Raw genomic sequence first — 72,089 nt, forward strand, 5'->3', positions numbered from 1 at the left:
GTTGCGCGTGACTCGGCAGGGAGAAAGATTGCAACGTGAAACTGAGATCATCCCGTTACGTCGACCGACTAGCGCAACATCGGGTAGCTTAGCCTAGCACACAGGAACGTAAAACAGGGGACCCCCTGCTGCAATAACTCTGACATTTATGTCCACGAGCGATCGCTCCAGCATTTTGCGGCAGCAATGAAAACCAGGCCGGCCCCCTCCCATGCATTTGTGGCAACACAGGAGAGCAGAGGAAACTCGATTCCATCGTGGATCTGCGAGAGGAGAGCCAAGAAAATATCTGCAAGTACGGTTGGTGGGTCGGCCTGCACGCGAGAGACACGAAACAGATCGGCGTAAATCTCCGGCGGCCCCGCCGCTGCTGGTCCGAGCGGAAACAGGGGACGACGGACGGCGGGACGGGTGGTTGAGCGGAGCCAGTGGGAGCAGAGGATGAACGAGGTTTTTAATGGAGGAGAGGGCTCCGTCGCTTCATGGCATCTCGAGCGGGTTGAGGGAAACATAGTGTGCATGTCCGTTTTTGTTCACGCGGATAGGAGAACAAGGAAAACCTAGCCGAACGACACGAACTCATTTCAAATCTAATTTTAGGTTAGAAATGTGTGGGCGCGGATACGTCGTGGATCGCATGTGTGTCTTCCCTCTTCGGCTCCGGGCCTGCTGGCAGCGACCAAATGGCCGCTTGACCTCCCACGCGCTAGCCCTTTTGTGCTGCTATCATTGGTCTCGTTTCGCATTCTACGCCACCATTAAGGGCACACATTTGGGGTGTTGCACCGACCCACGTCCCTATAAAGGCAAAACGGCGTGCCTACACTCATCCACACCACTCACACCATTGCCACTCTCGTCCCCCTGTCCCCAGACCACCGGCAGCGCCCGCCTCGAGAGGACTATGAGCTAGTTATGGAAGAAGACGAATAACGATAGCGAGGACAAGTCCACGCGGCTCAAGCCAAAGCACGCTCGCGTCAACATTACAGTGGACGTGGCGTGGGCGTTGTACCGGAACATGACGTGTGCGGGGTGGGACGATGTCCACCTTCCCGTCGGCTAGCACCACAACGCGTAGAGGGTGCTAGTGCCGCGCCAAGGGCGGTCACGGCGCTACAAAATAAGGCGACGTCGGGTGCTCCTGCATCTAGATCTGCTGGAGGACCCTGCCTACGGCCTCAATTGTCCTCCGTGGGACACGTACGACAATTGGGAGTAGGATCCGCGGCGTCGCACTGGGTTCCTCAGCAATGACGAGCTCAACTACGGTGTCGCCCCGGGCGTGATCGTGAAGAAGGAGGAGGAGGAGCCACCACCATTCAGGAGGGAGCTCTTCATGGGAGAAGACATCGCGGACGAGGAGTTCCGGGACGACACCGATGACTACCTCGGCCCCCTCCCTAGGAGGTTGAGCAGGCCAAGGCCCCTAACATGGAGGACCAACTGCGCGTCATACCACCCGATGTGGACGAGGAGGAAGCTCTCCGCCTAGCCATCATTGTGCCAAGGAAGCATGAGACGAACGAGTGGCAGGGCCTCGCCGTGCAGTTGCTCAAGTCGACACTCGCGGAGCAGGGGACCCCACAACGCCAGTCTGGAGCTGCACCGCCACCACCTTCATCGTCACCGCCACCACCAGCACCGGTACCACAGCCCCCTCCAAGGTTGTTGTGGGGCCAGTGATCCACGCCCGCCCCTCCGGCGCCACCAATGGTCACGTGGCCATGGCCAGCACCAGAATTTTTGTTTTGCCTCAAAAAAACTATGGTGCTAGCCATGGCCAACAGTAGAGTTCGTCGACCTAACCAATGAGGAAGACGAGGAGAACTAGATAGGCCTAGGGCTTCTGCCTAGTTATCTTTTTATTTTTGTTTTGTGCTATGTAAATTCGGTTTGCAATATATAAATGGTATTAAAATATACTTCGGGCAAACAGACAATGAGGCGAGATAGGGAAGACACCAAATCTCAACCAACGCGGTGGTTCCAACTCAGTGCGTAGCAATTTTCCGTAACTATTTCCCGTAACTCTAGCATTTTCGGGCGAGATAGTCAGTTTTTGTAGAAGCGAACCGATCCAAGCTCATCAAAACGGACATTTTTTTGATATACGAAATAGAAAATGTCTTCGCATGATTGGGCCAAGGATAACGTTCGCCTCCAATACAAGGCTGCCGGGGCCTGTCGTCCTGGACTGGCCAGACACCCCATGTGTGTGCCCACTGCTCTGATCTGCGCTGCTCGGCCTGGGAGAACACAATCATTTGCCACTACGGGAGCGGACACGTACTGCGTCAGCACATTTTCCATTCAGACCGTGGCAAACAGAAGGAAGATGAAATGACCAGACAACAGTGGATGCAGCGCCGCTGGGCGATTTGCACAGAAATAACCCAAAAGTGAAAGAAAAGCACAGACTGACCCTCCGGCGAAACTATTTCACCCATCTAACCATTTTGTGTGGCGTCCCGCACATCGGCGCCACACATGCCTGTGTGGCGCCCCTCCTGCCGGCGCCACACACCCAGCCGACGTGGCGCCCTCGACGCTGCGCTGGCGCGCCGATCCGACGTGGCAGCTTGTGTGGCGCCCCTCCCATCGGCGCCACACATGCACTTGTAATTGCCCACAACATACTGTAAGACAAAGCGTCTGGGACTTAGCCGTTTTGAGGAGGCTGTTTGTGTGGCGCCGATGCCACGGGCGCCACAGAGTGAGGTGTGGCGCCAATGCCACCGACGCCACACAAACAGCCTCCTCAAAACGGCTAAGTCCCAGACTTCCGGAGCCCCTGGATGTGTTGGACATATAAGTTGCATCGTGTGGCGCCGATGCCATGGGCGCCACACTGTGAGGTGTGGCGCCGGCCTGAGGGGCGCCACACGTTGACTTGTGTTAAATACATGAAAATTCTTGCCTTAATTAAACAGTTTTCAACAGAACAATAGTAATTTCATACACATAGAACATACACATAGCACACATCATAGATCACATCTTAGCACATAGATTCAAACAACACGTAGCAATAGAGACATGGTTCGAAATGACATAGGGTTCACAACACGATATTTAAGAAGATAGAGTTCACAACACTAGCAAATGCATCTATCCTCCGCGACGTCCCCTCCTCGAGGGCTGCTTCCGGACGGCCAACCTTTTCGTCCGCTGCCGTGGCTGTTGCTCCTGCTCCTGCTGCTCCTGCTGCTCCTGATGCCCCTGCTCCTCCTCCTCCTCCTCCTCTGAAGATAACGGCTCGTCGTTCCTCATCTTTCTCAAAGTTGATCTCCGCGGCGGCGTCTCATCCTCCTCAATGACAACCTTCTTTCCTCGGTTGACATAATCGTCCTTTTGGATCTCGGACCGCTGCGACAAACATATTATACAAATTTTGAGCGATCACATGCCAATGTAGATGATGTACTAGCTAACGAGAGAATACATTACCACGAAGTTCAGCTCGGAAGCAATAGAAGTCGATCTTCCTCTGCGAGCAAAGGTGTCGTGCTGGCTTTGCGCAAGCTCATTGAACTCGATGGGGTCGTACAAGATGTCGTCATCATACGCGGGTTTCACTAGCTCGATACGCGTGCTTTCATGAAACCATTGGAGATAGTTGTTGAAAGCGGCCAAGTCGTGGGGGACAATCTCCACATCGCCAGCATTCCGTACCGCTTCCAAACAGTGTTGGAACGCTGTGACGTGGCCTCTATGATGGACAGGCCAATCTGTGATCTTCCTCTGCTGCTTCCTATCAAGCCTGGAAGAATCAACAAGTTACATACTATCTCTTCAATCAACAAGCTTTCATCCCATGATTCAAAAAGTTTACCTATGAAGCGCGTGGTCCGTGTCTTGCCACTGAGGTGGGCACTCCTGATACAGCCCAAACTGCCTCATCACTCTATGCGGCTGGTGGTACTCAACAAGCCACATGCATATGAGTGGGCAGCGCATACGCCAGAAACGCGCCTCCTCAAGGCACTTGGGGTTGAGGTCAGCCATCCCCGCGCCAATACGGTAGTACGTACCATATGGCTCCCAATCCACCTGCAACATACAAATATTTCGGAATTGGACTAAAATATGAAGACCCCATTGCAAAAGAGTGATGGATTAAAATCGGTTACCTGCTCAGCGGTAAGAGTATCCAACTCCTCAGTGTAGTGCCTGTACATGATCTTTGGGTCGCTCGTCATCTCCGAGACATTGTCCCAAAGATATGCCCAAGTCGGCTCCCGATCAAGGTTGTGCCGGTAATGAGGCCATGGTCTCGCTGTGAGTATCCTGGGCCGGCCAACTGATAGGCGGTCCCAGCTCCATACGGAAAGTAGGAGCAAGCATCCACCAATACCGCCGCTCCCAGTCCTGCTCCCAGTCCTGCGACAAACTTCGTCCAACTGCGTACATAAGACATTTGGTTAGGACTTTGTCTAGCACACTACTATAGGAAAATAGTAAATAGAACAAATCATCACCTGCAGGTAGAGGTAGGCAAGTGCCGCTGTTCCCCAACTCCACCGGCGCTCCAACACCGTAAGCGCCTTGAGCCAACACCAATGGGCCAACTTCCCACCACTGTCAGCAAAGAGAGTCCTCGATAACATGTACCACAAGTACACTCGGGTGTACGTCCTGATAGTGTCACGCTCGGCCCCTTCCGGCAGGAGTTCTCCGAAGTTAGTCCGTATCCAAGCGAAAGGTGCGCCGACGGGAGCTCTCTCCTTTGGATTTGCTGGCGCCGGAGGAGCCATGCCAATAAGGTTCGCCATCTGCTCGCGCCACCCATCACAAGCTGTGTTCATACACAGTGGCTCGCCCTGAATAGGCAGTCCAAGTATCATTGAGACATCCTGAAGAGTAGGGGTCATCTCGCCGGCCCTCAAGTGGGCTGGATGAACTCCGTGTACCTCTCGTCATATGGCATATCTACCGTGCCATGGTACCGAATCTTCAAAGGGTGAAGATCCGTTCCCCTCTCCGTCATATGAACAGCCCGGTGATTCCTGTCATACTCTTGATCCAGGAGCCACACCATCCTACATGTTTACACAAATACAACATATTATGAGCAACACATACATGAGAATATATCCAAATAAGCCATCACAAATACATACATATACATTCATATCTAGGGATAGAACACCATATGAGTTATTCCTTCACATACACATTCCTGAAATTTGATGCCTAGGGTTCCTCCACAAATCTAGGATACATACATATCTAGGGTTCCTACACATACATAGCCATTTCAAACATCTTTGGATACAATGCATACAATCTAGCAAAATTTAACATCTATGGTTCAAACACATGCATACAATCTATGGTTCCAACAAAACTATGGTTCAAACACATGCATACAAATCTATGGTTCAAACACAACCAACATTTCCAATCTAGGCAAAACGGCCAAATCGAATTAAACCGGAGCAAATCTTGCATGAATCGAAGGGGAACGAAGGGGAATACCTTGAGGATTGTATGGGGATGGATTTGGCCGGCCAGATCTGTCCAATCCGTGGAGGATTTGGTGCGGGGCGGCGGAGAGACGGCCGGCGGCGGCGGTTGGAGGAGAGAAAGAGAGGAGAGAAAGAGAGGGTCGGGCTGGGGGCGGGCTCGGGCGCCACACTTAAGTGGATGTGTGGCGCCCGTGGCATCGGCGCCACACATATTACTGTGGCGCCCGTGGCGTCGGCGCCACACATACAGGCTCGCCAAAACGGCTAAGTCCCAGACGTCCGGAGCCCCTGGATGTTTTCGACCGAAAATTCGATATAAGCTGGCATGTGTGGCGCCGATGGGAGGGGCGCCACACATGCTGCCACGTCGGATCGGCGCGCCAGCGCAGCGTCGAGGGCGCCACGTCGGCTGGGTGTGTGGCGCCGGCAGGAGGGGCGCCACACAGGCATGTGTGGCCCCGTTGTGCGGGGCGCCACACAAAAGGGTTAGATGGGTGAAATAGTTTCGCCGGAGGGTCAGTCTGTGCTTTTCTTTTACTTTTGGGTTATTTTTGTGCAAATCGCCGCGCCGCTGAGATGCGGAAAAGAACAGGCACAAGCTCTTTCCTGATCTCTCCGCATCGAGATCCCAATTCTACTATAGCAGCGCAAAAAAAAGGACAGAAGAGAAAACAATGGATGCTGTTTCCCGACAATGCCCAAAATAAACGGAGCGATGTAGTGTGGTTGGGCAAAATTATGGCGCTTAAAATCGCCAGCAATATCATCATCATCATCTCAAGTACGATAATTAAGCCGCCAATTATGGCGCGAATCAAAGCATATACACATCATCTGGGGCATCTCAAAGTTTCCCCGTCAATCAAAATCAAAATTTCTCCCCCGCTTATCCATTCCTACACACCAACCAAAGTAAAGCGGGTGGAGAAAGCAGCTAGTACATCAGTCACGCAGCTAGTACATCAGTCACGCGAGAACACTCATGCGGCAAGCAAGCAAACAAACACCACCACCTATCCATCAGCGCATCAGATCTACCGCTTGCGATCCAGTAACAGAAGACAGAGGACCAGGCAACCGAGACGACAGGTACCCCACACGAAGTTACGCGTTCTCTTCCTCGTGATCCACAGGCTCAGCGCCCTTCTGATCACCACCAGCTGTTGCGTCGTCAGAAGGAAGGTGACCCACCAGAGGGTATCTCTCCTTAAATTTCTCTTCCCAGTCCTGTAAAACCTCCAGTTCGTCTGGGCTTAGGCCTTCCAGGTCTCCAGTCAGGTCATTAAGGTCAAATGACATCAATGCCAAGGCCCGAGATGCATCCCTCCCGGCAAACAAGGAATACGGTCCTTGAGGTCCATAGAACAGCCTGAGTAAAACAAAAGAAAAGTCATGAATTATTAAGATGGACCAGTCACGGATCTACAGTAAGATGCATCAGAGTCCTAGCAAGTATGATGGTCATGAAAGGGAACTATAAATCTGACAGAAGACAAAAAAAAAATTGGATCTCATTTCAGACTCATGTGAAGCATGCTCGAACTAATAAAACATCTGATGCAAGCAGACAAAGCACTGACACTATTCACAGTACAGCGCACAAGTACCCACCTCAAATCTGAAACTTAGATCCTCAAGACCCCTCTCGCAGAAGATTGTATGAAGAATTCAGACCTAGATACCTAATTCCTTGGCAGTATTTTTTGGGCCAAGTGAATACCAGCTAGAGAACACTACAGTATGAATGAACTCTAGAGCTAAGAGCCAAGACAGTCCCAGAAATTATTAAGAAGAATATACTTGCTGTCTGTTGAAACAGCATACCAAAGTACTTATAAGACGAACAATAGTTTAACAAGCAAGGCCTTCAAGGGTAACCGTCAGTAGGTTTGTACAAGTGTACTACTAATTGCAGACGGCAGGATAAACAATAGCACACTAAACTAGGTAGCACACTAAACTAGACTACCAAATGACTTCACCAACTAGAATATACTGTAATATTTTACAAACAAACGTGGTGCTAAACAAGGAGAGATGGCACATAATATATTCTACAAAAGAAATAAGACGGATACTAGCAACCAAACAAGGAAACATGTTGGCGCTAGAAGCCATGAAGAAAGCAAAAAAAATAACAGCACAGTACATCGCATTAGGTTCACTAAGACAGAAATGTAAGTTCGAATAAAAAAGTGATGCAGGATTGAGATACATCGCATAATAAATAAGAAACTATAATACCATTTCAAGTTAAACCAGTCACGAATGATTAAGATAGACCAGTCACGGATCTAGGATCCCACTGCATCAGAGTCCTAACAAGTATGATGATTGTGAAAGGAAACTATAAATCTGACAGAAGACAAAAAAAAGAAAATTGGATCTCATTTCAGACTCATGTGGACACACGAAGCAATGCTCAGCCTAACAAAACATCTGATGCAAGCAGCCAAAGCACTGACACTAGTCACAGTAAAGCGCACAAGTACCCAGCTCAAATCTGAAACTCAGATCCACAAGACCCTTTTATCAAGGATTCAGACCTACATACCTGATTCGTTGGCAGTATTTGGGTCAAATGAATACCAGGTAGAGAACTACACTATTAACTATAGAGCTAAAAAGTCAAGATAGTGTCAGCAATGAATAAGAAGAATATGCTTGCTGTCTGTTGAAACAACATACCAAATTACTAACAAGACGAATAATAGTGTAACTAAGCAAGGCCGTCAAGGCTGTGTACTAGTGTACTACTAATTGCAGACACTAAGCTACAGTACCAAATGGCTTCACCAACTACTACATCCGATCGTGTTTAATCGACACGGAGTGTAGCGACGCGAACATGCACCTAGGCAGTGTCCGGCGTCAATTAAAAACGATCGGAGGGAGTAGGCTACTAGAATATACTATTTACAGACAATCGTGGAGCTAAACAAGGAGATGTGGCACATGATAAGTATGGTCACTAAAAATAACAAGAATAAACTCTATAGAAGAAATAAGATGGATACTAACAACTGAACATGGAAACTTTGGTGCTACAAGGCAATGAAGAAACCAGAAAACAATGGGACAACATTACATTACATTATGTGCAATAAAAGTGATGCATAGTTGAAATGCAGCACGCAATAAGTAATAGAATATATGCCGTTTCAAGTTAACAGTTTTCAACAATTCTTGTACAGTAGTCGTTTTTCCTAATAGTAGTACACACTGTAATTGAGCATCTGGCAAAAGACTAGATGGAAATTTCACTACATCATCGAATCGCGAGAGCAGTTGATAGCTTTCAATTAAAAACAGACTTTAACTTCAGAGCTCCCATGAGTGGTTGAAGAGACAATTGTAAGCACAATATGTTCTTTAATCTGACAACCCACTCGTTCCCGCTTGCTTTTGTTATTGCATTTCAGGCTAATATAAGGGCAAACAAGGATCTGTATTGCCTCTTGTTGTACTTTAAGTTATGTTATAAGAGTGCCTTGTGGTGAATGATATAAACAGTTTGAGATATCACGTTTACAGTATAATAAATCAAAGCGGTGCTAGATGTTCTAAATGGACCTGAGACTCCCAGATTTTGCGCATCTAATAACTAATATTTGCATCCCTCCCGGCAAACAAGGAATACAGTCCTTGAGGCCCATAAAACAGTCTGAGTAAAATAAAAGACAAGTCATGAATAATTAAGATAGACCGGTCACGGATCTAAGATCCTACTGCATCGAGTCCTAGCAAGTATGATGATCATGAAAGGAAACTATAAATCTGACAAAAGACAACAACAAAATGGATCTAATTTTAGACTCATGTGGACGCTGGAAGCGTACTCAGCCTACTAAAACATCTGATCTGATGCAACAGCCAAACACTGACACTAGCCACGGTACAGTGCACAAGTACCCAGTTCAAATCTGAAACCCAGATCCACACAAGAAAGTAGGAAATACAACTATTTCCTACTGGTATTGGTTATTCGGTTGTCTGCGGAAGATTGTATCAAGGATTCATACCTACATACCTAATTCAGATTTGTTCGTCTTATTAGTACTTTGGTATGTTGTTTCAACAGATAGCAAGCATATTCTTCTTATTCATATCTGAGACTGTCTTGGTTCTTAGCTCTAGAGTTCATACTTCATACCCTAGTTCTCTAGCTGGTATTCACTTTGCCCAAATACTGCCAAGGAATTAGGTTGTATGAATCCTTGATACAATCTTCCGCAGACAACCGAATAACCAATACCAGTAGGAAATAGTTTCACCAACTAAATTATTACTATTTTACAAACAGTCATGGAGCTAAACAAGGAGAGATGACGCATGGTAACTTATGATCACTAAGACAAAAAATAATATATGCTACTGAATAAAGAACGCATGTACAAGCAACTGAATATGGAACAATGGCAGCTAGAAAAAAAAAAGAAACCAAAAACCACCATTTAAGATAGCATAAACTGACAAGGGAGTTGAAATTCAGTCAATCATAAAGATAGCATAAAGTGACGGGAGTTGAAATACAGCCAATTCATAATATGATATCCTTTCAACTCAAAAGTTGCCAACCATTGATGAGTTGTTTTTTCCTATAGCAGCATAGACTAATTGATTATCTGGCAGGAGTCCAAATTAAACTTCACTTCATCAAAACGTTACAGGGATTAATAGCTCTTAACTAAATGGAGTTTAGCTTCAGAGCTCCTATCAGCGGTTCAAAGAGACAAGAGTAAGCACAACATGTCAACATGTTTTTAACTTGGCAATCAAATCAACTCTTATTTCCTTTTCTATTGCATCAAGGATATTTTTTGTGCTGAAGATCGAATATTTCCCTATTCCTTCTTTTTATTGCATTCAAGTGTAATATAAGGGCAAAAAAGGACATATCCTACCACTTATTGTATTTTTGTTACATTCTAGAAGTTCCACATGATGAATTGATACAAACAGTTCGAGATATTAAATTTACAGTATTAATGAATGAGCACCTAGAATACTGCACTTAAGTGAGCTAATCGATGTTATATATACAATGGACCCAAGACTACCGGATCTTGTGCATCAAACAACAAAAAAATGCACAATGTATAGTTGTATCCTATATTGAGAAGTGATTGACAGCTGACAGTATGATAGATTCGATCAAACACATCTGGTCTAAGTATCCAAGAATAATCAAATGTTCAGCAACACGCTGACAACAAAATCTTATAAGAAGTTAAGAACTAGGCAAACATTGTCAGGTTGCTCAAACTTGCACCAGAATACTGTAGATTCCTCACTATTTCTGTAAAGTTTATCATCATACAGTCAACCAATTTAAGAGAAAAAGAGCTTCATGTCCTAGTATATCCCCCTCAACCTGTTAACACTCGGGCCTCATGTCTCAATCAAATGGACTATCCACACCACAAATTTGATAACATCTTGCTCAAAAATAAAGTTTGATAACATACCCAGTGGCGGCGCTACGGGTGGGCCATACTGGGCCGTGGCCCACCCTTTCCTGGCTACTTTCCCTTAGAATTTAGTTTAAATTTGGCCCATCAGCAGCAAATAGCTCTTATATATCTTGCTTAGAGCTGTAGGCGGTTCAATTTGGATCAGCTCTTACCACTCCCTATTAACTTGCAATAACACAGCTGCTACTTATTCCCCCTAGTAATCAAACTATTCAAGCTTAAATCAGCTCAATGCGCATATCGGTCCACACTAAACCCTGACCAAACCAGAGCATAATCTAAATAAAAGGACCATTACATCACCATAAAAAGTGCTGCAGAGTTCATAATTGTAACGTACTGGAAAATATCCAATATTAGTTTTTCCTGTTGTTTTTTTGTGTGTATGTGCAACTTTTTCCCCTAAAATTATTTTGCTGAAACCCTATTTTGGTTTTTGCTAAATTATCCGGATGGTATCAGATTGGGATATTCTTGATCGATTTGGTCAGATATGTAGAAATCTTTTTCATTTTATAGAGACTGGAGGGTTTTATAAAACCGTCCGGTAATTTAGCAAAAACCAAAATAGGGTTTTGGAAAAATAGTTTTAGGGACAAAAATGCACAAACACAAAAACAACAGGGAAAACTAATATTGGATATTTTCAGGGACGTTACAACAATCAATATGATACTTTTACAGTTCACCAAAAACTGTTGTAGTCATTTTCCTAACAGTGACATACTTTAATTGAGCATCAGTCCACGGTCCAAATGAAAAAGCACTTTGCAAATCATTAAAGCAGTGGATATCTCTCGAATACAATGGATTTTAGCTTCAGAACTCCCGTGAGTGGTTGATAGAGAGAATTGTATGCTCAATATGTTCTTTAGGTTGACAGATTCATATTGTTTTCTGTTGCATTTAAGAGTAGAGTAAGGGCAAGGGAGACCAAGATGTCTTGCCGCTCCTTGCAGTTTAAGTTACGTTCTGTGTGATAAATCATGAATGATATAAACAGTTTGACATATATAGTTTGCAGTATTAATGAATGAACACATTCAGTACTGCACTCAAGTAAGTCTAACACGATGTTATAGCTAAAATGGACCTAAGACTCCCAGATCTTGTGCATCAAACGACAAAAAATTGCACAATCTACCACCATAGCTGAAGTCGAAAAATGAGTAAAGCTGAAAGTACAGAGCACTGAGTATTGCCTATCATGTCCATTGATTATAGTCCATTTGGTCATGTCAATTGACTATCATGCCGACCCACGTACTTTTACTTGTATTGTGCCGACTTTTATTTCTATTTTTGTTATGCGGCTGTGTGCATCCTAGCTATGCAGAGGCTGGGTGTGAGCTCTTCAGGACTGTATCGCCTTGATGCGAACTTTTGAGTTTAATAAAGTGGCCTTTATCAGGAAAAGAAAGTGCTCAGATACACAAGGTACTTATAAACTTGAACCACCGGTTGAAGTATCCAGGAATAATCAAATGTCCAGCACAACTCTAAGAATAAAATCTAGTGAGAACCGGCAAAATCATGTCTGCCTGCTCAAACTTGCACAAGAACATTCTAGTTTCTTGATTTCTTGCGTAAAGTTCACCATATTATACTCAAATTTGAGGGCAATCTATCTCAGTATAACCCCCTCAACCTACTAAGACTGAGGCCTCACCGCCTCATGTCCCAATCAAATGGAACCAAATAGATTATCCCCAGTTTTATACATACTTAAAAGTTACTAACAGTCTCGCACAATCTAAGATATTTTGCTTCGAGCGCCACACAATCCAACTTGGATGAGTGCTTATACTTACCACTCCACATTAACTTGTTTCGTTTGCACTAACACTGCTTCTAACTTATTTTCCCTTAGCTAGCCCAATTATTCGAACTTGACGTGATTTGCGCTATTTACATCTTTAAGCTTAGGTCAATGCGCATGTAGGTCCACACTAAACCTTAACCAAATCAGAGCATAATAATAATCTATAGTATAATAATGCAATCAAGTCCTCACCTCCCGCGCGAGACGTCGTAGACCTGGCCGCGGATGGCGATGAGGATGGACTTGGCGGGGTCCTTGCCGTCGTATGCCCTGAGCTGGTCGAGCGTGATCTCGCCCACCTGCACAGGGTCCGGGAACGGCGGCACGAACGGCTCCGCCTCGGCCTCCGTGCCCCGCTCCTGCTGCTGAGCAAGCTTGGGAGGCGCGGCGGTGTCAGGGGAGACGAAGAGGGTGGAGACGATGAGGTAGGTGGCGAGCATGAGCGCCAGGACGGTGACGGCGGCGGCGGGCGAGAGGCCCGTGTAGGCCTGCACGGCGTCCGCGATCCCCATGGGCGCTAGCTTGAGCTTTGGGTTCCGGGGACAGCGAGAGGCGGGAGCGGATGGGCCTGCCGGAGTGGCTGGGTTTTGGGTGCTGCTGCCGGCGGTGATGGTGGATGTTGACTCGGCGACCTAGCGCTAGCGGGGAAGAAAGGGAGAGGAAAGCCAGCGGAGTTGCAACGTAGCGCACGCGGCACGGTCGCGGAAAAGTGGCTACAGATTATTTATTTATTTATTTCTGAGAGATAAAAAAGTATAGGTGCTGCTAGTCGTATCAATAAAATGGAAAAAATAAATCAATACAATCTAGTGACAACTGGAAAAATCAATAAAACCACATGTCCAGCAAAACCCTAGCAATAAAATCTAGTGACAACTGGAAAAATCATGTCAGGTTGTATTCTTTATTAATTACTAGTGTAAAGTTAGCTATTTGTGCTCCAATACGAGGGCACAATCTATCTTAGTATAATAACCCCCTCAACCTAATTCTTGGGTTAATTTTTGTTTCCGAGGAGACTTGTACGATGAATGACATAAAAGTGGGTTGATGTAAAAAAAAAGGTGGACAAAATGTAGTCCTTTGGAATGTGGAGTTTCATTTTCACCGAGGCATGTTGTTTTTACTGCGGCGTATCAAACAATATTGATGCTAATTCATAAACTTTTCCAAATCCTATAGGGGATTCACCATTCAAGAGTGTATGACATGTCACTGCTACTCATGTGTTATTATCTTGAGTTCAAGAAACCCTACGAATCAAAGAGGCCCTCGCGTTGTTGTGCATTTCTTCTTGTGATGTTGCATTCCTTCTCCTCTTGCAAAACTACGTAACAAAACTATTTTGCGTTTCAATGTATAAATAGAAGTTAGTTTCACCAGTAATTCAGTAAAGCTTGTGAATCAAGAGGATATCAGCATTGCACACAATTGACAGCTCTTGTCGCACTTGTGTCAAATAAAAGTTTTGTTCGGTTTTACAGAGTTCTTTGAACTTACAAGGATCAAGCACATTGCTGTTGTATGGTATGACAGTGTGAGACAGAAAACTATGATGTCTCTCGGATACCTCACTATGTGAAATTCTCATGAATTAGCATTCCACTGAACTTTCTGGCTAACTGTCACAAACTTACAAACCAATGTCAGTCCTAATTTCTTCCGCACTAGATCAAACTTGAACTTATTTAAACAGGAGGCTTAGCTAGATCTTGACACTACGCCTGTGAACTTTTGCCTTCTCAGCATCAATGATAGACTCCACCTGTTTAACAGCATCCTCAAGCTTGCCTTCAGCATTGACAACCACGTAGTCAAAATGTTTCATCCGCCTCACCTCTTCTCTGGCTGTTGCAATTCTAACAAGAAGCATATCTGGTGTTTCTGTTTTACGGTGAATTAGCCTTTTGACAAGCGCCTCTTCGCTCTCTGCAACTAGAAAGATGAAAATTGCAGATTCGCCAAGTATGTGTTTCAAAGTTGCTGCTCCTTGAATGTCCACTCTCAAGACAATGTCATGTCCTTTGGCCATGTAATCACGGATCTGCATGTCAAACGAAACAAATATTAACAGTTTATCACTTCATCTAGATGGGTCATCACCTACTCAAGTATTTTACTGTTAAAAGGTCAAAACATATTCCCTCCATCCCAAAATAACTGACTCAGCTTTGTCTAGACACAATTTTTCAGATTATATGCACGTTAATGGTCCCATATTACCAAATGGAGTTCTTTGTGTGCCTTAGAATAAAACGTTCGTGTTATGAAGTTGAATATGTGGTGCCTTGTGATGGGAAAAGCAATATTCCCCACTGTGTGATTGTTATTTAGTTATCAGAAAATAGATCAGCATAGCCTAACTGTTGCTTAAACTTTACCACCAAGAACAAAAAAGACATGTAACCAAGCAGTATAGGTCCAGCTATCTCACATATTGTTAGCGGAATTAGTTATCATACTTTTACGAACTAGAAAAAAAAAGAGCATAAAACCAGTTTGTGCCTACAGTTGAGCATTGATCTTCAAAAATATACACGGAAATTATAATGGCTGAAGCTATTATACAGCAGTAAATATACAGCATAATGGTTGAGTATGTTACAGAGCTATAAATATCTGCAAACAATAAGAGTATTAAGCAGTCCGTCAAATATCGTAAGGCAAGTATTTCAGAGACTTGTTTGATCTCATTGCAGCTAGTGAACCCTTGTCTTAGACTCAATGTCAGTTTGTTGCAAACAACTAATATTATACTGAATCATCATTTCTCAACCCAGCAACATATGGTGAACAAGGGCTTTGTTTAACGAACGTGGGAATTTTTCTAGTACATTAAATTGGTTCACTGAAACATTGAGCAAATCTGGTTCAGTTACAGACATCCTTAGACATCAGTGTACCTTAAGCAGATCATTCTGGTACAAGCAAAATAAAGACAGCAAAGAAGTAGCGCACCTGCTGCTTGGGGATCCCCTTGTACTCCCCATAAACAAGCGCGTATTCAAGCAACTCCTGCCTCTCAATCATGGTGAGGAATTCGTCTTTGGTGACGAAGTGATAGTCCTTCCCGTCAACTTCCCCCGGCCGAATCGCCCTGCTCGTCGCGGTAACCACAAAGTGGATCTCCTCCCTCTCCTCTTGCAGCCTCTGGTGAACAATCCAACCCGAGATTACAACGCCGAGCACGCAACAAAACGAACGAACGCAAACCGACCCCGCATTGCAAATTTGCAAGTAAGGTATGTATATTAGTAGTATCACCTTGATGACGGCATCCTTGCCGACGCCGCTGGGGCCGCTGATGACGAGGATCATCGGGTCCGGGGGAGGCGCCAGGGGCTCGGAGGTGAACGTCGTGCCCAGCGCCGCCTCCAGCCCCCGGAAGAGCTGGTCCTACAATGCCGCGCAGAGCAGTAAGCGCTGGGTGGAGGGGAGAGAGCCAGATAGCCCAGCGTCGGATAATTAGTAGGGGGATACCTTGTCGGAGAAGGACCGCGGCGGCGGAGGGGGCGGCGGCGGGGGATGGGAGGAGTGGTGCCAGCCGGAGGAGGAAGAGGACATGAGGCGGCGTGGCAGGGTGCGGGAGGTCGGAGGGGCGGCGGGCGCAGCCCGCGGTGGAAGGGGGCACCTCGCGAGGAAGGGGGAGCGGGCGAGGGCGGAGGAGAACCGCCGCGAGAGAAGCATCTAGAAGGTTCCGGGGCGGGAGGTCGCGGCGCGTGGAGGAACGGCGGATGTGGGGAATGGGGGATTTGCTGGATTGGGATGGAAAATGAGGAGAGGGGTTTCAGGGTTTTTGAGGCAGCGTGGCGTGAGAATCCAGCAAGGCGGAGGCCGATATCTTGTACTCCCTCGTCCCATTTTAATTAACTTGACTGTCTTTTTTGCGAAAACCCCCCACCTTTTCTTATTTTTTGAGCATACATTGTTGGTTGCCAAGTCCCACGACCCTGTCGTCCCACGACCCCATCGTCCCCTTCCCCTACCCCCGTCCCCTCCCTCCCAGTCCTCTCCCTCCGTCGTCGCCGGCAGCTCCGGCTCCCCTCCCGCCGCCGCCCCTGCAGCCACGGCTTCCTCCACCGTCTCATCTGTTGGGCGCGCCATCAAGGCGGCCTGCCCCACCGCCGCAGCGGGTTCGCCGGCGCTGGTGAGGCCCGTGTCGTCCCTGCCTTCTTGCCCGAGGAGCCCAGGCAGGCGGAGCTGGAGGTTGTCGCGGAGCCTGACCCCGACACTCGCCCAGACACGTCCCCGTCGCCGCCGCCGGCAGCAGCTCCCCGTCGCCGCCGCCGCTGCCGCAGCTCCCCGTCGCCGTGCGTGGCGGGCCCCAGCAGGATCGGGCGGAGGCGGGTGGCATCCTCATCGATCCAGCTCGATCGATCCAGTGCTTGACGGAGGTTACTGTTTTTGTTAAGGACTGGACTGTAAAATGTGATTAGTGAACTGTTTTTCTCCTCCCGCGTTGATTAAAACGGGACGGAGGGAGTAGGTCACAGTACTTAAATTTTAAAAAGTTGTATGCAAGGGAAAATGATTCTGCGAAAATCAAAACGGATGCCAAGATATCGCGTACGTAGCTCTTTATTTTCGAACACTTAGAATTTATATTTTAAATTCTACAAACTGAAAATAAAATCTTAGAGGTAGCCAGTAATGTTTACTCTAAATCTGCAAAATTTTAATACAAATTACTTTGTATTGCAGGCTACACAAAAATACTAGTAAATCTGAAAATTTTCATTGTGAATAGTGCAGATTTCAACATTGTGGGTATGGCACAACGTCCTTAGAAGAAACTATGTAGGCTCAAAGGTTTTACCCATGGTTCTAGTGGTTTTTAGCGGATCTAACGGCAATGAAGAAACACTTCTTCCACTTTTGATCATTTACCATTATGGACAACTTGCATATTAGTTTCTGTGAGGAAAGTGGATAAAAATCACCACTGTTTGAGATCAATATCTAGTACGGTATCGCGGGTCACAAGTGGAATACTATCGCTAAGGTAATGGAAGTATCTCCATCTACCTAATGTAACATTGAGGAGAGCTTTAGTCAGGCCTCTACTACCAACATGTAATGCACTTCTAGGGTCGAAGAGAGACTGGTGTTTAGTGACATGTAGCAACGACATCAAAAGGTGGGAGCGACAACATTGGATGACTTCTTCTTTGTTGGTGTTATTCAAGTACCGAGTCTCGATTTGCAGGGTGAAAACTCAAGGTCTACTCTTCGTTCATTGTATTTGGCAATGACTTTGTAAAAGGCATTGTTTTGGGATCTCGCACTTTCTCGAGAGTGAAAATCTAAGATCTATTGATTGGGCGATGACACTTCTTGTACACTATCCATTCTTGGAGGTGTGGCTTTTGGAGAATCTTTGTGTAGTCCGGGTGATATATTTGCTGGTGGTTTGTGTGTTAATGTTGTGAGGGGTTAATCACCGTCGCGGGCTTTTTTTCTATTTTGTTTTGTGTGTCCTTAATGTTTTTAAGACATTTTATTGGTGGAGAGGTTGAGTGTAATTGGTATATTCTTGATACTAATATATCCCTTTGTAAAAAAAAAGTAACACTCTTCTAGAGTGTTGGTGATGATTTAATTGTTACAAGGCAGCGGACCTATTCCCCTAGAATCTACATGAGAACGAAAAAAAATAGGTGAATTCCATGTACATAGCACTTGGACATTCAAATGTCTTTGTTATCAATACTAAAAAAAAATTAGAAAATGAAGGCGCCTCTAAAATCTAAAACATTTGTATGGTAACTTCATAAAGGTGTCATCCTTAACAAGAATAATCTTGGAAAACGGAACTGCAATGAAGCTTCCATGTTGTTTTTGTTTTCGCAGTGAGGCAATCAAACACATGTTGTTACAATACACGATAGTGTCAGTCATTCAAGTAGCTTCCCACTTGTATCCATCGCGTATTTTTATAAATATATTTGGCAACTGGTTGCGTTACATCGATCACAAGTACAAAATCCTCGTTAGGGCGGGAGCGGTTGTCGTCCACAAATAAGTGTAATCTAGCCTTTGTCCTAAGTCAAACATAATATATTTTAACCAACTTTATAGAAAAGTGTAGCAACATAAATTACACTAAATTGGTATCACTAGGTTCGTTTTGAAATGTAGCTACATAATATTTGGATTAGATGCCATGTATATTGCTACGTTTATCTATAAAGTTGGTCAAATTTAAAAAGTTAACTTAGCCCAAAACTTAAAGCTTGTTTAGTTTCTAGCCACACTTTGCCAAACCTAGGTTTAGCAATGGTGGGTGAGAAATTAGAAGCCACAAAGTGTGGTAAAAGTTGGCAAATATTTCACTCTATAATAGGTGGACCATAAAGAGGATAAACTGTAGCAATTTAAAGTGTAACAAGAACCAAACATATACCGAATTGCTAAACTTTGGACTCACATATTGTGACCGGAAATTAAACACCCCTTACATGTACACTTACTTGTGAACGGAGGGATGTGTAAACACTTGTGGTTTGTATGTAAGAGCCCGACATAAAAGTGTAGATAGAAGAAGCGGGAGCTGGACGGCGAGGCCGAATACCCCAGGAAGAGATTCTTGGTCCGGGTTCTTTTCGCTGATGCTATTTCTTACCAAGGAAGAAACGCACTGTGTATATGCTTAACTTTGAATGAAGCACACGCATTCTACAATCTACATCCATCATGGATCGTTGGGTCAGGCTTAGGGAGGAGGGAGAGCAAAGCATAAAAGTAAGGGTCGGTTGCAAGTTATGGTTAGCATGTCCCATGTCTTTTTCCTTCAGCTTCTGGGATAGAATAAGGATGGAGCATTCACTTGTACATACTCCCTATTCGATTGTATAACCATGCAGCCATGAAAGAACACCATATCACTACAGCCTTTCTTATTTCCTATCAGATGTCCAAAATCACAATGCACAAACAAATTCTCAGTTATCTCATCTAGTGCTGCCTAGAATGTGAACTAACTACAAGAAATGAATGGACGCTTCCCAGGAAGAGGAACCAACCAATGAAATGCTGAAAAGAGATCACTACACACATCACCACAAAAACCTAACAACTGTCAACTATACCCTCTCTCCTAGGTTCCAACAAACTGACGTAAGTACGAGATGTACGCTACCATTACCAAGGACTCTCCGTCGTCACGACGAGGACAGGGACGAAAGGTCCATTACCAAGGACTCTCTGTCGTCACGACGAGGACAGGGACGAAAGGTCCTCGAACACCGTCCGTATCTCCGGCCTCTCCGCTGCGGAGCGGATACAACGGATGGCGATGTGCAGCATGTCCTCTAGCATGTTAGGGGTGCCTCCTCCTCCCGAGGTTTCGGCTTCGACAATGCGCCTGTCGAAGCACTCTGAAGCACGTTCCTCCCTTGCCAGCATCCTCACCCAGTCCGTCAAGTCGACCGCACCATCGTTCATGCAAATAATCTCCCCTGCTATCCTCCCTGTCAGAAGCTCAAGTAGGATGACGCCAAAGGCGTACACGTCACTCTTCAGAGATGGGCATGGCTTGCTGGTGCTTGCAAACTCAGGAGGGGAGTAGCCAAGAGCCCCTGCATTCAGGACCTGTTCGGCCATGCCGATGGGAGTCATCAGCCTGTGAAGGCTGTAGTCAATTACCAGGGCAGATGGACTTGAATTCTGAATCAAGACGTTTGAGGACTTGAGGTTGCCATGTGGGATCACCCGCTCATTGTGCAGGTAATCTAGACAGCCAGCAATGTTGATTGCGATATCAAGCCGCTGGCTCACCGCCAGAGGTTCAAGATTCCGCTCTTCAATCTCTGAAAGATAACGAAAGCATGCATCAGAATATATACAGATCGACTGCCGCAAGAATTTGACTGAGAGCTAAGAAATATTACCGGACAAGTAGGTAGACAGAGATGTGGCATCTACATAGTCTGATATGATGATCCTCTCATGCTCTTTGGGACCCCAGTAGTAGCCTCGCAGTGAGACTAGACTGGGATGTTTGACGCTACCAAGCTTTTTTATTTCACGGGAGAACTCTTTCTTGCTTTTAGCGAAGCCCTCCCTCAGCCACTTCACTGTAAGGACATACCCATTGTCAAGAGTAGCCTTGTACGATGTCCCATGACAGCTCCTGCCAATGATCTCTGCTGGAGCGCGAGAGAGCTCTTCAGCCGTAAACAACACAGAATTATCAAAAAGATGTAAATCCCCAACCAGTTTGTCAGGAGAGTGCACTCTCAGGATGGAGTGGTGATGGTGCGCGCTGGCATCAGGAAGTGATGATATCAATGCAGGCATCGAAGACTGTGTGCTATCTTTAAGGGTGGCAATACTGCCAGTTGGCTGATCCACCTCTTGTGTTTCATGCTGTCTTTCCAGGCCACTGCCAGGCAAGGGAACACCTCCATACTCTGTAGATGGCGATGATCCTAACGACACATCGCGTGTTTCCGAACTTGGAGTTTCTGCACGTCTGTGAGCATCTTGTCCTTGGGTTACAGGATGCTTACTTTCACCCTTGCCCTTTTCACTACTCTTCCAGCTAGAGATCTTCCAATGGATAAGTAAAAGCACAATGATCCCAGTAACAAAGACCACAACACATACAATCAATGCAATTAGAATTCCACGCTTCATACCGTGTTTCTTCCCACCTGCCTCGCCATTTCGTGATCCAGAGTGGGGAAGAACGAGTAGTTCATTCCCTGGATGGAAAGATGAATCAGGAAATTTCAGCAAATTGCTCGGAACGGAGCCAGACAAGCTGTTGTAGGATACATTGAACCCTACGAGATCATCCGGGAGGCCATCAGGTATGCTACCGTCAAAATGATTGCTTGACAAGTCAATGTACATCAAATGTTTCAGCTTGGTGATTGATGTTGGAATTTTCCCAGTGAAGTTGTTCAGACAGAGGTCCAACAACGCCAATCCACTCAAACCACCAATGCCTGAAGGCAGAGAGCCACTAAAAGAATTGTTTGAAAGATCAACAGATGACAGGTTTGAAGTTTGTACAGGAAGAACCGACAGGTCTATAGAAGTTGAGTTGCTGGTTACAGAATTGGAAAGAGGAAGAGTCCCTGTGAAACTATTTCCTGAAAGATTTAGATAGGTCAGTTTAACTGCCGTAAACAGATTCTTAGGTAAAGGTCCATGCAGCTGATTGAGGCTAAGGTCAATGGAAATCAGCTCGGGATACGTTCCAAGAACAGTTGGCAGTTCTCCTGCTAGCAAGTTGTTGGAAACCCTCAATGAAGTCAGCCTCAGGAACTGGGTACTCTCATCTGGCCAAGTTCCTGTCAACCTATTTGAGCTCAAATCAATCATCTCAACATAATCTCCCCATGTCCGGACAACTGACAGGTTGCCTGAAAGCATGTTTCCACTCAAATCAACGACAGAACAGCTCCCAAATGTGATTGGTAAAGTTCCCTGAAGGCTATTAGATGACAGATTCAGGTACTTCAGATTCACTGAGGTTACACGTCTAACTGGACCTGTGTAACACAACAGAGTTTAGATGAAATTAGAGGCAATCATCGCCATGGCTATGAAGTGCAACATATTAGAATGTAGAAACAAGAGGTACAAAAACATTGTGTAAAATCAGTGTCAAAGTGGTTGTTATGGCAACAGAAGAAATGTGTTTGATACATGCATTGTTTGCGTGTGTGACTATCACACTAGAATATACTTGTTCAAGCATCAGGGAAATGCCCGTAGGGGAAACAATAAGTTAAATAGTAAGGAATTAAGAGTACGAAAGCATATTTACCTGTAAGCTGGTTGCAGCTAAGGTCAAGTTCAGTGAGCACCAGGGAGGTCTCCCGAAATAGCGATTCTGGAATGGACCCAGAGAAATTATTCTTCTGCAGGCGCAACACCTTGAGGGAAATCATGAAGTTAAACGACGGTACATTGCCAGTAAGGGCATTGTAACTTGCGTCGAACACCTCCAGGCTGTCAAACAATGGCGTTGGATCGCTCGCAAATACTGCCCCTGACAGCAAATTATGGCTAACATTCAGGTACTGCAGTGTGCTAGCCACAGATGAGTTATCAGAGATTGATGCCAGGGACCCCGAGAACTGGTTGCAGCTGAAATCAACATGGACTGGGCTCTGCAACTGTGCAAATATGTCATCCAGTTTGCCGACAAAGCCATTCCCACGGAGATCCAAGTACTTCAACTTTCTCAAGTTTCTGAAACCTGACGGCAATGCACCACCAAAACTATTGTTGGACAGATCCAGATGCTGCAACGAAGTCATAGACCCCAATTCACGGGGCAGGACCCCTTCGAGTTTGTTATTCGACAGCGTCAGGTTCTGAAGCATCGACATTCTTGCGAGCACCGACAAGCTGGCATTCCCCACAAGCCCAATGCCATCGAACTCAATCGAAAGGATCTTGCCGCTGCTGCACTGCACGCCGTGCCAGTCGACGGGGCACCCATCGGAATCCGACGAACTTGTCGGGTTCCAAGGAGCGACCTGGCGGCGGGACGGGTCTTGCCGGATACCTCTGCCGAACTCTAGCAACGCCTCCATGTCTGAACCAGCCACGCCGACGGTGGCTGCAAACGCAGCCGCCCAAATGGAGAGGCACAAGATGATGAGCCGCATTGCAAGATCCAACCTCGAAGTGCAGACTTGGTAGGTAGGGTTTATAAGACAAGAGATAAGAGAGAGAAATTAAAGATGGAAATTTTGGGGATTTCGACGACAGAACGCGGAGTGGGAGGTGGGGGGATGGGGTCAAGAATGGAGAAACGGAAATTGCCAGCAAATGAACGCGCTGACGCCAAGAACTGGGGAAAATTCCAAGGCTGATGCACGGGGAGGGCCAAAATCACTGGAAACGTGAGCTGGCCAGTTTGGTGTTCAGACTCCAGCAGGCAGCCGACAAACGCATGGAAGTGCCAAAACGAGACCAAGAACTCGGCAATGTGGCCAAGAACAGGAGCGGATGCAGAGATAGGCCTCGGAAAACCAAATCCATCCAAATTAGGCGGCGTAATTGCTCAGGGAATCGAGAAATGGCCGCAGCAGATGCCTAAAATCTTGGGGTTTCCCGACTTCGCCGCAGGCGTCCAGGCGGGATGAAACCCTGTTATCCAAACCGAAGGAAACAAATTAATCAAGACGCCGACTTAGAGAGGGAGCGGAGTCGATATTAGCTCATGGAGTGAGGGTAAGCGGCGCACCTTAACTCCCGCCGACGTTTCGTGAAGGAATTGTTGTGATATGGCGTCTGATCCCCTACAGAATGTAGCCTCTTCCTGCTGGGGCAAGAAGAGGAGACCGAGCAAAGGGAGAGCTCATGGCCTTGCCCAGTTGCCCCTGCTTCGGATTGTGCGAGTGAATGGAGCTGGGAAGATGCCAGTGAGAGTGTGTAGGTACTGTCGAGTGGAGTACAGAGAACAAGAGAGAGAGGGGGCAGGTGAAAAGAAAAAAGAAAAAAGTCTCCAGTGACATTGCATTCCTTTACGCAGGAAGGACTGGAGGAGGGGCACATTTCACACTGACATTGTCAACTCAAAAGGGTGTCCGTGCAAAAAAAAAGGACTGGAATTACTTTAGAGAAAAGCTTCTGAAAAAGCAGAACTAAAACAAGGCATGGCTTTCCCTCACAGATCACAAAGTTACCAGCACAGACGGATATTTTCAGTCACAACGAGCTCACTCACTCTTATCCGAGAAATCTTGATGATGCTACTCCCAATTTCTAGCACACTAGTGCTAGTATGTCTTCGAATTTGCTGTTGCGTCCTCGTACGACCTCGACCGCGAGCGCCTGGACTGGGAGCACACCGCCATCGTGGCGTGGGTCATCGCCGCGCCGTCGGGAACGGACCGCACCGATGTCGACGACGTCTTCCGTCGCAAGTTCCGCCTGCGTTCGTCCGAGCTGATGGTGAGCTCCCACTTCCCGGAGCAGTACCTTGTCAAGTTCTCCTCCGGCGAGCTGCGCGACGAGGTTATGCGCACGGAGCGCTGCAATTTCAAGATGGACGGCCTCGACGTCCACTTCCGGCCATGGCGAACGGTTTCTCACGCTTACAATGCGGACCTCCACTTCCGTGTCCACGTGGTTGTCGACGGCCTCCCTCCCTTCGCCTGGCGGCCGGAAGTGGTTGATCAGCTTATTGGCCGCAAGTGCGCGGTCCAACGCCTCGACGACGGCTTTACCACCATGGAAGACACCTCCTCCTTCGGCCTTTGGGCTTGGACGCCATCTCCCCACTGCATCCCCAAGGTTCTATGGTGTACGTTGGTGAACAAGGGTGCGGGTGGCCTTTCCTCCAAAGTTCGCGTTGAGGAAGATCGGCCTGATCAATGGAAGCGCGGGATTTCGTTCCGTGTTCTGCTACACGTCGACGTCGTGGAGGACTTTACGGGTGCCCCGGTGCTGGACGGAGGCGAGCCGCTCACCAGCTTCCGTCCTGTCTCGCACACGCTGCCGCCGTGCCACCTTGGCACCATCGACGGCCGTCCCGTGGGGGAGAGCTCGGGATCCATCCCTCCGGCCCCTAATCCTGCTTTGGGTGAACTCGGCCCGGCTTTCCATCAACGCCACGACGACGACGATCGCCTTGGACGGGCCCGATCTTACGCTAGAGGAGATCTTGACGGCCCATCTCGAGCTCGGCCACGGGAGTCTGAACGGAGCAAGTCCCATCGCTCCCTCTCCAAAGCCGCGGATCGCCGCCGTTCACGCTCTTCGGAGACAAGGGATCGCCGACGCAGCCGTTCACGCCATGGCTCCCGCTGTGACGACAGGGAGTTACGCAAACGTCACCGCCGCGAGGACGACGATGATGAGGATAGAAGGGAACCTCGCCGGGATTTTTCGCGTCGCTACTCCTCAGCTTCCTTCCGTGTCAAGTCTGCAAGCCCTCACCATATAGGAGGGAAAGGCCGCTCCTACGGCCGTAGCTCGGATCGCTCCTCTGCTCACTACGACGGTCGTCGCCGCCACTTCACCGAGCTACGCGATGCTGCTCCTAGCGGCTTGGTCGGAGACACCTTCACGCGGAAGTTTATCCCCTCCATCATTTCATGTGACGTGCCCTGCAAGGATTGGAAATCCGCCATCACGGGGCTGCCATCAGCCTTTGCCTCGGGGTTCTCGAGGCTTGCTTCGCCTCCACCGCAAGCGCACAGCGGGCCTCCCATCCCTGGTGCTTGGCTGGAGGATGTCCTCGACGGCTCTGCGACGCCCCCTGCCTCGCCTCTTCCTCTCGTTGTTCCGACCGAGCCGCTCGCACCCTCTGTGGTGCCAGATTCTTGGGAAGATGCCGCTGAAGACGTCGCTGAGGAGGCAGAGAGACAGGCTGTGCTCGAGCCCGAAGTCGAGCCCGGGGCCGAAGAACGCACTTCTTCCACCATTAACAACCTGTTTGTGCGTCCTCAGGCTCCTCTCCTGCCGAGCCCCGCGCCGGAGCTGTTTTTGCCTACGCAGCACGAGGTGCAGGCCACTTCTGAAACTCGGCGCAGCGCCCGCTTGCTCAACAAGCCAAAGATGCATACGATGGATAAGGCCGTTCAGGTTCTTAACACCAAGTTGGGTGTAGCTGCTGCGGGCGTCCCACTGTTGGAGGCGAGGAAGGCTTATGTCGACAAGTTCAAAGCCCCGCTCCCGATGACAAGGTATCAACTTGTCAATGCCTATGGATTGTAGGCTAGGGTTTAGTTGGAAGTAGAGGGCAAGTAGATCTCGAAGGTTTCAGCCGAAAAGTACTCGACGATTGTGAAAACTAGGGTTTGTAGACAATGATTCGATCATCTCTTCGTCCCTCGACTCCCCCTTTATATAGGAGGTGGAGCCGAGGGATTCGTGCTATACAAGTTACAGAGTCCGGGACGGTTTCTAACTCATCCCGCCAGATTACAAATAACACTTCCTATTACAACTCTTAACTTTCCTTAATATATCTTGGGCTCTCGAATCTTCTTATTCTTCGGGTAGTGGGCCTTCAGTAAACCCCGGGTACTATCTTCGGCAGGCCCATTTGGGATGCCTATGTCAGTAGCCCCCGAGATTTTGCTTGAATCGTAGAGTCAGGGAAAATCTCCACTGTTTATTTTTATTTGAAAGCTTTAACCTTTTTATACTTCTTCACATAAAATTCTATATTGTACAGGGATAATGGTAGTTGGGGCTAGTTCATCTGACGGATCAGGTACTAGTTAACTGCTCTAGTGGCAATCCGCAAAAACCTACTTCAAAATCACGTCCCTGGACATGATCTCGGGATACTGGTGTAAACTTCGACAGGTGCCGCTTAAGGTCTTACCATTCGTCGAGTCCCGATCAAATTTATCGGGTACCTAACGCGTCCGTTAGGATTTTTCTTCGTATACGTTGATACGGATAAAAGTAGCAGAGCGCAGTCTTTGGCGATGCCACGCCCACAGAAACGGATCTGGGTCTTACCTTCGCAAATTTGCGGCATTCAGAAATTGATCGCAACTTTGGCGTTCTGAGAATATATTGTCGAGTGCTTTTCCGGCTGTTGGAATGGCACATTTTATCGAGTCAAATATGACTTATATTGCTCTCCCGATGGGAGTATATGTAGAGTTAATTATAACTCGAAATATATTCTCTTGCTTTTCTATCTTTTATTTTTGAACTTTATCGGGTACGCGAACAGCGTTCCCGATGGGAGTAGCCCCCGAGGCTACAGCCAAGAACTTGTGCTTGGTTGTAGGCTCAACATTTTAGTCCACCTTGTCACTATATTGTCATTATGTTCCAATATGATCTTCTTTCTATCTCTCGGGTGCGCGAACAGCGCTCCCGATGGGAGTAGCCCCCGAGGCTACAGCCAAGGACTTGTGCTTGGTTGTAGGCTCCCGCAATTTCTATACTGCCATACTCGAAATTTTTACTTTTTGTCGAAGTAGCCCCCGAGCATTTGGGCAAAAACTTGTATTTGATCAAAGGCTCCCGAAGTATTCAAATAACTCCTCCTGTCGCCAATCTTCTTTTATTTTCTTGTCGGCATGCTTCCCTTAATCAAATTTACTTCATCTCTGTTTAATAGTCGTGATTTTTCTGCCCTGTGGGTCCATTGCTTCTACCACGTTGACACGTCGTGCAAGTGGGGGACACACGTCCTCCGCTTTTCCTGGCGCACGTACGGTAACGCTTATATCAGTAAAAATACCTTTTTACCCTTTTATCTAGAAAATTTGTTGTCACCACACGATTTCTTCATCCAACGGTACATTATTTCACCCGATTCTTATATAAACCTTTCTTCAACCTCCGTTCACTCCCTCGCTTGCGCCGCACATCTGTTCCTCTTCGCAAAAGCTTCCCCTGCGCCCAACTCTCTCTGATCTTCCGCACTCACGAACATTGCTTTGCCCATTGCCGTTGATGCCACCGCGCACGCGACTCACTCGCCACAAAGACTCCGTAATCCAAGATGGCCGCCGAAGATCTTGAGTGGGAGAGATCTAAAATCTCCAACCAGGACGTCAACACGCTGAAGAGGCTTGGCCTCATGAAGAAGGAAGACGCCATCCGCTTTCCCAGCGAAGAAAGCTACCCCAACCCTCCAATGGAGTACCGGGTTAGTTTCGTTGATCACCTCATCCGCGGCCTTTCGGCCCCAATTCACGATTTCCTCCGCGGCCTTCTTTTTGTTTACGGGATTCAACTGCACCAGTTGACCCCCAATTCCATCCTTCACATTTCCATTTTTATCACACTTTGCGAATGCTTCCTCGGAATCCCTCCTAATTGGGCTCTGTGGAAACGCATTTTCTGCCTCCGCCGCAATGGCTCCCACAACGCCACCTATAACATTGGCGGCGTTGTTATCTGTGTCCGAACTGATGTCGATTACTTCGACGTCAAACTTCCTGATTCTGTCCAAGGATGGCGCAAAAGGTGGCTCTACATTCACGAAGAAAGCGCCAACTCTGTTGAACACAACATAGTTCCTTTCGACGGAAATGCCAAAATTCAGCGCCGCCGCTCCTGGGATGCCGAAGCTTCCGAAGAAGAGAAAAAGGCGACAGAGGCACTCATGTCTCGTATTCATCAGCTTCAAAACACTCGAGGCAAAGAGCTGTCTGGTGTTCAAATCACTGCCTACTTTCTTAGGATTAGAGTGCAGCCTCTTCAGGCTCGCAAAAATCCCCTTTGGACGTATTCTGGTGAAAACGACGCCAATAGAATCTCCAGTGATCTTTCTGCAAAGGACTTGGAGAAGTTGATTCGAAGAGTTTCCCGCTTGGTCAAGAAGGATCCTATTCCCTCCTCTTGTAGCGTGGAACCATACAGCGCCGCCAATCCTCTTCCCGAGGTATTTTGTCTTCTCGAGTTTCTATCTTGTTCCGAATTTTTCCTGCATCTCATTGTATTGGTATCGTTCTAATTTTTCGTTTGTCGCTATTTTCTTGCAGAACCATCCTACTATGACTTCCCTTCCTCCTCTTCCTGAGGATGGAGAAGTCGAAGAACAGGCTATCGTTGCCGAAGATACCCAAGGTTCTTCTATTCCTGAAAGTGAAGTCGCAGGTTCTCACAAATCTGCGGCTTCCCATGAAAAAGAAGTTGAATCTGAAGCCAGTGAGTCGACGCAATCCCTTCCTCCTGCTGTTTCCCCAAGGAACAAAAGGAAAAGGAATGATGCCGAGGATTCTGGCACTTCTAAGGCTGAAAAAGTTGTTCCTTCTCATCCGAAGGCAGCTTATGATCCTTATATTGAATCCCTCGTCAGCTCGTAAGTCGTCTTTATTTCTCCCTATTTTTGTACTCGAAATATTTATCTTGTCTTGCTTTTTATGCTGCCGATTTTTTGATCAACAGTGATGACGAGGAAGAAGTACCAACTGTTGACGTAGCTCCTCGGACAAGCACGTCATATACTGTACTTGCCTCAGACACGCTAGTTGAAGGAGAAGAATCCTCGCCTCCTCAACAAAACGTCGTCACCACAACTCCACCAGCAAGCCCCCTTGCTCCTTCACCAAAAACGACAAGGATTGAAACAAGTCTTGAACCTGCCCCTCAATTGGGCAGCTCGTCGACTCTGCTATTAGATGATGTAAGTTTGTCGATATCTATATTTCCGCTATTTTGCTTCTTCACGCCTTCACTCTCTTTTTCATGCCGATGTTCCTCTTGCTATGTTCTTCCTTAACAGCCCATGATCAAAGAGCTTCTCCGCATCGGATCCCAATTTATTGGGTACCGTGAGTATGCTAGCAGAGCCGAAGGTAACAACTTTTATACTTGCCGTTTTTCCTTGACTTTTTGCTCCTGTTGCTTGTCGCGATTTTTGATCTTTCTTCTCTCTCTTTTTTTATATCTCGACAGAGAAACTTGCAGAGGCCAACAAACGTGCCGACGCACTTGCTCAAAAACTTGAGCAAAGTGAGGCGGCTCGTAAGAAAGCCGAACTTGTTGCTAGCGAAGCCAAGGCCGAGGCTGATGAAGCCAAAGCAAAAGCTGCTAGTGTCGAGGAACTGCAGAAAAAACTTGAGGATACTGCATCTGCCTTAAACGAGCACAAAGCTGCACAAGCTTCTCGTGAACAGGGGATCCTCAAGCGCCTGAAAACCCAAAGTCGCCGCACTTTCAGTAATGTTATTGATCCCTTCTATTTTTATGAGAGCCGTTGTTTCTTGTTGTTTGACCAACGCTTTGTTTCCTTGACAGACCAAACAAACCAAGATTTTGATCTGGCAAATCCTGTCGAGGACCCTCTCCTTGACGCACTTTCCTACCTTGAGCTGCATGGGTCCGAAATTCGTGAAGGCATGGCAAATGCTAATGCAGGATTGTCGGCGTTGTTCCCCTACTTCTTCCCGAAGAAAGAGGAGCCCTCGACTTTTCTTAACCTTGCCAAGATGTTCAATTCACCAGAAGACCTTGGACTGAAGATGCGCTAAGAAAATATGAAGATTGCCGTCGAAAACACTGTCGCTTTGGTTGCTGACAGTCAACAAGCTGTTGATTGGACGAAAGTTGGCGACATCGAGCAGATAGAGCAAACAAGATGGAGGTCGCTGATTAAGGCAGCCAAGCCCAACACGAAGAAGATATTGGCCTATCTCGGGATCAAACCAGCGTCGACTCCTAGCTCATCAAGGCCGGAGGTCTAGTTGCATGCCTCTTTATTTTTCTTTCTATGTTTCTTTTGCTCTTGTCGCCAAAGTAGTCATTTGGCGACACGTACTTCCTTAGCTCCACTGTAATGCCTTTGTAATTATTCCGAGAGATTAATGAAAACTCTATCTTTGCTTGTTGTTTGATGTTGTCTTGTTTAAATTTCAGTTGATATTTGATAACTATACTCCATCTTCCGCTCCTTCCAATATTTCGCCTTCTTCTTCTCGCTCGAGGAGAGCTTTTGCTGATACTGCACCTGTCGAAGATACCTTGTCGCAAGAACTGGATGAACTTCGACAGCAACTTCAGTATGCGAAGAAGCAAACACTTGTGATGATGGAAAAGTCTCATAAGTCATCTCGTCGAAAAATTGCACTTCAGCAAGCTCGCGAGGCCATGGCTGCTAAGGAAATTGCTGCTTCCGAGGCTGAAAAGGCGACTACTCGAGAAAATTTCATGCTCGAGTTAATGAATGAAGCCAGTGCAGATATGTCGGGTATGCTTGTTTCATCCTCCGATATCTTTCATCTTCATGCTATGTCTCTTAAAGGTTTCTACTTCGTTGTTTTGATAAGTTCCTTTACTGATGCTGCTGCCGAGGAAGAGAGGGTAAATACTAGGACGAACCTCCTTGTTAACCTTTCCCTTGACCATGGTTCTCTGTTTTGGGCTACTCCGGAGAGGACCCGCCAAATTGTCAGATTTCAGGATCGCGCCTCCCAAACTCGCGACTTCCTTGACTTTTGTACCAAGACCTTGTCTATGGTTTATAACTCCATGTTTCCTCGGAACATTCAACCAAAAACTCTTCCTGAGTTCATGGAGAAATTCAAAGATGCTCACAGGATCCATGACTTCGTCAGAGCTCAATTGGTAGCTGGCGCCAGATTTGCTCTTATCATGCTTCAGATCTGCCACTCAAATCTTGACCTTACCCAAGTTGTCGCGAAAGTTCATCATAAGGTAAAACGTCGAAGGGTTGGTGTTGACCGAATTAACACGAAGGTTTCGCCTGTAGCCGAAGAAATGATTGAAGACCTTCTTCGGATGGACGCCGACTTTTTTGCCGATGGTCATTATGCTGATTTTCTTGGCGCTGCTCCTGAAGAAAACAGAGTTACCCTTGATGACATATTGAATCAAGGCTAGTTATTTTCCTCTTGTAGATAATTCTTATTTGTGACCCATGAATATGATTATATTGTGAAGCAATCATTATATTTCTATGTTTGTCTAGCCCCCGAGTGTTTCGGTGACTCTTTACTGTATTTGTATATTGCGAGGTTTTGAACCAAGGCATTTATGTATTTATGGCGAATATGAGCCCCCGAGCTTCTTTATTGAGTACTATTTTGTATTTTTATTGACTCACGAGGTATTTTAATACCAAGGCAAGGCTTTTCTTTTTCGATGAACTATATTGAAATTCGTCGGAGCAGAGACTTTGAGCATGTCGATAAAGAAAAGGTTATATTGACACTATCTTTATTATATTGCAGCACCGCGAGCCCGCCTCATTAAAAACCTTTCCCGGCCCCACTCGGTGCCCCGAAAAAGGAAAAGAGTGCGTCTGAAAACTCGCGGGCGTTTCAGTACATTGAAGTTTTACAAGGACTATATTTCAACTCTAGGCGTAGAACCGCCTGAGTTGCGCCACGTTCCAGGGGTTTGGCTCCTCCACCCCTGTCTTCTTGTCCTTTATCATGTATGCTCCTCCTCCGATTACTTCCGTGACAATGTAAGGGCCAAGCCATGGTGACTCGAGTTTTTCATGACTTTTTTGCGTGAGCCGAAGAACTAGGTCTCCCACCTGAAAAGATCTTGGCCGCAAACGTCGACTGTGGTAATTCTTCAAGTCCTGTTGGTATTTGGTTACCCGAGACAGTACTTCATCTCGAGCTTCATCAAGTGCGTCGACATCATCTTCTAGCGCTTTTCTCGACACTTCTTCGTCATATTCGACAACGTGTGGAGAGTTGTGCTCTATCTCGATTGGTAATACTGCTTCTGCTCCATGAACCAAGAAAAACGGAGTTTCCTGTGTTGCTGTGTTTGGTGTTGTTCGGATGCTCCACAACACACTTGGTAGTTCTTCTGGCCAGGTATGTCGAGCTTTTTCCAGGGGTCCTAACAAGCGTTTCTTGATGCCATTGCAGATGATGCCATTGGCTTTCTCGACTTGCCCATTGGTTTGAGGATGTGCAACTGACGCAAAGTGCAACTTGATACCCACTTCTTCGCAATAATCTTTGAATTCGTGGGATGTGAAGTTACTGCCGTTGTCTGTGACGATGCTGTGGGGCACTCCAAATCTGAAGACGAGGCTTTTTATGAATTTTACTGCGGATGCTCCGTCTGGTGAATTTATCGGCTTCGCTTCTATCCACTTTGTAAATTTGTCGGTGACTACTAGCATGTACTCCTTTCCTCCTGGCCAGGATTTGTGTAACTTGCCCACCATATCAAGTCCCCATTGAGCAAAGGGCCATGACAATGGTATTGGTGCTAGCTCTGCTGCTGGAGAGTGAGGTTTTGCGGCAAACCTTTGACACGCGTCGCAAGTTCTTACTATGTCCTTGGCGTCCTCGATTGCTGTCAACCAGTAGAATCCTGCCCGAAAAACCTTGGCTGCAATAGCTCGACTACTTGCGTGGTGGCCACATATTCCTTCGTGTACATCCTTCGTAATTATTCTTCCTTCTTCGGGTGTGACACATCTTTGCAGACGCCTGAAATACTCCGTTTGTACAATTCCCCTTTGACTACCGTGGAAAGCTTTGGAGCGTCGAATTACTCGCCTTGCCTCAACCGGATCATCGGGTATTTCTTTCCCGAGGATGTACGATATGTACGTCCGCATCCATGGTATTCGTATCACCATGACCAGGTCCCGATCTTCTTCTTCTTCCTCTTGCTTTTCCTTGGTAGCCCCCGAGGGTTTCTTCTCCTTCTTTTTTGATTTTGTCGATTTGGTGGATCTCTCTGTTATCTCTTCCCAGAATACACCTGGCGGGACGGCAAGGCATTGCGACCCGATGTTTGCAAGAACGTTGGCTTCGTCGTTGCTCAATCTACTAATATGATTTACTTCGCATCCATCGAACAACTTCTCGAGCTCGTTGTACACCTCCTTGTATGCCATCATGCTATCATTGATCGCGTCACATTGGTTCATAACTTGCTGAGCCACCAATTGTGAGTCGCCAAAGATTTTTAGTCGAAGTTGCACCGCAGGCTTTCGCCATCTTCATCCCGTGTATGAGAGCCTCATATTCTCGCTTCATTGTTAGACGCGTTAGGGAACGTCATCCGAAGGATGTACTTCAACTTGTCGCCTTCAGGTGATATGAGTACTACTCCTGCGCCAGCCCCTTCTAGTCTTTTGGACCCATCAAAGTTCATGGTCCAGGTTCTCGACAAGTCTGGAGGTCCTGTGTTTTGCAACTCCATCCACTCTGCAATGAAATCTGACAGAACTTGCGACTTGATTGCCTTTCTTTTTTCATACGTGATGTCCCGAGGGAAAGTTCTATTCCCCAAAGGGAGACACGACCCGTAGCTTTCTGGATTGTTTAGTATATTTGACAAGGGAGCTTCATTGACCACTATGATCGGGTGTGCCGAAAAATAGTGGCGCAATTTTCGTGTCGTTGTGAACACTCCATATGCTAGCTTTTGGTACCGAGGGTACCTTTGTTTTGAGGGCGATAAAACTTCGCTCACGAAGTATCTTATACCGCCTCTGCACTCCATGAATTTTCCCTTCTTCTTCTCTTTCGACAACTAACACCGTGCTAACCACTTGGGGTGTGGCTGCAATATACAGCAGGAGAGGTTCCTTTTCCTTTGGCGCCACCAAAATTGGTGGTGTCGAAATTGTGCGCTTCAAATCCTCGAAAGCTCTGTCGGCCTCTTCGTTCCATTGGAATTTATCTCCTTGCTTTATCAAAGCGTAAAATGGTAACGCTTTTTCTCCCAGTCTGGCGACGAATCTGCTCAAAGCTGCGACTCGCCCGGTTAGCTGTCAGATATCTCTTTCAACTTAGTTGGCTTCCTCATTGTTACTATAGCTTGTATTTTGTCGGGATTTGCTTCAATCCCTCTTGCTGAAACTAGGAACCCCAGAAGTTCTCCTGCTGGGACGCCAAAAGAACACTTCGTCGGGTTCAACTTCAGGCAGAATTTGTCGAGGTTGTCAAAAGTTTCTTTGAGATCCTCGATCAGCGTTGCCCCCTTTTTTGACGTTATGACGACATCATCGATGTATACTTGCACGTTTTTCCCGATCTGTGTCGCTAAACACTTCTACATCATCCTCTGATATGTTGCTCCCGCATTTTTTAGACCGAAGGGCATTGTCTTGTAGCAGAACACGCCGTAAGGTGTAATAAACGCTGTTTTGGCTTCATCATCTTCTTTTAATCTGATCTGGTTATAACCAGAGTATGCATCCAAAAAGGAAAGACGTTCACGACTGTAGTGGAGTCGATGATTTGATCGATCCTTGGGAGGGGAAAGTGATCCTTAGGACAATGTTTATTGAGACACGTAAAGTCGACGCACATGCGAAGGACTGTCGTGTGTTTCTTCGGCACCATCACTGGGTTAGCTACCCATGTGGCTTCTGTAGATATCTCTCTGATAAAACCAGCCTCCTCAAGTCGATTTATTTCTGATAGCATGGCTTTGCGGTTTGGTTCCGAAAAACGCCGCAAAGGTTGTTTGATTGGTCTCGCTACTGGATCCAAGTTTAGGTGGTGCTCGGCAAGTTCCCTGGGTACTCCTGGCATGTCAGCTGGACACCATGCGAAGATTTTCCAGTTCTCACGGAGGAACTTGACGAGCGCGCTTTCCTATGCGATATCCATGTCGTTTGCGATAGATGTCGTCTTTTTTGGGTCTGTCGGGTGAATCTGCACCTCTTTTGAATTTTTCTCGGTATTGAAAGTTGATTCTTTATTTGGCCTTCCAGCGTCTGGCAGTACGTCGTAATCAGTCATGCTTTTTGACGCCAAGTACTCAGCTTGCATCCCGAAAGTTTCGACAAATGGTGAAAATCCTTGTCGCACTTATCGGCTAAGGCAAAGCTTCCTTTGACTGTGATTGGTCCCTTTGGTCCAGGCAACCTCCACAGCAGGTATGTATAGTGTGGTACCGCCATAAATCTAGCATATGCTGGTTGTCCCAACAGAGCGTGGTATTGCGACGGAAAATCCACGACTTCAAATTCGAGCCTCTCGATTCTATAATTTTCTCGGGTCCCAAACTGAACGTCAAGATTGATCTTCCCCAATGGATAACTTGGTTTCTCCGGTGTGATGCCGTGGAACCTTGTGTCTGTTGGTTTCAAGTTTGCTAAGGATATGTTCATCTTCCTCAATGTATCTGCATACATAAGGTTTAGGCTGCTGCCGCCGTCTATGAACACTCGGGAGACATCAAATCCCGCGATAATCGGGCCGCGTAATAAGTGCCGACTGCCTGGTCGAGGAACTTGCTGCGGATGGTCTGCTATGGTGAAGCCAATATCTTGTCCCGACCAATTAAGATACTCAATCGTTGGTGGAGGCATTTTTTCTGCCATAAACACTGTCGTGAGATTACTTTACGAGCTCTATTGGACGGCCTTCCCTTCGAATCATCGACACCGCTCCGTTGGAGTTAGGATCAACATAAGGTGGTGGTGCAGGTGCTGCCGCTATTCGAGCCGATGCCGATTGTCGTCTCGTAATCGCGGGAGGAGGCGGCAAGTGAATCTCGCTTCGGGTTCCCGAGGATTTCTCTGTGTTGCTCGCGCGTTAGCGTTTTACGCATACCGCAACATTGCTGAAAATTTCGACAGTCTTTCCGCAGTGCCCTGACTGTCTTTTACCGTTGCTATCGAGGAAAAAGTGCATCTGACACGGTCCATTCATCATCTCTTCAGGGGACACAAAAGGCCTTGGGAATCTAGGCCCGCTATTTTGCCTGTTGCGTGAATCATCCCTGTTATCACCTCGCTGCTCATTGCTTCTCTGATAATCATCTCTGTTGCTTCCTCCTGTGTTTGCTCGAAAGCGTGCCGAAATTTGCCCTGGAGCGTCATAGTTCGGATACTGCCGAGGAAATCGTCGCCTCGGTTGATAGTTTCGACCACGGTCCTCCTCTGGTGACCTGTGCCGTTTGTTGTGGACAGCGTCTTCTCCATCTCATTTCATCTCATTTGCTATCTCCATTAACGCGGATCTTGTCTTTGGATTGGTCCTTCCCAAGTCCTCGACAAAATCTCCACGCCTAATTCCTGCGACAAACGCATCTATTGCTCTCTCGTCGATATATTTTCTGTAGGAGTTTTTGATGATATTCCACCTTTGGATGTACTTTCTCATTGGCTCATCTGGCTTTTGTCGACATGCTCTCAGCTCCTCTAACGACGCAGGTTTTTTGCACGTGGATCTGAAGTTCTTGACGAACACGTCCTCGAAACTTTCCCAGCTGTCGATAGATCCTGGAGTGAGTTTCTTTATCCAAGATCGTGCGGCTCCACTCAAATGCACCTGGATGCTTTGCATAGCTGTTGCCCTGGTTCCTCCCGTGAGCTTCACCGTCTCCAGATTGTCGACTAGCCAATCCTCTAGATCTTGAAGGCCGTCGAACTTCTTGAAATTATCGGGTAACTTGAATCCTGAGGGGACTCGAGTTTTTCGGACTCTCCTCGTGAAGCATGGTAAGCCGCACATATCTTCGTCGTTAAGCTCTGGAGATTGCCGATGATCCCTTCTGCTTTGCCACGCTCTGTCGACCCTTGCTTGTGCTACTGTGTCTCTTGCTCCACTTGGTCCTTCGAGTCTGCGCATTGTTCTTCTGCGGGTCGTGGACTATTTTGCCTTGCCGCTCCTTCGGGAGGCGTTGATACAAACGCTGTCCCCATAGCTCCAACTCCTGCTACCGCCATATTGTACAGTGTTTCCCTTGGATCACCTGGAGGTGGTTTAGATGCAAGGATAAAAGCATGTGTCGCCATATACCCAGCTTCTGGTGTCTTAGGGATGATGTTTCCTCTTGTATCTATCGACATGAAGGACATGTCGAGGTTTTGGACCAAGTGTTCTCTTTCTGCTTCGGGTATGTGTTTCAGCCTTGATCTTGCTCTATTCCGCACCTCCCTGTGGCTATCACCCGAAGTTCTAGATTGTCGACTTAGATCTGCCCTTCTCCTGCTGGATGCAGAAGCTGCCTCCTTTCTCCTGTTCAACTCAGCTGTCTGTTTTTCCAATTCCCTGGCAGCTCGTGCGAGCCTATATTGATATGCTTGTAATTCCTCTGGTGTGGCCGTGGTAGCCATTGGTTCTGTACCGTTCATAGCTCTCGCGGCTCTGTCCCACGCTGCTTGTGAAAGTTGAACTCTATCTCACGGCTCTGGCCCGACGTATTTGTTGCCCAGGCCTTGTCGCAGATTGGAGGGATCGACGTATGGATTTCCCAGATCGTCGAAAGCCTCAGATGTTTCCTCTTGATCTTCAATGGCATAAATCTGATGATACTTTGTACTCAGATCTATGTTGGTTTTGGTGACATCATCATTGAGATTGATGAAGACCTTGCCCACTGTGATAGATTTGTCGATGAAGTCGTAACTGTCGACATCGCTTGAGCCATCGCTTATATATGAGTCCGCAGATGACTCAAACGACATGTCGCCGAAGATCTTGGCGAGTTTCTCTCTTGCTCTGGTGCTGACGTAGCGTGTCGCCGAAGTTTCTTCTTCTCCTGACTCGGTTGACGATGCATAGGTTGAAAAATCGGAATTGACCGCCGACGATCCCGACGAAATCGGAATTTCGACACGATACGATCCCTCCTTCTCGACGCGAAAGTGAAACCTTCCGAACGTCATCTCCATGGGTTCCGCCAGATACGCATATGCATCCAAACGGGAGGGTGGGTGAGGAACAAAATCGACAAGACCAGCAGCGATCTGTTTACCTCGATCCATTGTGTTGCTTGCGGTTGACGATGTCGAAGATCTTGAACGTGCCATCGAGATCAGATCCTTACGCCTCTAATTCCCACAGACGGCGCCAATTGACAAGGTATCAACTTGTCAATGCCTATGGATTGTAGGCTAGGGTTTAGTTGGAAGTAGAGGGCAAGTAGATCTCGAAGGTTTCAGCCGAAAAGTACTCGACGATTGTGAAAACTAGGGTTTGTAGACAATGATTCGATCATCTCTTCGTCCCTCGACTCCCCCTTTATATAGGAGGTGGAGCCGAGGGATTCGTGCTATACAAGTTACAGAGTCCGGGACGGTTTCTAACTCATCCCGCCAGATTACAAATAACACTTCCTATTACAACTCTTAACTTTCCTTAATATATCTTGGGCTCTCGAATCTTCTTATTCTTCGGGTAGTGGGCCTTCAGTAAACCCCGGGTACTATCTTCGGCAGGCCCATTTGGGATGCCTATGTCACCCGAACACGGCGATTGAAGCTCTTACCAAGCTCTTCAAGCTCAACATCCGTAGCTTGGCCGAGGCGGATGAATCGCTCTTTGCCATGGGAGGCCCAGGAGGAGGCGAGCCAGAAGTCCTGGACGTGCCTGTTTAGCTCCGTTTGTTTTTCTACCGTGTTTTCTTCTTTCGTTCTGTGGACAAGTACCTGTGTTCGTCCCTTCATCTGTTTGTTTTGAACGGCATTATGATCGGTCCTGATCTCTCCATCGCTGATTGGAACACCCGTGGTCTTAATGACCAAGCTCGCAAAGATACTATTCACGCCTTCCTCTCCGATACCCGCTGTCACATCGCTTGCATCCAAGAGACCAAGCTCGACCACATGGATCTACAAACGGCTTCTTATATCGGCGGCTTTAGACTTCGCTCCTTCGCCCATCGTCCGGCCACCGGCACCCGAGGTGGCATCCTCTTACTCTGGAGCGATGATCATGTGGAGATCTCCAACGTTCACCTCGGCACCCACTTGATCTCGGCCAACGTCTCCATTCGATCATGTGGTACCTCCTTCAAGCTCACCACGGTCTATGGCCCTACCGACCACGCCGAGAAAGAAGCCTTTCTCGCGGAAGTTATCGCGGCCAAGCCCTCGGACGACTCCAAGTGGCTCATGATTGGAGATTTCAACCTCATCTATCAGGCGGAAGATAAGAACAACAACAACCTCGATTTCCGTCTCATGGGTCTTTTCAGAAGAGCCCTCACCAACTGTCACCTTAAGGAGCTGAAGTTGCAGAACCGGAAGTTTACCTGGAGCAATGAAAGACAATCCCCTACTCTTGTGCGCCTTGATAGGGCTTTCTGCAATACTGCTTGGGACCTCATGTTCGAGAACCATGTGCTTTATGCCCTGTCCTCGTCCCTCTCGGACCACTGCCCCCTCGTCCTGTCTAATCAAAGTGGCCCGCGGAAACCGCCTCTTTTTCGTTTTGAAACCTTCTGGACCAAGATGCCTAGTTTCAGAGAGGTGGTTCAACAAGCTTGGTCGGCGCCCTCCTCGCACTCCCAGCCAGTCCACGTGATCAATCACAAGCTCAAGGCTACGGCGTTGGGACTCAAATCCTGGAGCAGAAGCCTCTTCTCTGATAGCAAACTGCAACTTCTCATGGCCCTGGATGTCATTCTTCAGCTGGATGTGGCTCAAGAGTCCCGCGCCCTCTCCCAAGATGAATGTTGGCTCCGTGCTAACCTCAAACGCCGGGTGAAGGGACTTGCCGCTCTGGAAAGGTCCTGATACGTCTCCGACGTATCGATAATTTCTTGTGTTCCATGCCACATTATTGATGATATCTACATGTTTTATGCACACTTTATGTCATATTCGTGCATTTTCTGGAACTAACCTATTAACAAGATGCCGAAGTGCCGATTCTTGTTTTTCTGCTGTTTTTGGTTTCAGAAATCCTAGTAAAGAATTATTCTCGGAATTGGACGAAATCAACGCCCAGGGTCCTATTTTGCCACGAAGCTTCCAGAAGACCGAAGAGGAGACGAAGTGGGGCCACGAGGTGGCCAAACCCTAGGGCGGCGCGGCCTGGCCCTTGGCCGCGCCGACCTGTGGTGTGGGGCCCTCGTGCCGCCTCTTGACCTGCCCTTCCGCCTACTTAAAGCCTCCGTCGCGAAACCCCCAGTACCGAGAGCCACGATACGGAAAACCTTCCAGAGACGCCGCCGCCACCAATCCCATCTCGGGGGATTCAGGAGATCGCCTCCGGCACCCTGCCGGAGAGGGAAATCATCTCCCGAAGGACTCTACGCCGCCATGGTCGCCTCCGGAGTGATGAGTGAGTAGTTCACCCCTGGACTATGGGTCCATAGCAGTAGCTAGATGGTTGTCTTCTCCCCATTGTGCTTAATTGTCGGGTCTTGTGAGCTGCCTAACATGATCAAGATCATCTATCTGTAATTCTATATGTTGCGTTTGTTGGGATCCGATGAATAGAGAATACTATGTTATGTTGATTATCAATTCATGTCTATGTGTTGTTTATGATCTTGCATGCTCTCCGTTATTAGTAGATGTTCTGGCCAAGTTGATGCTAGTAACTCCAAGAGGGAGTATTTATGCTCGATAGTGGGTTCATGTCTCCGTGAATCTGGAGGAGTGACAAGAACCTCTAAGGTTATGGATGTGCTGTTGCCACTAGGGATAAAACATTGGTGCTATGTTCGAGGATGTAGTCACTGATTACATTACGCGCAATACTTAATGCAATTGTCTGTTGTTAGCAACTTAATACTGGAGGGGGTTCGGATGATAACCTGAAGGTGGACTTTTAGGCATAGATGCATGCTTTGGATAGCGGTCTATGTACTTTGTCGTAATGCCCAATTAAATCTCACAATACTCATCATAATATGTATGTGCATGGTCATGCCCTCTTTATTTGTCAATTGCCCAACTGTAATTTGTTCACCCAACATGCTGTTTATCTTATGGGAGAGACACCTCTAGTGAACTGTGGACCCCGGTCCAATTCTCTATACTGAAATACAATCAACTGCAATACTTGTTCTACTGTTTTCTGCAAACAATCATCTTCCACATAATACGGTTAATCCTTTGTTACAGCAAGCCGGTGAGATTGACAACCTCACTGTTTCGTTGGGGCAAAGTACTTTGGTTGTGTTGTGCAGGTTCCACGTTGGTGCCGGAATCTCTGGTGTTGCGCCGCACTACATCCCGCCGCCATCAACCTTCAACGTGCTTCTTGACTCCTACTGGTTCGATTAAACCTTGGTTTCTTACTGAGGGAAACTTGCCGCTGTGCGCATCACACCTTCCTCTTGGGGTTCCCAACGGACGTGTCAACTGCACGCATCAGGTCCCGCAAACGCCAAGCCTCCAGACTTCGCTTTCTCCGTGAGGGAGACGCCAACACCAAGTGTAGGGATTCGTTGCATAGAAAACAAAAAATTTCCTACCGCGAACACGCAATCCAAGCCAAGATGCAATCTAGAAGACGGTAGCAACGAGGGGATTATCGAGTCTCACCCTTGAAGAGATTCCAAAGCCTACAAGATGAGGCTCTTGTTGCTGCGGTAGACGTTCACTTGCCGCTTGCAAAAGCGCGTAGAAGATCTTGATCACGGCGCCACGAACGGGCAGCACCTCCGTACTCGGTCACACGTTCGGTTGTTGATGAAGACGACGTCGACCTTCCCGTTCCAGCGGGCAGCAGAAGTAGTAGCTCCTCTTGAATCCGACAGCACGACGGCGTGGTGTCGGTGGTGGTGGAGAAATCCGGCGGAGCTTCGCTAAGCGTGCGGGAGTGGTGGAGGAGAGAGGGCCGCTAGGGTTTGGTAGAGGGGGGCGTCGGCCACTAGGGGGTGCGGCCACCTTGTGGTCTTGGGGTGGCCGGCCCCCTCCCCTTGGCCCTCATTATATAGGTGGAACACCCAAGAGTTGGTCTACAAGTCTTCGAATAAGACCCCAAACCAAAACCTTCCATATCACATGAAACCTACCCAAGCTAGGACTCCCACTAGAGGTGGGATTCCCACCCTTCCTTGGGAGGGGGTGGCCGGCCCCCTTAGGGGAGTCCACTTGGGACTCCTCCCCCTCTAGGGTTGGCCGGCCATGGTGGTGGACTCCCTTTGGGACTCCGCCTTCCAAAGTGGTTTCTTCCGGACTTTTCTAGAACCTTCTAGAACCTTCCATAGAACCTTCCGGATCATTTTAAATCTTATAAAATGACTTCCTATATATGAATCTTATTCTCCGGACCATTCCGGAACTCCTCGTGATGTCCGGGATCTCATCCGGGACTCCGAACAAATATTCGAACTCCATTCCATATTCAAGTTCTACCATTTCAACATCCAACTTTAAGTGTGTCACCCTACGGTTCGTGAACTATGCGGACATGGTTGAGTACTCACTCCGACCAATAACCAATAGCGGGATCTGGAGATCCATAATGGCTCCCACATATTCAACGATGACTTTGGTGATCGAATGAACCATTCACATACGATACCAATTCCCTTTGTCACGCGATATTTTACTTGTCCGAGGTTTGATCATCGGTATCACTCTATACCTTGTTCAACCTCGTCTCCTGACAAGTACTCTTTACTCGTACCGTGGTATGTGGTCTCTTATGAACTTATTCATATGCTTGCAAGACATTAGACGACATTCCACCGAGAGGGCCCAGAGTATATCTATCCGTCATCGGGATGGACAAATCCCACTGTTGATCCATATGCCTCAACTCATACTTTCCGGATACTTAATCCCACCTTTATAACCACCCATTTACGCAGTGGCGTTTGCTGTAATCAAAGTACCTTTCCGGTATAAGTGATTTACATGATCTGATGGTCATAAGGACTAGGTAACTATGTATCGAAAGCTTATAGCAAATAACTTAATGACATGATCTTATGCTACGCTTAATTGGGTGTGTCCATTACATCATTCATACAATGATATAACCTTGTTATTAATAACATCCAATGTTCATGATTATGAAACTAATCATCCATTAATCAACAAGCTAGTTAAGAGGCATACTAGGGACTCTTTGTTGTTCACATAACACACATGTATCAATGTTTCGGTTAATACAATTATAGCATGGTATGTAAACATTATCATAAACACAAAGATATATTATAATAACCATTTTATTGTTGCCTCTTGGGCATATCTCCAACAGTCTCCCACTTGCACTAGAGTCAATAATCTAGTTTACATTTGTAAAGATATAACACCTTGGCCTTCCGGTGCTTTATCATGTTTTGCTTACGGGAGAGGTTTTAGTCAACGGATCTGACATGCTCAGAAACGTATGTATTTTGTAATTCATTTGCGTCTTAACGCATCACTCATTTTCCAAATGAGTCGGCATTAAATATGTTTGGTCTTCTGGTGGAACCTTAATTCCGCGGTCTGAAATATGTCACTAATATTGTCATACACAATATAGCTTCAAAGTTCTGACACTATCGGAACTACACCAAGTTCTCAAAGAACCTCTTGACTTAACATCCTCAGTCATTGTCAAAACAATGACATACTCTGCCTTCGTTTGTAGAATCCATCACAATATTTAGAACTTTTCTAAATCTAGCATAGACAACTTCTAGCTCATTGTGCTACCTTTTAAACAACACTTTGTCTAATTTGAGATTGAAATTTTATTTTTATATGTGACCAAACAAATATCGGTGAAACACCTTACAGCGATTTGTTTGTCATTACCCCATATAAAACTATATATGTATCCTTGGTTCTTCTAAAGCACACATGGATATTCTTACTGTTTGTCCAATGATCATCACATGAATCATTCTGGTATATGCTCCTAACTTTTTAGAGCATAGGACATCTGATTTTGTACATATTATTCGTGATCTAAAATCACTCATGTGTTTTTACTCATTGAGTGTCAATTACACTCAAGTCTTGTTAAACCTTCGCATGAAAAGAACACCTTCTTAATGTTTCTATATTGAACTACTTCAATATCTATTTTATGTACTTTGACTTAAACCTTTTTATGTGTTTTAATCTATCTTCATAGATCTTGACACTAAATATGTTTCAGTCCATATCCTTTCATTAAAGTTAATTTTCAATGAAACATTTTTAATCAAGTATATAATTACATCATTTATAACCAACTATATGTCATCTACATAAAGTATTATAAATATGTCTCAGCGCTCCCACTTAATTTCTTGCAAATGCAAGCCTCTTCATCGTCTCTGATGAAATCAAAAACTCTTCGATTATTTCATCTGGTGAAGATTTCAACTCCGCGATACTCACTTCATCCAATTGAAGTTTGTATACCTATCTAGTATTCTATGGACCAGCAAAACTCTTGGTTGTATCTTGTATACACCTTTAATACATACTTCTGTTAAGTAATGTATTTTGCCATCCTACTAGCATATCTCATAAAAAAAATATGTAGTGATTACTAGAATAATCCACATAGACTATAAACATTGCTACGGAAGATTTAATCTTATCGTAGTCAACTCTTTGAACTTTGTCGTAAACAATTTTTCGACAAGTCGAGCTTATTCAAGGATATTCCATCCAAGTCCATCAATTTTATAGATCCATTTACTTTCAAAAAGTATTCATCTATCTTGGATTTCATGGCGTATAGCCATTTTAACGGAGTCAGGGCCCATCATAACTTCTTTGTTCGTAGTTGGTTTATCATTGTTCAAAATCAATCCTTTGTCCACAAATCATTTATTTGATCACAAAGTAAACCACACCTACAAGGTTCAATAAGTACTTCGATCTCCATGGCTAAAACACTTTGTAGTCATGGAAGCCATGATCGTTGTGGCCGCTTCCAGAACCATTTCCGATGCTGCGCTACTCTGATCATTATGCTCAGGTTCATAAACCATATCAAGTTCTATTGTCCTCCCACTCAAATACTTCGCTAGAAAACAATTTCTTGAAATAAGAAACATTGACAAACACTTTTGTCTTTCATTTCATAGTGGAAAGAATTCCCAATCAATTCTTTGGGATAACCAACAAAGACATTTATCCGTTTTTGGTTGTAAACTTTTAGACCAAAATTTTAAAGAAAGAACTATTAGGGTTTATACCCATGCCATAACTTGTATGGTGTCATTTCAACGGATCATGGTGATGCTCTATTTAGTGTAAAAGCGGTAGTCTCTAAAGCATAATCCACAAAAATTATAATGGCATTAATATTTTATCTCATCATTGACCCAACAAGGTTTGGATACATCTCTTGGATACTTCATCATCACTATGATACTTCAAGAAATGTGAGTTGTAAAACAATTTCATAACTCTCTTAGATGTTCGCTAAAACTCGTAATTCAAATATTTCCACTATGATCCAATCATAGATATTTGACTTTTCTATTACGATGATTTCCACTTCATGCTGAAATTTATTTGAATCCATTCAAATGTTTCAAACTTCTTCCTTATCGAATATATCCACATATATATACTCAATTCATTGTTTGAAGTTTTCATGAAGTAGAAGAATCTCCCGCACACAACTATGCCCAGTGAACCATATACATCATCATGTATGTTTCCACTAAGTTAGTTGCCCGTTCAAAACTTGGCCTATGAACGGTATTTCAGTCATTCCTTTTAGAAGAGATTTGCAAGCGCCAAATGATTCATAAATCAAATGACTCCAATAATCTATTTGCATGGAGTTTCTTCATGCGTTCCTTTCCAACATGACCTAAATGGCGGTTCCACAAATAAGTGGAATTCAAATCATTTGCCTTACGGCATTTTAGCGTCAGTGTTATGTATGTGTGTTTCACCATTAAAATTTAGAATAACTTATCCATCGTACATGGAGTAATGTCATAATTTGAACAACTCATTGTTTTTATTTGACAAGAGCAAAATAACAATTATTAAGTTCTTTATTATAAATTCTAAGGGCTAGATAGAATGCCAACGATGAACATAATAATACTTTATTTTTGTTCCAGACGTGCATTCCTATCATATTCCTTGTCAGTCACTTAGGCCATTGTATTCTTGTATTGCGTTGTTTTGTATGACACTTCATACCAACCAATATGGTACAAATACCCAAGAATTTTATTGTGTGACCAAACGAGGAATACATCCATAACATGTATATCTTTTATATACACCTTAGCTAGACTTTCTAGTCTTTTCTTTCTTTCTACCAATAATCTTTTGTAGTTTCTCTTTTAGCTTTCCTCATTATTCAGAAAGACACTTCAACATCAATAACTTCTAGGTTTGTTGGTCAAATACCAATAACTTTGAGGTTCTTACTTTGAAGTTGATCATCATATGACAAGTGTTCCGGATTTCACTATTAGTAACCTTGTAATATGATGAACAATTTCACTCATAATTTTATCCATTGTATCATGATGACTTTCTGAGACCATGTCTGTACATGCTAGACTCGTAAAGTTTTAACCTTAGTATTCACATGTGCAAATCTGGCTTGCACCCATTGTATGCACACGTAGAATCTATAACACCCGATCATCACGTGATGCTTCGATACGACGAGTCTTAGCAACGGTGCATACTAAGGACGATTACTTCATGGATATGCGAATATTGTTAGTGCCCCAATAGTTGGAGGATTGGGACGCCTTGCGTCTTCAACCTTCGTACATTCCCATAAAACTTATGAGTTTATGTAGTCTCACCAAATTATATTCTATCATCTTGCAATAAGGTCTTAATATCACATATATCTCATACCTTGATTATTTCTGAAAACTAAATTTTCAGCTCCTTACTTTTCAAACAAATTTGAACTTCAAGTTTCACGGAGACAAGATAACTTTAGGTACTAATTGAAACCATAGTTCTATGAATCAACAATGTGAGGTTTACTAAAAGTTTGCAATAGGACTTAATCATTTCTTGATTCTTTAACAATACGGTACCAGTCCGTAAAGTTTCTTGTCAGATTTTAACAGTATTTCTATCTCAATTACAAGACTAGCGCATGGTAGAAAAACGGATGCCAATACTACAAAATTAATTCAAAATACTACTCAGACTATGTTTATAATAATTAGTTCATGTTTTAATCTAATTACTAATGAACTCCCACTTAATACAACATCCCTCATAGTTGTTAAGTGGTACACGATCCAAATCCACTACACCAAAACCGATCATCACGTGAGATGATGTAGCTTCAATGGTGAACATCAACATGTTGATCATATCATCCATATGACTCGTGTTCAACCTTTCGGTTTCCGTTGTCCCGAGGCCATGTCTGTACATGCTAGGCTCGTCAAGCAAACCCAAGTATTCCGCGTGTGCAACATGGCTTACACCCGTTATATGTGAACGTTGAGTCTATCACATCCGATCATCACGAGATGCTTCGAAACGACGAACTGTGCAACGGTGCATACGAGGGGAGAACACTTTATTATCTTGATATTAACGTGAGGGATCATCTTATAATGCTACCGTCGCGATCTAAGCAAAATAAGATGCATAAAGGATTAACATCACATGCAATTTATATGTGATATGATATGGCCCTTTAGTCTTTGCGCCTTTGATCTTCATCTCCAAAGCACGGACATGATCTCCATCATCAACGGGCATGATCTCCATCATCAACGGGCATGATCTCCATCATCGTCGGCGTAGCGTCAAGGTTCATGGCGCCGTCTTCATGATTGTTCACCTCATGTAGCAACTATTACAACTACTTTGAAATACTACTCAACATGAAATTTAAAGACAACCATAAGGCTCCTGCCGGTTGCCACAATACAATAATGATCATCTCATACATATTCATCATCATATTATGGCCATATCACATCACCAAACCCTGCAAAAACAAGTTAGACGTCTCTAATTTGGTTTGCATATTTTACGTGGTTTAGGGTTTTCGAGAGAGATCTAATCTACCTACAAACATGAACCACAACGGTGATACTAATGTTCTCAATAGAAGAGTAATATGAATCTTCACTATAGTAGGAGAGACAGACACCCGCAAAGCCTCTTATGCAATACAAGTTGCATGTCGAACGAGGAACAAGTCTCATGAACGCGGTCATGTAAAGTTAGTCCGGGCCGCTTCATCCCACTATGCCACAAAGATGCAAAGTACTCAAACTAAGGACAAGAAGAGCATCAACGCCCACAAAACCATTGTGTTCTGCTCGTGCAACCATCTATGCATAGACCTGGCTCTGATACCACTGTAGGGATTCGTTGCATAGAAAACAAAAAATTTCCTACCGCGAAACACGGAATCCAAGCCAAGATGCAATCTAGAAGACGGTAGCAACGAGGGGATTATCGAGTCTCACCCTTGAAGAGATTCCAAAGCCTACAAGATGAGGCTCTTGTTGCTGCGGTAAACGTTCACTTGCCGCTTGCAAAAGCGCGTAGAAGATCTTGATCACGGCGCCACGAACGGGCAGCACCTCCGTACTCGGTCACACGTTCGGTTGTTGGTGAAGACGACGTCCACCTTCCCGTTCCAGCGGGCAGCAGAAGTAGTAGCTCCTCTTGAATCCGACAGCACGACGGCGTGGTGTCGGTGGTGGTGGAGAAATCCGGTGGAGCTTCGCTAAGCGTGCGGGATGTGGTGGAGGAGAGAGGGCCGCTAGGGTTTGGGAGAGGAGGGCGCCGGCCACTAGGGGGTGCGGCCACCTTGTGGTCTTGGGGTGGCCGGCCCCCTCCCCTTGGCCCTCATTATATAGGTGGAACACCCAAGAGTTGGTCTACAAGTCTTCGAATAAGACCCCAAACCAAAACCTTCCATATCACATGAAACCTACCCAAGCTAGGACTCCCACTAGAGGTAGGACTCCCACTAGAGGTGGGATTCCCACCCTTTCTTGGGAGGGGGTGGCCGGCCCCCTTAGGGGAGTCCACTTGGGACTCCTCCCCCTCTAGGGTTGGCCGGCCATGGTGGTGGAGTCCCTTTGGGACTCCGCCTTCCAAAGTGGTTTCTTCCGGACTTTTCTAGACCCTTCTAGAACCTTCCATAGAACCTTCCGGATCATTTTAAATCTTATAAAATGACTTCCTATATATGAATCTTATTCTCCGGACCATTCCGGAACTCCTCGTGATGTCCGGGATCTCATCCGGGACTCCGAACAAATATTCGAACTCCATTCCATATTCAAGTTCTACCATTTCAACATCCAACTTTAAGTGTGTCACCCTACGGTTCGTGAACTATGCAGACATGGTTGAGTACTCACTCCGACCAATAACCAATAGCGGGATCTGGAGATCCATAATGGCTCCCACATATTCAACGATGACTTTAGTGATCGAATGAACCATTCACATACGATACCAATTCCCTTTGTCACGCGATATTTTACTTGTCCGAGGTTTGATCATCGGTATCACTCTATACCTTGTTCAACCTCGTCTCCTGACAAGTACTCTTTACTCGTACCGTGGTATGTGGTCTCTTATGAACTTATTCATATGCTTGCAAGACATTAGACGACATTCCACCGAGAGGGCCCAGAGTATATCTATCCGTCATCGGGATGGACAAATCCCACTGTTGATCCATATGCCTCAACTCATACTTTCCGGATACTTAATCCCACCTTTATAACCACCCATTTACGCAGTGGCGTTTGATGTAATCAAAGTACCTTTCCGGTATAAGTGATTTACATGATCTCATGGTCATAAGGACTAGGTAACTATGTATCGAAAGCTTATAGCAAATAACTTAATGACATGATCTTATGCCACGCTTAATTGGGTGTGTCCATTACATCATTCATACAATGATATAACCTTGTTATTAATAACATCCAATGTTCATGATTATGAAACTAATCATCCATTAATCAACAAGCTAGTTAAGAGGCATACTAGGGACTCTTTGTTGTTCACATAACACACATGTATCAATGTTTCGGTTAATACAATTATAGCATGGTATGTAAACATTATCATAAACACAAAGATATATTATAATAACCATTTTATTATTGCCTCTTGGGCATATCTCCAACACCAAGTTCTTCCATCAACGAGTTAATGCTAGAAGGCGCAAAAATCACATTGTGAGACTCAAACATAACAATGGTCGGCCTCCTCCTCGCTCGCTGTACTTCAACTGGGACGCCTTGAATCCCAACACTCACCCTCTAGATGATCTGGGCCCGCCTTTCTCGGAGGATGAGATTAAGGAAGCTCTAGACGACATGCCCGCAGATAAGTCTCCGGGCCCAGACGGCTTTTCCATCGCGTTCTTTCGCTCCTGCTGGGATATTATTAAGGAGGACCTTATGCCCGCTATCAAGGCCTTCTCCGAGCTGTCAACTTCAAATTTCCACATCATCAACACAGCCAATGTCGTTCTTCTTCCTAAGAAGGATGGTGCAGATTCCATTTCAGACTTCAGGCCCATCAGCCTCATCCACGTGGTCCCAAAGATTATTGCCAAAGCTATGGCACGACGTCTCAGCTCGAGGATGAATGACCTTGTCTCGCGTAGCCAGAGCGCTTTCATCAAATCAAGAACTATCCACGACAACTTCATGTACGTCAGGAACACCGCCCGCCGGTTACACCGCAGCAAGACCCCCTCCCTTCTTATCAAACTGGACATCGCCAAAGCTTTCGACTCCGTTCGCTGGGACTACATGTTGGATCTCTTGCAGCGGCTTGGCTTTCCGCAGAGATGGAGGGCCCTCCTGACGACTCTCTTCTCCACTGCCTCCTCTAGGTTTATCCTCAACGGAATCCCTGGAAGGTACATCCCGCACGGATGCGGACTTCGGCAGGGCGATCCTCTCTCGCCTCTGCTTTTCGACATCGCCATTGACCCTCTTCAGAGACTCCTGGAAAAGGCTACAGAATCCGGCCTTCTGTCCGCTATGCCGGGCAACCTTCGGGGTCCCAGGGTGTCCCTCTATGCAGACGCCGCCGCCATTTTTCTAGCCCCCACGACTCACGATGTGGAAGGCCTTACTAGCATTCTACAAAGTTTCGGGGAAGTCTCGGGCCTTGTCACCAATGTGTCCAAGTGCTCCGTTGCCCCCATCCAATGCGCCGAGATCAACTTGGATGAGGTTCTGGCAAATTTCCCGGCTACCACGACCCCCTTCCATATAAAGTACCTGGGTTGCCCATCTCCCTTGGAAGACTTAGGCGTGCGGATCTTCAACCTTACATTGACAAGGCAATGGCTCGATGATAACCCACAAGTATAGGGGATCGCAGCAGTCTTCGAGGGAAGTAAAACCCAAATTTATTGATTCGACACAAGGGGAGGTAAAGAATACTTATAAGCCTTAACAACTGAGTTGTCAATTCAGCTGCACCTGGAAAAGCACTAGCAACAGGGGTGATGTGAAAGCAGCAGTAATATGAGAGCAATAGTAAAAGTAACACGGCGATAGAATAAAGAATACAGAGGCAATGGCACCAGAAAATAGTTGATACTACTTCTAATGACATATAGAACGAGTATATGATGATGAGAGATGGACCGGGGTTCCCAGTGATCTACACTAGTGGTAACTCTCCAATAACAAGTAACAAGTGTTGGGTGAACAAATTACAGTTGGGCAATTGATAGGATTCAAAGCATTAACACAGAACATCAAGATTATTAATTATGTAGGCATGTTTTCCATATATAGTCATACGTGCTCGCAATGAGAAACTTGTACAACATCTTTTGTCCTACCAGCCGGTGGCAGCCGGGCCTCTAGGGAATCTACTGGATATTAAGGTACTCCTTTTAATAGAGTATCGGAGCAAAGCATTAACACTCCGTGAAAACATGTGATCCTCATACCTACGCCTTCCCCTCCAGTTGTCCAATTTCTGTCACTTTGGGGCCTTCGGTTCTGGACATAGACATGTGCATACAACTTGTAGATACAATCTAAGCAATAATTATAGAGCTTAAATCTAAGATCATGCCACTCGGGCCCTAGTGACAAGCATTAAGCATAACAAGATTGCAGCAACGATAACTTCACAAACTTTATAGATAGACTAATCATAATGTATCATCCATCGGATCCCAACAAACACAACACCGATTACATCAGATGGATCTCAATCATGTAAGGCAGCTCATGAGATCATTGTATTGAAGTACATGGGATAGAGAGTACCAACTAGCTACTGCTAGAACCCGTAGTCCAACGGGGAACTACTCACGGAGCATGATGGAGGTGGTAGCGTCGATGGAGATGGCTTCCGGGGGCACTTCCCCGTCCCGGCAGGGTGCCGGAACAGAGACTTCTGTCCCCCGAATTGGAGTTTCGCGATGGCGGCGGCGCCCCTGGAGTCTTTCTGGAGTTTCGTCAATTGGTATCGCGTTTTTAGGTCGAAAGGGCTTATATAGGCGAAGAGACGGAGTCGGAGGGTGCCTGGGTCCCCCTCACAGTAGGCCGGCGCGGCCAGGCCTGGGGCCGCGCCGCCATGTTGTGTGGTGGCCTCTGGCCCCTCTTCGACTCTCCTTCGGTGTTCTGGATGCTTCCGGGAAAAATAAGATGTTTGGCGTTGATTTCGTCCAATTCCGAGAATATTGCCCGAACAGCCTTTCTGGAACCAAAAACAGCAGAAAACAGGAACTGGCACTGTGGCAACTTGTTAATAGGTTAGTTCCGGAAAATGCATGAAATCATCATAAAGTGCAAGCAAAACATGTAAGTATTGTCATAAAACAAGCATGGAACGTCAGAAATTATGGATACGTTGGAGACGTATCAGCATCCCCAAGCTTAGTTCCTACTCGTCCTCGAGTAGGTAAACGATAAAAAGAATAATTTCTGTAGTGACATGCTACTTACATAACCTTGATCATACTATTACAAAGCATATGAAATGAATGAAGTGACTCAAGGCAATAATCTATAGTTGCTAACAAATAGATAACATATAGCAAAACTTTTCATGAAGAGTACTTTCAAGACAAGCATCAAAAGCCTTGCATAAGAGTTAACTCATAAAGCAATAGATTCAAAGTAAAAGCATCGAAGCAACACAAAGGAAGATATAAGTTTCAGTAGTTGCTTTCAACTTTCAACATGTATATCTCATGGATAATTGTCGACACAAAGTAAAATAATAAGTGCAATAAGCAAGTATGTAAGAATCAATGCACAGTTGACACAAGTGTTTGCTTCTAAGATGGAAGGAAGTAGGTAAACTGACTCAACATAAAGTAAAAGAAAGGCCCTCCGCAGAGGGAAGCAGGGATAAAATCATGTGCTAGAGCTTTTCAAGTTTTGAAATCATATAGAGAGCATAAAATTAAAGTTTTGAGAGGTGTTTGTTGTTGTCAATGAATGGTAGTGGGCACTCTAACCCCCTTGCCAGACAGACCTTCAAAGAGCGGCTCCCATGTTGTTTTCATTTTTGGGTGACACTCCTTCCAACCTTTGATTTCACAAACCATGGCTAACCGAATCCTCGGGTGCCTTCCAACAATCACATACCATGAAGGAGTGTCTATTTTATTTTAGTTTTATTTAGTGATGACACTCCTCCCCACCTTTGCTTTCTCAAGCCATGGCTAACCGAATCCTCGGGTGCCTACCAATCATTCACATACCATGGAGGAGTGTCTATTTGTGATTAATTGGGGCTGGGAACCCCGTTGTCAGCTCTTTTTGCAAAATTATTGGATAAGCAGATGAAGCCACTAGTCCATTGGTGAAAGTTGCCCAACAAGATTGAAAGATAAAACACCACATACTTCCTCATGAGCTATAAAACATTGACACAAATTGAGAAGCATTTTGAATTGTTTAAAGGTAGCACATGAAGTATTTACTTGGAATGGCAGGAAATACCACATAGTAGGTAGGTATGGTGGACACACATGGCATAGGTTTTGGCTCAAGGTTTTGGATGCACGAGAAGCATTTCCTCTCAGTACAAGGCTTAGGCTAGCAAGGTTGTTTGAAGCAAACACAAGTATGAACCAGTACAGCAAAACTTACATAAGAACATATTGCAAGCATTATAATACTCTACACTGTCTTCCTTGTTGCTCAAACACTTTTACCAGAAAATATCTAGAACTTAAGAGAGACCAATCATGCAAACCAATTTCAACAAGCTCTACGGTAGTTCTCCACTAATAGGTTTAAACTACATGGTGCAAGAACTTAATCATGATCTACTTGAGAGCTCAAAACAATTGCCAAGTGTCAAATTATCCAAGACAATATGAGGCATTTTCTGTTTCCAACCAAATAACAATAAGTATTGTAGCTTCCAACTTTTATCATTGAACATTAAAAGTAAAACGAAGAACAAGCGTTCATATGAAAAAGCGGAGCGTGTCTCTCTCCCACACAAGGATTGCTAGGATCCGATATTATTCAAACAAAAATAAAAATAAAAGCACACAGACGCTCCAAGTAAAGCACATAAGATGTGACCGAATAAAAATATAGTTTCAATAGAAGAAACCTGATAAGTTGATGAAGAAGGGGATGCCTTGGGCATCCCCAAGCTTAGACGCTTGAGTCTTCTTGAAATATGCAGGGATGAACCACGGGGGCATCCCCAAGCTTAGACTTTTCACTCTTCTTGATCATATATCATCCTCCTCTCTTGACCCTTGAAAACTTCCTTCACACCAAACTTCTCATAAACTTCATTAGAGGGGTTAGTACTAAAAAAAAAACTTAAATCCACCTTGGTCCTATAGTGAAACATTGCAAGAACTCAATAAAACATTAGCTACAGCTCTCCACGTCTAGAAAGCCTTGCTTAAAGTCCACAAGAGACAATGCAAAAAACAGAGACAGAATCTGCCAAAACAGAACAGCCAGTAAAGACGAATTTTAAACAGGTACTTCCGTTGCTCAAATCAGAAAACTCAAAACTAATGAAAGTTGCGTACATATCTGAGGAACACGCATGTAAATTGGCAGATTTTTCTGAGTTACCTACAGAGAATCTCACCCAAATTCGTGACATATAGAAATCTGTTTCTGCGCAGAAATCCAAATCTAGTATCAACCTTCGATTAGAGGCTTCACTTGGCACAACATTGCAATAAAATAAAGATAAGGAGAGGTTGCTACAGTAGTAACAACTTCCAAGACACAAGAAAATAGTAGCAAAATAAATACATGGGTTATCTCCCAAGAAGTTCTTTCTTTATAGCCATTAAGATGGGCTCAACAGTTTTAATGATGCACTCGCAAGAAATAAGAGTTGAAGCAAAAGAGAGCATCAAAAAGCAAATTCAAAACACATTTAAGTCTAACCCACTTCCTATGCATAGAAATCTTGTACACAAATAAATTCATGAAGAACAAAGTGGCAAGCATAGGAAGATAAAACAAGAGTAACTTCAAAATTTTCAGCATGTAGAGAGGTGTTTTAGTACCATGCAAATTTCTACAACTATATTTTCCTCTCTCATAATAATTTTTAGTAGCTTCATGAATAAACTCAACAATATAATTATCACATAAAGCATTCTTTTCATGATCCATAGACACATAATTTTTATCAAGCTCAAAAATAGTGGGATTAAAACTTTCGAACCCACTTTTATCAATAATATAACAAGGTGATTGATCATTCTCAAGAGATATGGGACTCCTAGATAAAGTCAAGAACTTTCCAATCCTATTTTCATTAGTAGTACAATTAATATTATCAAGTAACATAGGACCATCATCAAGAGCTTTATCATAAACATTTGCTACGCAAAATTCTTTAGTACCATGCATTTCGACATCAGGCACAAACAAAGCATTATCATAAGATTTATCAAAGTAGCATGGATTATCATAAATAACAGTAGCATAATTATTCTCACAAGTATTACTCATAGGTACTATTTCAAGAGAATCCACAGGAACATAACATTCAACCTCTTTCGGTAAGCATGGAGGACAATCAAATAGTGTAAGAGATAAAGAGTTACTCTCATTAGAAGGTTGGCATGGGTAGCTAATCCATTCTTCCTCCTTTTGTTCGTCACTCTCCTCTTCTTTTTCATCCAATGAGCTTTCAGGTTCATCAATTTCCTCCTCTTTTTCATCCAATGAGCTTTTAGGTTCATCAATTTCTTCTTCCACAGGTTCCTGCAAATTGTGAGTGCATTCTTGTGCATTAATGAGTCTCTCTTTATAATCAATGATAAAAGGATTATCACTGTAACTTTCTATGCAAAAATTAAGGATAGAAGAGACATAATCTTTAAGGTCCTTACAAACAACACAAGTTTCATAATTTTTAGCCATGAAGGATTCTATCTCAGAGGCTCCCATAAATAAGACAAATTGTTCTACCTCTTCGAACCCAAAATGAATATAGTTATTCCAATTATAGTTCTTAATTAAAACTTCTTCACTAAAGCCACATTGAAATTTCAGATGTTTAGTATCCTCTTTAGAGCATCAATTTATATCATGGCGTTTAAGCAAGATTTTAGCAATTGTATTCAATTTTTCTATCATAGCACTCATTAATTTACCCGTTCTTGATTCTCTATAATTATTATAATATTCTATAAGCTCCAAATAAGTTGTGGGTTCTCCCATAACAGCAGTTTTTAATTTTTAGGTTTTTCAAATTTTTATGGATTTTTGGTATATGAGAAAAATAAAACAAGACAAAAACAAACTAGGCAAAAGTAAACTAAGCGAAATGAAACTAGACAGAAATAAACTAAGCACAAAGAAACTAGACGAAAGTAAACTAAGCAAAACAAAATAAAACAAAATAAAAACAGAGAGAGAGGTAGAGTGTACTCCCCAGGTGAACTTATGAGTAGAGCTATGCCTCCCCGGCAACTGCGCCAGAAAATAGTCTTGATAACCCACAAGTATAGGGGATCGCAGCAGTCTTCGAGGGAAGTAAAACCCAAATTTATTGATTCGACACAAGGGGAGGTAAAGAATACTTATAAGCCTTAACAACTGAGTTGTCAATTCAGCTGCACCTGGAAAAGCACTAGCAACAGGGGTGATGTGAAAGCAGCAGTAATATGAGAGCAATAGTAAAAGTAACACAACAGCGAATAAGAATACGTAGGCAATGGCACCAGAAAATAGTTGATACTACTTCCAATGACATATAGAACGAGTATATGATGATGAGAGATGGACCGGGGTTCCCAGCGATCTACACTAGTGGTAACTCTCCAATAACAAGTAACAAGTGTTGGGTGAACAAATTACAGTTGGGCAATTGATAGGATTCAAAGCATTAAGACAGAACATCAAGATTATTAATTATGTAGGCATGTTTTCCATATATAGTCATACGTGCTCGCAATGAGAAACTTGTACAACATCTTTTGTCCTACCGGTAGGTGGCAAATGGGGGCCTCTAGGGAATCTACTGGATATTAAGGTACTCCTTTTAGTAGAGTACCGGAGCAAAGCATTAACACTCCGTGAAAACATGTGATCCTCATACCTACGCCTTCCCCTCCAGTTGTCCAATTTCTGTCACTTTGGGGCCTTCGGTTCCGGACATAGACATGTGCATACAACTTGTAGATACAATCTAAGCAATAATTATAGAGCTTAAATCTAAGATCATGTCACTCGGGCCCTAGTGACAAGCATTAATCATAACAAGATTGCAGCAACGATAACTTCACAAACTTTATAGATAGACTAATCATAATGTATCATCCATCGGATCCCAAACAAACACAACACCGATTACATCAGATGGATCTCAATCATGTAAGGCAGCTCATGAGATCATTGTATTGAAGTACATGGGATAGAGAGTACCAACTAGCTACTGCTAGAACCCGTAGTCCATGGGGGAACTACTCACGGAGCATGATGGAGGCGGTGGCGTCGATGGAGATGGCTTCCGGGGGCACTTCCCCGTCCGGCAGGTGCCTAACGAGAGACTTGTCCCCGAATTGGAGTTTCGCGATGGCGGCGGTGCCCCTGGCGTCTTTCTAGAGTTTCGTCAATTGGTATCGCGTTTTTAGGTCGAAAGGGCTTATATAGGCGAAGAGACGGGGTCGGAGCGTGCCTGGGCCCCCCTCACAGTAGGCCGGTGCGGCCAGGCCTGGGGCCGCGCTGCCATGTTGTGTGGTGGCCCCCTGGCCCCTCTCCGACTCTCCTTCGGTGTTCTGGATGCTTACGGGAAAAATAAGATGTTTGGCGTTGATTTCGTCCAATTCCGAGAATATTGCCCGAACAGCCTTTCTGGAACCAAAAACAGCAGAAAACAGGAACTGGCACTGTGGCAACTTGTGTAGGATAACGTTGCATAGAAAACAAAAATTTTCCTACGGCGAACACGCAATCCAAGCCAAGATGCAATCTAGAAGACGGTAGCAACGAGGGGGTATCGAGTCTCACCCTTGAAGAGATTCCAAAGCCTACAAGATGAGGCTCTTGTTGCTGCGGTAGACGATCACTTGCCGCTTGCAAAAGCGCGTAGAAGATCTTGATCACGATCGGTTCCGGCGCCACGAACGGGCAGCACCTCCGTACTCGGTCACACGTTCGGTTGTTGATGAAGACGACGTCCACCTCCCCGTTCCAGCGGGCAGCGGAAGTAGTAGCTCCTTTTGAATCCGACAGCACGACGGCGTGGTGTCGGTGGCGGTGTAGAAGTCCGGCGGAGCTTCGCTAAGCTATGCGGGCAATATGGAGGAGAGGAGCTTGGCTAGGGTTTGGGAGGGGTGGCCGGCCACTCTATGGGGGGCGGCCAGCTTGTGGTCTTAGGGTGGCCGGCCCCCTCCCTTGGCCCCTCATTATATAGGTGGATCCCAAGTGTTGGTGTCCAAGTCTTCGAATAAGACCCGAAACCAAAACCTTCCATAGGAGGGGGAAACCTAGCCCAACTAGGACTCCCACCCAAAGGTGGGATTCCCACCTCCCATGTGGGGGGTGGCCGGCCCCCTATGGTGGAGTCCACTTGGGACTCCACCCCATCTAGGGCTGGCCGGCCATGGAGGTGGAGTCCACAAGGGACTCCACCTTCCTTGGTGGTTTTCTTCCGGACTTTTCTAGAACCTTCTAGAACCTTCCATAGAACCTTCCGCGACATTTTATTTCACATAAAATGACATCCTATATATGAATCTTATTCTCCGGACCATTCCGGAACTCCTCGTGATGTCCGGGATCTCATCCGGGACTCCGAACAAATATTCGAACTCCATTCCATAATTCAAGTGCTACCATTTCAACATCCAACTTTAAGTGTGTCACCCTACGGTTCGAGAACTATGCGGACATGGTTGAGTACTCACTCCGACCAATAACCAATAGCGGGATCTGGAGATCCATAATGGCTCCCACATATTCAACGATGACTTTAGTGATCGAATGAACCATACACATATATTACCAATTCCCTTTGTCTCGCGATATTTTACTTGTCCGAGGTTTGATCTTCGGTATCACTCTATACCTTGTTCAACCTCGTCTCCTGACAAGTACTCTTTACTCGTACCGTGGTATGTGGTCTCTTATGAACTCATTCATATGCTTGCAAGACATTAGACGACATTCCACCGAGAGGGCCCAGAGTATATCTATCCGTCATCGGGATGGACAAATCCCACTGTTGATCCATATGCCTCAACTCATACTTTCCGGATACTTAATCCCACCTTTATAGCCACCCATTTACGCAGTGGTGTTTGGTGTAATCAAAGTGCCTTTCCGGTATAAGTGATTTACATGATCTCATGGTCATAAGGACTAGGTAACTATGTATCGAAAGCTTATAGCAAATAACTTAATGACGAGATCTTATGCTACGCTTAATTGGGTGTGTCCATTATATCATTCACACAATGACATAACCTTGTTATTAATAACATCCAATGTTCATGATTATGAAACTAATCATCCATTAATTAACAAGCTAGTTTAAGAGGCATACTAGGGACTTCTTGTTTGTCTACATATCACACATGTACTAATGTTTCGGTTAATACAATTCTAGCATGATATATAAACATTTATCATAAACATAAAGATATAAATAATAACCACTTTATTATTGCCTCTAGGGCATATCTCCTTCAGTCTCCCACTTGCACTAGAGTCAATAATCTAGTTTACATTTGTAAAGATATAACACCGTGGTCTTGGGGTGTTTTATCATGTATTGCTCACGGGAGAGGTTTTTAGTCAACAGATCTGACACGCTCAGAAACGTATGTATTTTGTAATTCATTTGCGTCTCAACGCATTACTCATTTCCAAATGAGTCGGCATTAAATATGTTTGATCTTCTGGTGGAACCTTAATTCCGCTATCTGAAATATGTCACTAATATTGTCACACACAATATAGCTTCAAAATTCTGACTCTGTCGGAACTACACCAAGTTCTCAAAGAACCTCTTGACTTTAACATCCTTTGTCATTTGTCAAAACAATGACATATTCTGCCTTCTTTTGTAGAATCCGTCACAATATTTAGAACTCTTCTAAATCTAGCATAGACAACTTCTAGCTCATTGTGCTACCTTTTAAACAACACTTAGTCTAATTTGAGATTTGAAATTATATTTTATATGTGACAAAACCAATATCGGTGTAACACCTTACAGCGATTTGTTTGTCATTTCTTCATACAAAAATATATATATATCCTTAGTTCTTCTAAAGTACTCAAGGAAATTCTTACTGTCGTCCAATGATCATCATATGACTCATTCTGGTATATGCTCATAACACTTTATAGCACATGATATCTGATTGTGTACATATTATTCGTGATCTATAATCACTCATGTGTTTTTACTCATTGAGTGTCAGATACACTCAAGTCTTGTTAAAACTTTAACATGACAAGAATATTTTCTTAATATATCTATATTGAACCATTTCAATATCTATTCTATGTACTTTGACTTAAACTTATTTATGTGTTTCAATCTATCTTCATAGATCTTGACACTAAATTTGTTTCAGTCCATATCTTTTCATTGAAGTTTAATTTTCAATGAAACCTTTTAATCAAGTATATAATTACATCATTTATAACCAACTATATGTCATCTACATAAGTTTTATAAATATGTCTCAGCGCTCCCACTTAATTTCTTGCAAATGCAAGCCTCTTCATCGTCTCTGATGAAATCAAAAACTCTTTGACTATTTCATCCAGTGAAGATTCAAACTTCGCGATACTTACTTCATCCAATTGAAGTTCGTATACCTATCTAGTATTTCACGGACCAGCAAAACTCTTGGTTTGTATCTAGTATACACCTTTAATATACACTTCTGTTAAGTAGTGTATTTTGCCATCCTACTAACATATCTCATAAAAGAAATATGTAGTGATTACTAGAATAATCCACATAGACTATAAGCATTGCTACGGAAGATCTAATCTTATCGTAGTCAACTCTTTGAACTTTGTCGTAAACAACTTTTCAATAAGTTGAGCTTCTTCAAGGATATTTCATCCAAGTCCATCAATTTCATAGATCCATTTACTTTCAAAAAGTATTCATCTATCTTGGATTTTATGGCGTATAGCCATTTTAACGAAGTCAGGGCCCCTCATAACTTCTTTGTTTGAAAGTTTTCATGAAGTAGAAGAATCTCCCGCACACAACTATGCCCAGTGAACCACATACATCATCATGTATTTTTCCACTAAGTTAGTTGTCCGTTCTACTTTTGGCCTATGAACGGTATTTTAATCATTCTCTTTAGAAAAGATTTGCAAGCGCCAAATGATTCAAAAATCAAATGACTCCAAAAATCCATTTGCATGGAGTTCCTTCATGCGTTCCTTTCTAACATGACCTAAATGGCGGTTCCACAAATAAGTGGAATTCAAATCATTTGCCTTATGGCATTTTAGCGTCAGTGTTATGTATGTGTGTTTCACCATTAAGATTTATAATAACTTATCCATCGTACATGGAGTAATGTCATAATTTAAACAACTCATTGTTTTTATTTGACCAGAGCAAAATAACAATTTATTAAGCTCTTTATTATAAATTCTAAGGGCTAGATAGAATGCCAATGACGAACATAATAACACTTTATTTTTGTTCCTGACGTGCATTCCTATCATATTCCTTGTCAGTCACTTAGGCCATTGTATTCTTGTATTGCGTTGTTTTGTATGACACTTCATACCAACCAATATAGTACTAATACCCAAGAATTTCATAGTGTGAGTTAACTAGGAATACAACCATAACATGTATATCATTTATATACACCTGAGCTAGACTTTCTAGTCTTCTCTTTTCTTTTTGCCAAAATATCTTTTGCAGTTTCTCTTTTAGCTTTCCTCATTATTCAGAGAAACATATCAACTTCAATAACTTCTCGGTTTGTTGGTCAAATACCAATAACCTTGAGGTTCTTACTTTGAAGTTGATCATCATATGACAAGTGTTCCAGATTTCACTATTAGTAACTTTGTAATATGATGAACAATTTCACTCATAATTTTATCCATCATATCATGACGACTTTCCGAGACCATGTCTGTACATGCTAGGCTCGTAAAGTTTTAACCTTGGTATTTGCATGTGCAAATCTAGCTTGCACCCGTTTTATGCACACGTAGAATCTATCACACCCAATCATCACGTGATGCTTCGAAACGACGAGTCTTAGTAACGGTGCATATTTAAGGATGGTCACTTCATGGATATGCGAATATCGTTAGTGCCCCAATAGTTGGAGGATTGTGACGCCTTGCGTCTTCAACCTTCGTACATTCCCATAAAACTTATGAGTTTATGTAGTCTCACCAAACTTTATTCTATCATCTTGCAATAAGGTCTTAGATATCACATATATCTCATACCTTGATTATTTCTGAAAAATAAATTTTCAGCTCCTTACTTTTCAAACAGATTTGAACTTCAAGTTTCACGGAGACAAGATAACTTTAGGTACTAATTGAAATCATAGCTCTTTGAATCAACAATGTGAGGTTTACTAAAAGTTTGCAATAGGACTTAATCAATTCTTGATTCTTTAACAATACGGTACCAATCCGTAAAGTTTCTTGTCAGATTTTAACAGTATTTCTATCTCAATTACAAGACTAGCGCATGGTAGAAAACGGATGCCAATACTACAAAATAAATTCAAAATACTACTCAGACTATGTTTATGATAATTAGTTCATGTTTTAATCTAATTACTAATGAACTCCCACTTAATACAACATCCCTCATAGTTGTTAAGTGGTACACGATCCAAATTCACTACACCAAAAACCGATCATCACGTGAGATGATGTAGCTTCAATGGTGAACATCAACATGTTGATCATATCATCCATATGACTCGTGTTCAACCTTTCGGTTTCCGTTGTCCCGAGGCCATGTCTGTACATGCTAGGCTCGTCAAGCAAACCCAAGTATTCCGCGTGTGCAACATGGCTTACACCGTTGTATGTGAATCGTTGAATCTATCACATCCGATCATCACGAGATGCTTCAAACGACGAACTATTACAACGGTGCATACGAGGAGAACACTTTATTATCTTGATATTAATGTGAGGGATCATCTTATAATGCTACCGTCGCGATCTAAGCAAAATAAGATGCATAAAGGATTAACATCACATGCAGTTCATATGTGATATGATATGGCCCTTTTGTCTTTGCGCCTTTGATCTTCATCTCCAAAGCACGGACATGATCTCCATCATCAACGGGCATGATCTCCATCATTGTCGGCGTAGCGTCAAGGTTCATGGCGCCGTCTTCATGGTTGTTCACCTCATGTAGCAACTATTACAACTACTTTGAAATACTACTCAACATGAAAATTAAAGACAACCATAAGGCTCCTGCCGGTTGCCACAATACAATAATGATCATCTCATACATATTCATCATCATATCATGGCCATATCACATCACCAAACCCTGCAAAAACAAGTTAGACGTCTCTAATTTGGTTTGCATATTTTACGTGGTTTAGGGTTTTCGAGAGAGATCTAATCTACCTACGAACATGAACCACAACGTTGATACTAATGTTTTTCAATAGAAGAGTAAATTGAATCTTTACTATAGTAGGAGAGACAGACACCCGCAAAGCCTCTTATGCAATACAAGTTGCATGTCGAACGAGGAACAAGTCTCATGAACGCGGTCATGTAAAGTTAGTCCGAGCCGCTTCATCCCACTATGCCATAAAGATGCAAAGTACTCAAACTAAAGATAACAAGAGCATCAACGCCCACAAAACCATTGTGTTCTACTCGTGCAACCATCTATGCATAGACACGGCTCTGATACCACTGTAGGATAACGTTGCATAGAAAACAAAAATTTTCCTACGGCGAACACGCAATCCAAGCCAAGATGCAATCTAGAAGACGGTAGCAACGAGGGGGTATCGAGTCTCACCCTTGAAGAGATTCCAAAGCCTACAAGATGAGGCTCTTGTTGCTGCGGTAGACGATCACTTGCCGCTTGCAAAAGCGCGTAGAAGATCTTGATCACGATCGGTTCCGGCGCCACGAACGGGCAGCACCTCCGTACTCGGTCACACGTTCGGTTGTTGATGAAGACGACGTCCACCTCCCCGTTCCAGCGGGCAGCGGAAGTAGTAGCTCCTTTTGAATCCGACAGCACGACGGCGTGGTGTCGGTGGCGGTGTAGAAGTCCGGCGGAGCTTCGCTAAGCTATGCGGGCAATATGGAGGAGAGGAGCTTGGCTAGGGTTTGGGAGGGGTGGCCGGCCACTCTATGGGGGGCGGCCAGCTTGTGGTCTTAGGGTGGCCGGCCCCCTCCCTTGGCCCCTCATTATATAGGTGGATCCCAAGTGTTGGTGTCCAAGTCTTCGAATAAGACCCGAAACCAAAACCTTCCATAGGAGGGGAAACCTAGCCCAACTAGGACTCCCACCCAAAGGTGGGATTCCCACCTCCCATGTGGGGGGTGGCCGGCCCCCTATGGTGGAGTCCACTTGGGACTCCACCCCATCTAGGGCTGGCCGGCCATGGAGGTGGAGTCCACAAGGGACTCCACCTTCCTTGGTGGTTTTCTTCCGGACTTTTCTAGAACCTTCTAGAACCTTCCATAGAACCTTCCGCGACATTTTATTTCACATAAAATGACATCCTATATATGAATCTTATTCTCCGGACCATTCCGGAACTCCTCGTGATGTCCGGGATCTCATCCGGGACTCCGAACAAATATTCGAACTCCATTCCATAATTCAAGTGCTACCATTTCAACATCCAACTTTAAGTGTGTCACCCTACGGTTCGAGAACTATGCGGACATGGTTGAGTACTCACTCCGACCAATAACCAATAGCGGGATCTGGAGATCCATAATGGCTCCCACATATTCAACGATGACTTTAGTGATCGAATGAACCATACACATATATTACCAATTCCCTTTGTCTCGCGATATTTTACTTGTCCGAGGTTTGATCTTCGGTATCACTCTATACCTTGTTCAACCTCGTCTCCTGACAAGTACTCTTTACTCGTACCGTGGTATGTGGTCTCTTATGAACTCATTCATATGCTTGCAAGACATTAGACGACATTCCACCGAGAGGGCCCAGAGTATATCTATCCGTCATCGGGATGGACAAATCCCACTGTTGATCCATATGCCTCAACTCATACTTTCCGGATACTTAATCCCACCTTTATAGCCACCCATTTACGCAGTGGTGTTTGGTGTAATCAAAGTGCCTTTCCGGTATAAGTGATTTACATGATCTCATGGTCATAAGGACTAGGTAACTATGTATCGAAAGCTTATAGCAAATAACTTAATGACGAGATCTTATGCTACGCTTAATTGGGTGTGTCCATTATATCATTCACACAATGACATAACCTTGTTATTAATAACATCCAATGTTCATGATTATGAAACTAATCATCCATTAATTAACAAGCTAGTTTAAGAGGCATACTAGGGACTTCTTGTTTGTCTACATATCACACATGTACTAATGTTTCGGTTAATACAATTCTAGCATGATATATAAACATTTATCATAAACATAAAGATATAAATAATAACCACTTTATTATTGCCTCTAGGGCATATCTCCTTCAACTTGTTAATAGGTTAGTTCCGGAAAATGCATGAAATCATCATAAAGTGCAAGCAAAACATGTAAGTATTGTCATAAAACAAGCATGGAACGTCAGAAATTATGGATACGTTGGAGACGTATCACTCGACTCAGCCCCTGGAAAGGAAAGTTTTTGAATCATGCCGGTTGCACTGCTCTGGTTAAGTCCGTGCTCTCCTCCATGCCTATCTTCTTGCTGACGGCCTTAAAGGCGGACAAAGGCATCCTCAAGGCTTTTGATAAGATCAGTCATGGCATGCTCTGGGCCTGTCAGGAGACGGTTAGCGGGGGGAAATGCAGAGTCAATTGGCAAAAGGTGTGTCGCCCAAAGGATCTTGGCGGTTTAGGGGTGTTGGATCTGGAGAAGTTCTCCCGGGCCCTGAGACTTCGTTGGCTATGGTACGAATGGAAGGCTCCTGAGAAACCTTGGGTGGGCTCTGAAACCCCCAACGACGCCACCGATCGTGACCTCTTCAATGCGGCCACTCGTGTCACCATTGGTAACGGAACCAAGGCCTCCTTCTGGTCTTCCTCATGGCTCCACGGCGCCCCGCCTAAAGACCTTGCTCCCCTTGTCTTCAAAGCTTCCAAGAGGAAAAATCGTACGGTTCATGACACCCTAACCGACAACAACTGGATCGCGGACATTGCGGTGGATGCTTTCTCCGTCGATCACATGGAGCAATATATCCGCCTCTGGGAGCTCCTGTCAGACATCCAGCTGAACCCTGACACGGAGGATTCCATCTCCTGGACCTTGACCCCTAACGGGTGCTACTCGGCCAGCTCCGCCTACAAGATTCAGTTCCTGGCCTCCTTGCCATGTCAGTTTGGGAACGTTGTTTGGAAGACTTGGGCTCCTCCAAAGTGCCGCTTCTTTGCTTGGCTCGCGGTCCAAAATCGCCTGTGGACTGCTGATCGCTTGGCCAAACGTGGTTGGCCGCACCACCCTACCTGCCAGCTCTGCCGTACCTCCCCCGAGATGGCACGTCACATGCTCTTCGAGTGCCGATTCTCCAGGCGCATCTGGACTGCCGCGGCCTCCTGGATGTCTTGCCCGGACCTCATCACGAGCCTTGGAGAGGGTAGGTCTAAAGTTCTGGACTATTGGCTAGCCCTTTCGAAGACCACCACCTCCTCCCCAAAGGGCTTGCGATCGGCCATCACTCTGGTTGCGTGGGAAATATGGAAAGAGAGGAACGAACGAGTCTTCAACAATAAGTCCTCCCTGCCTTCGGTGGTCATGCATAAGATTAGGGAAGAGGGCAAGGACTGGATTCTTGCTGGTGCAAAGAACCTGGCGAAGCTTGTAGGCTAACCTTGTCTAGGGGCGGTTTTCGCCTTTTTTTCCCTTTTGTTTATATGGCTCTTGCCATAGCCCTGTTTGCTTCTCCTATATTAATATAAGGCAAAAGCTTTTTTGCCCATTTAAAAAAAAAAGAATTTGCTGTTGCGTCACATGGGTTGCACCTACAAATGTTAAGATCTCAAGGCTATGTCAGTTTGGGGTCGATAGGATCATAGGAAGATAAAATTTAGTTACTCCCTTGGTTCCTAAAACAGCTGTTTAATTTTATTTAGATGCAAAAGTATATATGTATTTTTTTAGTTATAAATATATCCAAATCTAGTAAAAGTTGAGCAGTTTTTTTAGCCGAAGGGAGTACTAACTTTAGTTCAAAATAATTGCCAAAAATAAATATGTCTAGACATGTAGATGCATTTTTTTTTGCCACATTCGTCACCTAGGAAGTAGTTGTAGTTGTAACTCGGTTGTTTGCTATAAATTTCACCCGTGGAGTTTCATCCAATGAAATTATGTCCATCACTGGTAACCATTGGAGAACATTGATATCATTGCATGAACCAGATATTCCAAAAAAAAACATGCCAAATCTAAGTTTCATAATCAGCCCCAACTTTAGGATCTCTTTGATTCATAGAATAGGAAACTCGAAAGATTAGGAAAGGTATAGGAAACGATGACAGGTGCAAAACTTTTCTCTTTCCTTGTGCATAGGAACCAAAGTATTAGGTCTGAGCGGATTTTTTTTATTTCCTCTACGACTTTCTTTGAAAGTGAAATCCAAAGGAAAAAAATTCATCTAGTTTTCCTTTGCATCTTTCCTATGAATCAAAATAGTGAAAAGTAGCATCTCTGGAAAAAAATTGTACGTTTTTTTTTTTTTCATGTTTCCTTCAAATCAAAGAAGCCCCTAAGGATTATAATAGAATCCTTTTTGTGGACTTTGAACTGTCCATTTCACGTTGTAGGATACTTATTCCAACTCTAATGCATGCAATCAATTGAACCAACCATACCTGTAACCCTTAGATTTTGGTTGAACTCCAAAAGACTAGGCGTGTCTTGAGCATTGAAGGCTCTCAAGTATACCTCGCCAGACACATTTATAATTCTATGACAAAGCACTTGGCACAATTGATAGCTTGACTCAAACCCATCACCAAGTGATCATCACCTAGATCCCCTGCAATCCCATAGGCAAACACGCGCAAAGCGACGGCGGCCTTTTTGGTAAGTGCTATGCCTAAGTTCTTCGGTGGTATTTCTACTTTGCTCAAAAAACATGCCATACTTCTTTAGCTCTCCGCGATATGCTTGAACAAGTTGATGTTCATCCAAAATGACGATGAAAATAGCTCTCCGAAAATGTTTGATTCTCCACAAAATAGCTGCACATCAACTTGTTGTGGCCTTTTTATCATTTCCTGCCAAAATTTATGTCGATAAAAAACAAAACCACCATGCTTCGATCTTTTATTTGTGTGCATAGCCAATAATATGGCTATGTGTTCTTCTTGATTATACTATTCCTTATCGGATGAATTGTACGGCGAGCTCATCTACCCACACCGCAAATGGAACTACATTCAACAAACAAAAGACAATGCTAATATTAAAAGGGGTGGGTCATGCGTGCGCCATACCTTCGAGCATCTTGTTGACACCGCTGCGAAGGCTGCGAAGGCGGCGATGCAGGCACCTTGCACACGAGAGGTGGACTACCGTAGCGAATCGACACCGGCCGATTTGCCGATGCGGGCGGCGGCGATTTGGCTGGTTGGACGTGCTTCGCTGATGGGGAGTGGTGTGGCCTCGATTTTCCGCGTCGGCAATGGAGGGGTCACCGGAGGAGAGGGGGTGGAGGAATCGGCAACGGCAGGAACGCGCGTTCAACAAATTCTATAAATTTATTTAAAGATAGGATTCAGTTTAGCGGTTAGAGCATCTCCAGTCGCGTCCCTAAAAAAACGTCCAGCACAAATGATTTGGGAGACGTTTATGACCGCGCCAGACAAAAAGAGACTAAAAATATGTACAAAAAAGAGACCCTTTCCAGTCGTGTCCCTCAAACAGCGTCCGGATGCATGCATTTTAATAGAAGGGACCACCCCATGTGGGAAAAGTAGGTGAGAGAAAGTGTGGGAAAAGAGAATGACATGTGGGGAGTAGAGACTGCATGCATGCGTCCGGACGTTATTTTTGTGTCTAATTAGTTTTGGAGGATGCAATCGAAACGCATTTTTCTTCATTTCTTATCCGCCGTCTTCCAAACATCATTTGGGGGACGCGATTGGAGATGCTGTTAGCTTTCGCATGCGTTCTCTCCGAGCGAATGCACCAAGTATGTCGTGCTAGACGCTTCTTTATCCTGAGCTAAAAATATTTACTGCACATTCTTTTTGGGGCGCTAATGACCACCGCATGTATTCATAAAATTACTTTTACCGTGGAGTTTTTTTTACCTGTTGAAGATGCTTTTAGTCTTGGCTGCAGATGAGAGAGGGGACACAGTGCCGGTGGTGCCCTTGTAACCAGTGCACAAAGGGAGTACAGCGTTTCTCCCGTACACATACACCGGGTATCGCGGTGCATTCCGAGGAATGAGAATCGGAAATGAATTGTAAACTTAATTCCCCATTGTTGCGTTGTGAATAAATGAGCCGACGCGGCATTTAACTGGAGAGGGGAACACGGGAACCTGTTGCTACTGTAGCAATTCGACCAACTTCGGTGCAGCTGCTTAAATTATCTACAGCTCCATCAATCGGGTACAAGGGTTTGACCAATTGACCAAGGTGATTTTTTTTCTTCTAAAAACTTCGAAACACAATGCAGACACTCTCATGTAGTATATATGTATTTAAACTCATCTTTTGAAAACGGACACACGCACGTCCTATCCAGTTGTCTCGCTATCGGCCGAAACAACGCTTCCGGCTTCCCACTGAAAAATATTTATCTTTAATGAGTCACCAAAATATCAAATATTGGATTGGATTCTTAAGAGTAAATTCAATAGTATATTCAACCGCTGCCTATAAGTGAAGTGACATGTTATCTATAGCTAATATACAAAAGTGCACTAACTTTTTAAGATATGGCCCATCTTTCACTTGACAGTGTCGTAGCATGTGTTCAAGCTGGCTCTTGCATTAAAGTCTACTTTTTACTATCTTCTCTTACAATTGTAATTGTATAACAAGCTAACTAGGGTTTATTGTACCTGCTTCTATGAGATAAGGTTGTCACTTTCCACCTAACCATCTGACTATAGGTTGATTTCCTGGTTTTTTCAACTCGGCGTGTTCTGATTGGTTAGCATGCAGGGAAACACAAAATGTTTTGGTATACCTAGACACGACGACAAACAAGATACTTGACTCAGCGGTCGAGAAAAACAATTTGAGGCACGTAGACCGATCTGTTCCGGGCCCAAATTTAAGCTAGAAATATGTTTTTGGATGAACCACGCGGGCCTGCTAATGCATGCTTGCCTTCTGCGCACCAATACTAGTGGGGTGGCATTGGCTTCTGTGTCGCGACCCATGCTGGTCGCTTCACCTTCAGCACCGACATCAATGCCACTTTCAATCAGCCTTGCCACCCAAACCACCAGAACCATAGCGACAACACCGCCATGGGCAAGCTACAAGGCGGGGTCCTACGACTTCGGCGCCATCCTCGTCGCGGCCGCAATCGACAATACGTCCATGTAGATGTGGCGTGCTCCTTGTATGAGATGAGGACGCTGATAGGTTGGTCCGACGTCAACCTCCCTCATGCTAGCACATCAACGCTGGGGGGCGTTGGTGCCACGGGAAGGGCTTGAGTGGCGCTGCGATATCCCGTGATG

General features: G+C 44.9%; 4 protein-coding genes across 4 annotated transcripts; 1 reads left to right on the forward strand and 3 right to left on the reverse strand.

Annotated features, from left to right (window-relative positions):
• Positions 1–6,234: 6,234 nt before the first annotated feature.
• LOC127295518 (probable steroid-binding protein 3) lies at positions 6,235–13,474 on the reverse strand. Its single transcript, XM_051325481.2, has 2 exons — positions 12,960–13,474; positions 6,235–6,840 (listed from the first exon to the last, which is right to left on the reverse strand). The coding sequence occupies exons 1-2, from the start codon at positions 13,277–13,279 to the stop codon at positions 6,576–6,578; spliced, it is 585 nt and encodes a 194-aa protein (XP_051181441.1). The 5' UTR covers positions 13,280–13,474; the 3' UTR covers positions 6,235–6,575.
• A 714-nt stretch (positions 13,475–14,188) lies between these two features.
• LOC127295517 (guanylate kinase 2, chloroplastic/mitochondrial) lies at positions 14,189–16,567 on the reverse strand. The gene is made up of 4 exons (XM_051325480.2): positions 16,248–16,567; positions 16,032–16,163; positions 15,726–15,917; positions 14,189–14,811 (listed from the first exon to the last, which is right to left on the reverse strand). Exons 1-4 carry the CDS (start codon positions 16,452–16,454, stop codon positions 14,473–14,475), a joined length of 870 nt encoding a protein of 289 aa, XP_051181440.1. The 5' UTR covers positions 16,455–16,567; the 3' UTR covers positions 14,189–14,472.
• A 3,066-nt stretch (positions 16,568–19,633) lies between these two features.
• On the reverse strand, positions 19,634–24,204 carry LOC127295516 (LRR receptor-like serine/threonine-protein kinase GHR1). The gene is made up of 4 exons (XM_051325477.2): positions 23,977–24,204; positions 22,546–23,879; positions 20,657–22,267; positions 19,634–20,575 (listed from the first exon to the last, which is right to left on the reverse strand). The coding sequence occupies exons 2-4, from the start codon at positions 23,393–23,395 to the stop codon at positions 19,977–19,979; spliced, it is 3,060 nt and encodes a 1,019-aa protein (XP_051181437.1). The 5' UTR covers positions 23,396–23,879; positions 23,977–24,204; the 3' UTR covers positions 19,634–19,976.
• Positions 24,205–39,582: 15,378 nt separating this feature from the next.
• Positions 39,583–40,632, forward strand: LOC139830167 (uncharacterized). Its single transcript, XM_071818169.1, has one exon. The coding sequence runs from the start codon at positions 39,583–39,585 to the stop codon at positions 40,630–40,632; it is 1,050 nt and encodes a 349-aa protein (XP_071674270.1).
• Positions 40,633–72,089: the final 31,457 nt, after the last annotated feature.

Source organism: Lolium perenne, chromosome 4, assembly GCF_019359855.2.
Source record: "Lolium perenne isolate Kyuss_39 chromosome 4, Kyuss_2.0, whole genome shotgun sequence".
Lineage (NCBI taxonomy): Eukaryota > Viridiplantae > Streptophyta > Magnoliopsida > Poales > Poaceae > Lolium > Lolium perenne.

Bases quoted from the DNA above. Each gene is read 5' to 3' on its own strand.
- LOC127295518 (XM_051325481.2), bottom strand. From the start codon at position 13,279: ATGGGGATCGCGGACGCCGTGCAGGCCTACACGGGCCTCTCGCCCGCC. The intron at 6,841-12,959 runs GTGAGGACTTGA...TGTTTTACTCAG, and splicing joins TACGACGTCTCGCGCGGGAG to GCTGTTCTATGGACCTCAAG.
- LOC127295517 (XM_051325480.2), bottom strand. From the start codon at position 16,454: ATGCTTCTCTCGCGGCGGTTCTCCTCCGCCCTCGCCCGCTCCCCCTTC. The intron at 15,918-16,031 runs GTGATACTACTA...ATTGTTCACCAG, and splicing joins GCAAGGATGCCGTCATCAAG to AGGCTGCAAGAGGAGAGGGA. The intron at 14,812-15,725 runs GTGCGCTACTTC...TTTGACATGCAG, and splicing joins AGGGGATCCCCAAGCAGCAG to ATCCGTGATTACATGGCCAA.
- LOC127295516 (XM_051325477.2), bottom strand. From the start codon at position 23,395: ATGCGGCTCATCATCTTGTGCCTCTCCATTTGGGCGGCTGCGTTTGCA. The intron at 22,268-22,545 runs GTAAATATGCTT...TGTGTTACACAG, and splicing joins TAGCTGCAACCAGCTTACAG to GTCCAGTTAGACGTGTAACC. The intron at 20,576-20,656 runs GTAATATTTCTT...GTTATCTTTCAG, and splicing joins TCTGTCTACCTACTTGTCCG to AGATTGAAGAGCGGAATCTT.
- LOC139830167 (XM_071818169.1), top strand. From the start codon at position 39,583: ATGATCGGTCCTGATCTCTCCATCGCTGATTGGAACACCCGTGGTCTT.